The 69,003-nt window shown below is 39.2% G+C and overlaps 9 protein-coding genes and 1 long non-coding RNA gene across 23 annotated transcripts in view; 6 read left to right on the top strand and 4 right to left on the bottom strand.

Moving 5' to 3' along the window:
* LOC122531664 (spectrin alpha chain) overlaps positions 1-6,300 on the top strand; it is an 8,441-nt gene extending 2,141 nt beyond the window's left edge. For 3 of the 4 annotated variants that reach the window (XM_043659756.1, XM_043659755.1, XM_043659757.1), the window contains exons 4-8: positions 1-2,320; positions 2,404-2,448; positions 2,801-5,762; positions 5,871-6,037; positions 6,114-6,300. The exon at positions 1-2,320 is cut by the window's left edge and continues 1,297 nt beyond it. In XM_043659756.1, coding sequence (XP_043515691.1) covers positions 1-2,320; positions 2,404-2,448; positions 2,801-5,762; positions 5,871-6,037; positions 6,114-6,242 — 5,623 coding nt within the window. In that variant the 3' untranslated portion in view covers positions 6,243-6,300. The remainder of the gene's footprint in view (positions 2,321-2,403; positions 2,449-2,800; positions 5,763-5,870; positions 6,038-6,113) is intronic. The other variant, XM_043659758.1, reaches the window with a different exon arrangement.
* A 136-nt stretch (positions 6,301-6,436) lies between these two features.
* Positions 6,437-8,801, bottom strand: LOC122531670 (WD repeat-containing protein 46). Its single transcript, XM_043659773.1, has 6 exons — positions 8,503-8,801; positions 7,731-8,419; positions 7,330-7,646; positions 6,929-7,253; positions 6,741-6,854; positions 6,437-6,676 (listed from the first exon to the last, which is right to left on the bottom strand). Exons 1-6 carry the CDS (start codon positions 8,513-8,515, stop codon positions 6,551-6,553), a joined length of 1,584 nt encoding a protein of 527 aa, XP_043515708.1. The 5' UTR covers positions 8,516-8,801; the 3' UTR covers positions 6,437-6,550.
* Positions 8,802-9,604: 803 nt separating this feature from the next.
* Positions 9,605-15,148, top strand: LOC122531666 (nuclear pore complex protein Nup214). 2 transcript variants are annotated; one of them, XM_043659759.1, is made up of 5 exons: positions 9,605-9,827; positions 10,034-10,327; positions 10,417-14,581; positions 14,709-14,892; positions 14,977-15,148. In XM_043659759.1, the coding sequence occupies exons 1-5, from the start codon at positions 9,795-9,797 to the stop codon at positions 15,002-15,004; spliced, it is 4,704 nt and encodes a 1,567-aa protein (XP_043515694.1). In that variant the 5' UTR covers positions 9,605-9,794; the 3' UTR covers positions 15,005-15,148. The 2 variants fall into 2 exon arrangements, with proteins under 2 accessions (XP_043515694.1, XP_043515695.1); XM_043659760.1 differs by having other exon boundaries at positions 9,607-9,827; positions 10,074-10,327.
* Positions 15,149-15,279: 131 nt separating this feature from the next.
* LOC122531668 (integrator complex subunit 4) lies at positions 15,280-19,350 on the bottom strand. 2 transcript variants are annotated; one of them, XM_043659766.1, is made up of 8 exons: positions 19,263-19,350; positions 18,450-18,514; positions 17,961-18,379; positions 17,554-17,880; positions 17,218-17,482; positions 16,686-17,148; positions 16,117-16,600; positions 15,280-16,039 (listed from the first exon to the last, which is right to left on the bottom strand). In XM_043659766.1, the coding sequence occupies exons 2-8, from the start codon at positions 18,498-18,500 to the stop codon at positions 15,298-15,300; spliced, it is 2,751 nt and encodes a 916-aa protein (XP_043515701.1). In that variant the 5' UTR covers positions 18,501-18,514; positions 19,263-19,350; the 3' UTR covers positions 15,280-15,297. The 2 variants fall into 2 exon arrangements, with proteins under 2 accessions (XP_043515701.1, XP_043515700.1); XM_043659765.1 differs by having other exon boundaries at positions 18,450-18,776.
* Positions 19,351-19,707: 357 nt separating this feature from the next.
* LOC122531667 (PDZ domain-containing protein 8) lies at positions 19,708-25,879 on the top strand. 4 transcript variants are annotated; one of them, XR_006307353.1, is made up of 9 exons: positions 19,708-20,100; positions 20,182-20,374; positions 20,450-20,712; positions 20,795-21,869; positions 21,956-22,218; positions 22,303-22,506; positions 23,371-23,520; positions 23,694-24,019; positions 24,108-24,205. XR_006307353.1 is itself a non-coding variant. In XM_043659761.1 (9 exons), the coding sequence occupies exons 1-9, from the start codon at positions 19,708-19,710 to the stop codon at positions 24,570-24,572; spliced, it is 2,937 nt and encodes a 978-aa protein (XP_043515696.1). In that variant the 3' UTR covers positions 24,573-25,879. The 4 variants fall into 4 exon arrangements, 3 of the variants coding, with proteins under 3 accessions (XP_043515696.1, XP_043515699.1, XP_043515697.1); XM_043659761.1 differs by lacking the exon at positions 23,694-24,019 and adding an exon at positions 24,360-25,879 and having other exon boundaries at positions 24,108-24,290; XM_043659764.1 differs by having other exon boundaries at positions 23,971-24,019; positions 24,108-24,236.
* Positions 25,880-28,637: 2,758 nt separating this feature from the next.
* Positions 28,638-35,677, top strand: LOC122531671 (leucine-rich repeat-containing protein 20). Of its 2 annotated transcripts, none has more exons than XM_043659774.1 (4): positions 28,638-29,384; positions 34,288-34,431; positions 34,606-34,773; positions 34,862-35,677. In XM_043659774.1, the coding sequence occupies exons 1-4, from the start codon at positions 29,228-29,230 to the stop codon at positions 35,023-35,025; spliced, it is 633 nt and encodes a 210-aa protein (XP_043515709.1). In that variant the 5' UTR covers positions 28,638-29,227; the 3' UTR covers positions 35,026-35,677. The 2 variants fall into 2 exon arrangements, with proteins under 2 accessions (XP_043515709.1, XP_043515710.1); XM_043659775.1 differs by lacking the exon at positions 28,638-29,384 and adding an exon at positions 33,448-33,693.
* LOC122531672 lies at positions 29,384-32,442 on the bottom strand. The gene is made up of 3 exons (XR_006307354.1): positions 32,245-32,442; positions 29,612-31,924; positions 29,384-29,486 (listed from the first exon to the last, which is right to left on the bottom strand). It is a non-coding gene; the product is annotated as an uncharacterized LOC122531672 (long non-coding RNA).
* Positions 35,678-36,059: 382 nt separating the features above from the next.
* Positions 36,060-42,438, bottom strand: LOC122531669 (formin-binding protein 1-like). Of its 5 annotated transcripts, none has more exons than XM_043659768.1 (9): positions 42,281-42,438; positions 41,377-41,683; positions 41,087-41,233; positions 40,607-40,966; positions 39,664-39,690; positions 39,004-39,311; positions 38,732-38,923; positions 38,372-38,508; positions 36,060-38,281 (listed from the first exon to the last, which is right to left on the bottom strand). In XM_043659768.1, the coding sequence occupies exons 2-9, from the start codon at positions 41,656-41,658 to the stop codon at positions 38,124-38,126; spliced, it is 1,611 nt and encodes a 536-aa protein (XP_043515703.1). In that variant the 5' UTR covers positions 41,659-41,683; positions 42,281-42,438; the 3' UTR covers positions 36,060-38,123. The 5 variants fall into 5 exon arrangements, with proteins under 5 accessions (XP_043515703.1, XP_043515704.1, XP_043515702.1 ...); XM_043659769.1 differs by having other exon boundaries at positions 38,372-38,496; positions 39,664-39,693; XM_043659767.1 differs by having other exon boundaries at positions 39,664-39,693.
* A 3,349-nt stretch (positions 42,439-45,787) lies between these two features.
* Positions 45,788-54,895, top strand: LOC122531686. Its single transcript, XM_043659802.1, has 3 exons — positions 45,788-47,538; positions 52,879-53,158; positions 53,737-54,895. The coding sequence occupies exons 1-3, from the start codon at positions 47,403-47,405 to the stop codon at positions 54,854-54,856; spliced, it is 1,536 nt and encodes a 511-aa protein (XP_043515737.1). The 5' UTR covers positions 45,788-47,402; the 3' UTR covers positions 54,857-54,895.
* A 7,620-nt stretch (positions 54,896-62,515) lies between these two features.
* On the top strand, positions 62,516-64,063 carry LOC122531673. Its single transcript, XM_043659776.1, has one exon. The coding sequence runs from the start codon at positions 62,786-62,788 to the stop codon at positions 64,061-64,063; it is 1,278 nt and encodes a 425-aa protein (XP_043515711.1). The 5' UTR covers positions 62,516-62,785.
* The last annotated feature ends 4,940 nt before the right edge of the window (positions 64,064-69,003 follow it).

A 69,003-nucleotide genomic window follows, 5' to 3' on the forward strand; every position in this document is an offset into this window, starting at 1 on the left:
CGTTCTTCTTGAGAAGTCGGCTCAAAGAAGACGCCGTTTAGAAGACGCTTACAAATTACAGCAATTTGAACGCGACTGCGACGAAACGAAAGGCTGGGTCAACGAGAAACTCAAATTTGCCACCGACGACAGCTATCTGGATCCTACTAATTTAAACGGAAAGGTACAGAAACATCAGAATTTCGAACAGGAGCTGAACGCCAACAGAACCCGCATGGAAGAGATGGTAGCTACCGGTCAAGAATTAATCGAGAGTGATCACTACGCCAGTGATAGAATTCGCACTCGTACCGACGAAATCATGTCTCTGTGGGAAAGTCTCACTCACGCTAGCGAGAAAAAAGGTGCCAAACTGCAGGAAGCCTCTCAGCAGCAGCAATTCAATCGTACCGTCGAGGATATCGAGTTGTGGCTGTCGGAAGTAGAGGGACAATTGATGTCCGAAGATTACGGCAAAGATCTAACCAGCGTACAAAATCTTCAAAAGAAACACGCCCTTCTGGAAGCCGATGTCGCGTCCCACTCTGACAGAATCGAGAGTATCGCCCAAGCTGCGGATCAGTTTGTGAAATCGGGGCATTTCGATGCAGACAATATCAAAGCTAAGCAGGAACAATTGCAGTCTCGATACGGTGCTCTTCAACAGCCTATGAGCATTCGCAAGCAGCGACTTCTCGACTCGCTGCAGGTACAACAGCTGTTCAGAGACATAGAGGACGAAGAAGCTTGGATCCGCGAGAAAGAACCAGTTGCAGCATCCACCAACCGTGGTCGTGATCTTATCGGCGTGCAGAACCTGCAGAAAAAGCATCAAGCTGTTTTAGCTGAAATAAATAACCACGAGCCACGTGTGGCTGCTGTCTGTCAAGCAGGTGCGTCAATGTTGCAAGAAAGCCACTTCGCTGCGGAGGAAATCAGCCAACGTTTGGCCGCGTTGGACGAGCATTGGGGACAGTTGAAAGAGAAGGCCAGACAACGTAAGAATGATCTGGATGACTCTCTCCAGGCGCATCAGTACTTTGCCGATGCCAACGAAGCCGAGTCCTGGATGAAGGAGAAACGACCCATAGTCATGAACGCCGACTACGGAAAGGACGAGGACAGTTCCGAGGCCCTCTTGAAGAAACACGAGGCGTTGGTTAGCGACCTAGAGGCGTTTGCAAGCACCATAGCAGCTCTTAGAGAACAAGCTGCTTCTTGCCGTCAGCAAGAAACTCCAACTGTTGACATCACTGGGAAAGAGTGCGTGGTGGCTCTCTACGATTACACAGAGAAATCACCAAGGGAAGTTTCCATGAAAAAGGGCGATACTTTGACTCTGTTAAACTCTAACAACAAGGACTGGTGGAAAGTCGAAGTGAATGATCGTCAAGGTTTTGTTCCAGCCGCTTACGTAAAGAGGGTTGAACCCGAAGCAGGATTAAGCGCATCTCAGCAGAATCTCGCTAGAGAACAGAGTTCTATAGCTGCCAGGCAAGCTCAGATAGAAGCTCAATACGACGATCTCTTGAGACTGGCGCGCGAGAGGCAGAACAAGCTTAATGAAACGGCCAAGGCTTACGTGCTTGTCCGAGAGGCCGCGGAATTGGCCACTTGGATCAAGGACAAGGAGAACCACGCTCAGGTTCAGGACGTTGGCGAGGATTTAGAACAAGTGGAGGTGATGCAGAAGAAATTTGACGACTTCCAGGCAGACTTAAAAGCCAACGAAGTTCGTCTAGCTGAAATGAACGAGATTGCTGTCCAGCTGATGAGTCTAGGGCAGACGGAAGCAGCTTTAAAGATTCAGACGCAGATACAGGATCTGAATGAGAAATGGACCAGCTTGCAGACTCTCACTGCAGAACGTGCCAATCAACTCGGTTCCGCCCACGAGGTTCAACGATTCCATCGTGACGTCGACGAGACCAAGGACTGGATTCGAGAGAAGGATGCTGCGTTGAATAACGACGATCTTGGAAAGGATTTGCGTAGCGTTCAGGCCTTGCAACGCAAACACGAAGGCTTAGAGCGAGACTTGGCTGCCTTGGGAGATAAGATCAAACAGTTAGATGAAACAGCAAATCGCCTGATGCAGTCGCATCCTGAAACTGCTGAACAGACTTACGCCAAGCAGAAAGAAATTAACGAGGAGTGGACTCAGTTGACAGCAAAAGCTAATAGCAGGAAAGAGAAGCTGTTGGATTCCTACGACCTGCAACGTTTCCTTAGTGACTACAGAGATCTAATGGCTTGGATAAATTCAATGATGGGTCTAGTCGCTTCCGAGGAATTAGCCTCAGATGTGACTGGCGCAGAAGCTCTTTTGGAACGACATCAGGTGAGTTGATCAATTAAAAAACTGTCGATGCTGAAATGATCCAGTGATCACACGGTCGTTCACGAGTCATTCATGAATTATAGAATCACAGGGCAGAGATAGACGCACGATACGGCATACTTCCACAGGTATTGAAGAATTTAAAAGAGCATGGAACAAAACTAGGCATCTTTGCCTCTGAACACGTTCTTTATAATTAGTCATCTTTGGTATATTTTTTCTGTTGTTGCTAAATCTCTTTTTGATGAAGAAAGAAAAAGAACAGAGTTTAGTAATGAAGACACCGCCTTATTAACATCTATGGAGTACTATCAGCGCTTCTTACAGTGATCTAACGCGATCGCTTCCTTTCCTGCTTATCATAATTCTCTCATTGTCGAATGGATTGAAATACGTGCAGAATATGCGTGTGAATTTATAACGACATTCTTAAACCAATTTATGTGAATCCATGTGACTGTAATTTCGTTTGTATTGTAGGAACATCGCATGGAAATCGACGCTAGAGCAGGTACTTTCCAGGCGTTTGAGCTTTTTGGCCAGCAGCTTTTACAGTCCAGTCACTATGCCAGTGTCGAGATTCAAGAGAAACTTGAATCTATGGCTGAAGCACGCCAAGAATTGGAAAAAGCTTGGATACAACGACGTATGCAGTTGGATCAAAACCTGGAGCTACAGTTGTTCTGCAGAGATTGCGAGCAAGCTGAAAATTGGATGAGTGCCCGAGAAGCTTTCCTGAGCAGCGCTGACACTGTTGACAGTAGTGATAACGTAGAGGCCCTTATAAAGAAACACGAGGACTTTGACAAAGCTATCAATGCTCACGAAGAGAAGATTGCTACTTTGCAGACTTTGGCTGATCAATTGATCGCTGCTGAACATTATGCTGCAAAACCAATTGATGAGAGGCGTTGTCAGGTTCTAGATCGCTGGAAGCATTTGAAAGATGCTCTTATAGAGAAACGTTCTAAGTTAGGAGAGTCTCAGACTCTACAACAATTCTCCCGCGACGCTGATGAAATGGAAAATTGGATTGCCGAGAAACTGCAGTTGGCTACCGAGGAGAATTACAAGGATCCAGCCAATATTCAATCAAAACATCAAAAACACCAAGCGTTTGAGGCTGAATTGGCAGCGAACGCGGACAGAATTCAATCTGTGTTAGCCATGGGAGGTAATTTGATCGAGAAACACCAATGTGCCGGTTCTGAGGATGCTGTTCAGAAGAGGCTTGCCTCGATTGCCGATCAATGGGATTACCTTACCCAGAAGACTACAGAGAAGTCAATGAAGCTGAAAGAAGCTAACAAACAACGTACGTATATCGCCGCTGTTAAAGACTTAGATTTTTGGCTTGGCGAAGTAGAGAGCTTACTTACGTCTGAAGATGCTGGCAAAGATTTAGCTTCCGTGCAAAATCTGATGAAGAAACACCAGTTAGTCGAGGCCGACATTCAGGCGCATGAAGAAAGGATTAAAGATATGAACGCACAGGCAGATTCTCTGATTGAAAGCGGACAGTTTGACGCAGCTGGTATCCAAGAGAAACGACAAAGTATAAACGAGCGTTACGAGAGGATCCGCAACCTTGCTGCCCATAGGCAAGCTAGACTAAACGAAGCAAACACTTTACATCAGTTCTTCAGAGACATTGCTGACGAAGAGTCTTGGATCAAAGAGAAGAAATTGTTGGTTGGATCGGATGACTACGGTCGTGATCTTACTGGTGTACAAAATTTGAAGAAGAAACACAAGAGACTGGAGGCAGAATTAGGTAGCCACGAGCCTGCTATACAAGCTGTTCAAGAAGCTGGAGAGAAGTTGATGGACGTTTCTAATTTAGGAGTGCCCGAAATTGAGCAACGTTTGAAGCTTCTCAACCAAGCATGGGCTGAATTGAAACAATTAGCGGCCAATAGAGGGCAGAAACTGGACGAGTCTCTGACCTATCAACAATTTTTGGCTAAAGTTGAAGAAGAAGAGGCTTGGATCACAGAGAAACAGCAATTGTTATCAGTCGAAGATTACGGTGACACAATGGCTGCGGTTCAGGGCTTATTGAAGAAACACGACGCCTTTGAAACTGACTTTGCGGCTCATGGCGAACGTTGCAAAGACATATGCGAAGCCGGAGAAGCTTTGATCAAGGCTGGAAATCACCGTGCAGACGCTATAGGACAAAGATGTACCCAGCTTCGTAACAAATTGGAACAACTTGGAGCGCTTGCTGCCAGACGAAAAACACGACTTAACGATAATTCGGCTTATTTGCAATTTATGTGGAAAGCAGACGTAGTCGAATCCTGGATCGCTGACAAGGAAACTCACGTACGTTCGGAAGAGTTTGGACGAGACTTGTCTACCGTTCAGACGCTGTTGACTAAACAGGAAACCTTTGACGCTGGGTTGCATGCCTTTGAGCACGAAGGAATTCAGAATATTACTTCTTTAAAGGAAATGCTAGTTGATTCTGGTCATGATCAAACACCTAGCATTCAGAAACGTCATGCGGATGTTATTGCTCGTTGGCAGAAACTGCTGGCTGATTCTGACGCGAGAAAGCAACGTTTACTGAGAATGCAAGATCAATTCAGGCAAATTGAAGAACTGTATCTGACATTTGCCAAGAAAGCATCCGCTTTCAACTCGTGGTTTGAGAACGCAGAGGAGGATTTGACCGATCCTGTGCGATGCAACAGTATCGAAGAAATTCGGGCTCTCAGGGAAGCACACGCGCAATTCCAAGCGAGTTTATCTTCGGCAGAGGCAGACTTTGAAGCTTTGGCAGCTCTTGACAGGCAGATCAAAAGTTTCAACGTTGGTCCCAATCCATACACGTGGTTCACGATGGAAGCATTGGAAGACACCTGGCGTAATTTACAGAAAATAATTAAAGAACGCGATGTGGAGCTTGCGAAAGAAGCTCAACGACAAGAAGAAAACGATAAGTTGCGTAAGGAGTTTGCTAAACACGCTAACGCGTTCCATCAATGGCTAGCGGAGACAAGAACATCCATGATGGAAGGATCGGGATCGCTGGAACAACAGTTAGAAGCGACAAAGAGAAAAACTCAAGAGGTCCGTGCTCGTCGTCAAGATCTGAAAAAGATCGAAGATCTTGGAGCAATTTTGGAAGAACATTTGATCTTGGACAATCGTTACACGGAACACAGTACCGTAGGGTTGGCGCAACAGTGGGATCAATTAGATCAATTGGGAATGCGCATGCAACACAATTTAGAACAGCAAATACAAGCGCGTAACCAGTCCGGCGTTTCTGAGGATGCGTTGAAGGAGTTCTCAATGATGTTCAAACACTTTGACAAAGACAAGAGCGGTCGTCTGAATCACCAGGAATTCAAGTCTTGTTTGAGAGCTCTTGGTTACGATTTACCAATGGTAGAAGAGGGCCAACCTGATCCGGAATTCGAGAATATTTTAGGTATGTTTGTTATATCACTAAATACATTAGATATCATTTATATAATACACATTTCCGTTTATATATTGAAACAGTGCAATATATTTTTGATTTTTTTTTTTTTTTTAGATATCGTTGATCCGAATAGGGATGGTTACGTATCGTTGCAAGAATACATGGCATTTATGATTAGCAAAGAAACCGAAAATGTCCAGAGCTCTGAAGAAATAGAAAATGCTTTCCGTGCTATTACAGCTGCAGATCGGCCATACGTTACGAAAGAAGAATTATATGCTGTAAGTATAGAATTTTCAAACACAATTAATTATACAATTACTACATATAATAAAATAATAATAATAATATCTTTAGAATCTTACCAAAGAGATGGCTGATTATTGTGTTGCTCGTATGAAACCTTACGTCGATCCGAAAACAGAACGACCAATCACAGGAGCATTGGATTATATCGAATTCACTCGCACTCTTTTCCAGAATTAATTGTAGTTACATAAATTATTCCTTTTTTATTATGAGTTATTAAATTATAGAATATGTTGCAATTAAATTGTTGGATGCTTACTTATTTTATTAAACACCTTCAATACCATATATATGTAATTATTTATTATTTACACTACTTTGTATTAACATATATGCTATTAACGAAGAATCATGAAAAATAAATTATACTCTTTATGTATAACAATCTATATTTACAATACCATCAGTTACGTATACAATGAATGTTACAGTTAAATATATAGTAAAGTTTAAATAAGAAAAGATATAAAATCGAACATCGTATTTTATCTAGTTGCTTTTTTATTAGATTTTGGTAAAAATCTATTTAATATCCCGTAATTCTTTTGAGGTTCTGTTTTTCTTGTATCTGACCGACTTGTATCTGTTTGACGAAGCATATCAATAGTTTCCTAAAAAAAAAAAAAAAATAACTTCTAGTATTGCGATATACGTGTATTAAAAAAAATCACTCACCTTTCGACTTAGTTCCTTCAAAATCTTCTTAGTCTTAATGACTTTAGCTGTTCCTCCTTTTCCTTTAGCTTTCGTTCTGCGAGGTTTGAAGTCAATGTTCTTTGGTTTGACATACTATAAAAATACATAAATAACAATTTAAACAATTACTATGAAATTAAAATGACTTAACTCTATTAATTACTTACCAAAATATCCTTTGTAGCTTCTATTTTATTTTTAAAAGTAGGTGTATCTACTTCTGCTATAGCAACTGGATCCAAACATATTAGTTCCGATTGAATCTTATCTAATAAAGCTTTTACTTCAGCTTCACGTCTCTGAGACTTTGTTTGGAATGGATTACTTTCAAGACCATCAAAGTTAGGTTCTCCGCTTCCAGGTATTAAAAGAGAAGATACTTCTCTTGTAGAACCAATACCTAAAATATCTTCATATGGACAAAACTGCATGCTTGTTACAGTCCAATCAGCTCTATGACGCATGTAAGGTTTCATTTCATCGGTTGATGACCTGATAATAAAATTATAAACATACATAAATCTTTCTTATTATTATATAGATATAAATTGTAGTATAATATTTATACCGATAAACTTCCACAACATTTCCCATTGCCATTGCTAATTGGCCAGTTTGACTGTAAGACAGATGTTGAACAGGAGCGCGTACATAATAACTATGCATGGGACCTGCTAATTGTCTGATGTCCCATATTTTCACGGATCTATCTAGACAACTAGTTGCCATATAAGTTCCATAAGGATGAACTGCACAGGCAGCTACTGTTTGAGTATGGCACAACATTTTTGCCAAAGGATCCTTACTGTTTGGAGACCACATGGAAACCACTCCTTTTGTATCGCCTACACACAGCACAGCATTACTAGGATTTTGTGTCATTACCTATATAACAACCATTTACAATAATAATAATAATAATATCACGCAATATCTCTACACAGAAATATTAGATATACTTAAACTTACTGCAATTTTTCCTAATTTAGAGTAGAAGGAATTTACAAATTTGCCTATGGAAACATCCAACCATGCCAAATAACCTTCTTTAGATCCACTGGCAAGCAAGAAATGATAAGGTAAAAATTCTAACTTAGTAACTTTATACATTGGTTTTAAACAGTGGAGTTCAATTCCTTGATTGTCATATATAAAGACCCAGTCTTTTTGCGCTACAGCAAACATTGTTTCTATATGAAGCCATGACACATCATGGATCGATTCCATTACATTTATTTCACAGGCTAATTTTTTTGTGACCCAGTCTAAAGCTGCCACATGTCCTTTTCTTCCACCTAATACTAAGTGCCTACCATTTCTTGTATAATTTATGTAATATGGTCCAAATTCCAGATTTAATGTAAAGCGTTTAGCTGCAGCAGTTATGTCTACATTGTCTACAATTTGTTTTTGTTTATATTGTATTGTTACTTCTCCACAATCAGCCTCCAAACAACCGTAATCTCCTGTCAAAAGTAACTCAGTGCGGGCAGTATCTTTCACTGTCTTATTAAAGACAACTTCTTTCTTTTTTAATTTCTGTCTTATCACCTCATTTTTTATCCTAGTTGAGTTTTCCTTTAAATCAATTCCCTCACCCTTATTATATTTTGCTAACTTTTTTTTACTAATTCGCACTCGCTTACGAGGTCTGTAATCTGTAAATATTATTATCAAACAACTAGCTTTTAAACATAAATAAGCGAAATAAAATTAAATATGTGAAATTCGATTTAAATACCTGTAGTTTTCATTTTGTTCTCGATTACTAAATAATAACGATAATATTTTATGTATGTAAATCAAAATTCACTTTGTCGAAATTCTAACCAAATCACATGTGATCCAACAAAAATATCATAGTTACTTTCCAGAATTGAAAAGAAAAATAATACCGGAACTACAGATAGGCAGCGACATGAATTTATTTGTATATGTGATATTTGCGGCCAATAGCGTGCTTATATATAAAAATGTATTGAATTTAACTAAAACAATGAACCACAGCTCCCTTCATTCATCTTCTTTCCGTGTTATATCGGAAACAAAGTTTCTAAAACAAACATTGTTTTCTAAGCAAAATTTGCTGTTCTCAAAAATTGATTTTAAATTTTAGAAATTTAGATTAATTGCAATTATTGCAATAAAAATAGGAAATATTAAAAAATAAAAAAGAAATTTAAATTTTTGTAATCTTTATTATTTCTCATAGTAGCCAGTATTTAAAATTATACCATTGACTAAAGAGAGAATAAATCTGACATACATTGCTTTTCCGTATCTTGTGTTTTACTCTCTTACTATTTTCACATGTGATATTAACGATTCGGTATAATAAATAGTAAATAAATAACGATTTGAATCAAAATTAAATTTTCTTATGAAATTACAGATGTGATAGAACAATATATCTTGCAAATAAAAGACGAGAATATATAATTACTCTGCTAAACTCTAATTCTTAAAATTTTTTCAAAATTTTATTGAATTAAAAATTTTTCTTGCAATCAATCTTATTATCAGAAACATAGACATTATCATTTTAAAATAGAGTCAAAGTCAACTATTTTGTATATCAATTATAAATATTAAAAAATAGTTTTGCCATGAAATTACAGTGAAGCGTCATCATTTATAATTAACTATATTTAGTGAAAAATTATTTAATCTCTAAATGCCAGTAGATGGCAGTAATACATTATTTTATAGAAAAGAAAATTTCAGAAGAAACATTAAAAATTGTTAATTAAAAACACATATTAATTATAGTATTTTCTAATGTTAAATTTTGTTACATTGTTCAGTTATGTTTTCAACATAAATTCAATTTGAATATTTTTAAGCTTGAGACGCTAGGGTTGAAAGCGTTTTTACTGCAAAAAATATCAAATGCGCAGTTCAATCTTAATCTACGTAATCGAAGGTTGTACAACTGTTGTTACTGCAGTTTACTTCGAAATTAAACCTGACGATAGTCTGACATTTATTTTAATGTTAAAAATTTTATTTAAGACTGTTGTAAAATAATTAAATATGAAAACTGCATCTGATCCAAAGGATATTCAGGTATTATACGTTATTTGGTAAAAACATAATTGTTAATATTTATATAATTTTTGATAGCTTATAACCTTACCAAAATTTATTTTCGAATCAAATATCTATATATATGTGTACTATTCTGTTACATTCAAATATAAGAAAATAGTTGTAGTATTTTTTTCTTTTTATTATACTTGTATGATACTTATTTTAATGCAACTATTTTCCAGGATTTTCAATTCAAACAGTCATGTACTTCACAAATTTTAGATGCATTCATATCTATACCAACTGCATGCAGTTTATTGGCTGCAGATAAAAAGACGGGACTGCTATATGCAGGGCAAAATAATAAAATAATTATATTGAAACCAGGAGATGACACTGATCCAAAATGGAAAATAGAATTTAATGTACCTGTAATTGTGTCTAAATTAACACTTAACTGTGATTGTTCTTACTTAGCAATAGCATCCCATGAACCTATGGTTTTAATTTATGATGCACAGGCACTTATTAAAAATGTAATGTATATGTAAAACCTTTTATTTAGGATTTCTTTTTTTTTTTAAATAATGAATAATTTAAAGCGTATTGTTCCTATGTTTTTTAGAGTTTACAATTACTACATAAAATCAGAATTTCTACATTAAATGGAGATATATTCGCAAATGATCTACGATGGAATCCTGCTGTACCAGGAATGTTGTGTACAATAGCTAGCGATTATACAGTTGGTAGTTTTAAAATAAAAGAAAAGAAAAAAGAAGTAATCGAACTGAAAGCTTTAGAGAAATTTGATGGCATAAATGCTTTATGTGCAGCATGGAGTCCTAAGGGAAAGCAAATTGTTGTAGGTTGTAAAAATGGTAATATAGTACAATTTAAACCTGATTTAAAAATAGCAAGGACAATTCTTGGTCCTAATCCATACATTGGTGAAGTTGTTAGTATTTTATGGATCAGCAATTATCAATTTTGTGCTGCTTATTTCGCCAATGAACAAGGAATTAATGTTCTTATAATTGATGCTCCTAAAGGCGAAACAAATACTATTTTCACTTGCTATGAAGATATTACTTATGGAATAACAGATTCAGAACCAGAAGGAACAATTCCTCGTTATTATTTTGATTATGTACCAGAATGGGGCTTAATTATTGCTGCTAGTAGCAACAGCAGTGAAATAGCTGTATTGGGATCCACAGATAAAGGTGTCACTTGGAATCAGTGGCAATTGGTAGATAGTGGCAGAGCTGAATTACCATTGATTCACACTACAGAAAGCTATCCAGTAGGTTTAGCTATCGACAGATCTTCAGTTAAAAATTTACCATGGGGAGCAGATTCTACGTTGCCCCATCCAGTTCCTATACTTCATATTCTTGCAACATCTGGACAATTATGTAGCTTTCATATGGTAAATCTGACTCCCAATTGTCCTCCTATTAATTGTCCACCTACAGAAATTATTGCAAATCCTTTACAAATACAATCAATCATAGGATCTGACACATCTCTTATTATGAATAGTATACCAATAACTAGTACGCCACTTGCTAAGCAACCAGAAAATGCTCTTGAGCGTTCAAAACCACCTGTTTCAGGAAATATTTTGAATAAATTTATTCAAAAGTCTAGTTTTATTTTATCTCCAACTGAAAAACCAAAACAAGAGCATAAATCTGAACAACCTAGTATGGGAATGAAATTGGAACCAACCAGAGAAATTAAATCTCAAGAAATTGTAAAACCGGATATTAAATTAACAGCAGTCAAAGAAATAATTACACACGAGCCTGTAGAACCAAAACCATCCACAGATGATGATACTAAAGATAATCGTGCATATATAGAAGAACATAATTTATTTGAGAAAGAATTACGTGACAGATCAGAACCACAAATATTGGAATATGATACAGAAGAAGAACGTCGGAAACTTGTAGATACATCTATTATAATAGATCAGTTCTTACGGGAATTGAAAGAAACAACAAATAGTTTATCTAGTGACATAGCATATTTAAAAGCACTATTGCTACAATCATTTGCTTGGGTTGAAGAAACGAAGTCAAAAAATGCAGCAACTAATGATATTACGACTAGAAATTGTGGAGATAGTACTAAAATATCTGATCTACAGAAACTTTATTATTATACTCAAACACAACTGACTCAAGCTAGTAAAATTTTGGACCTAGAATGGTCAAATCATAAATCCCAAGAAATGTCACGAATGAAAATACCTTATTTAGAGTTTGTGTTTCAAAATCTCATATTACATAATAAAATTGTACAAGAAGAAAAAAGTAAATTAGAATACCTTAAAAAAAGATGGAAATTGATTATTCGTAGTAATAGTATTTTTGGATTAAATCGTTCATTATCCAATTTAACTATTACATCGTCAAAATCTTCAGTCACTCTTCCAAGAAATACAGGAATCATAGAAGCACGATGCAAAGCGATTGCTTCTAAAACTTTAAGTTTTACTCAAGAAAAACAAATTAAATTGAGAGAACATTTATCTACTTGTACTCCAAAGATCATAAAACCTGTCAACCCTTCACCTATTCAACATCGTTTAGAAGCAACTTTGTCTTCTTTGACTTCTCCCAATACTGCTAACATTAATATTAAAAACAAAGTGGATCAACCTGTTTCCAAACAAAGTACAATTGCCAAACAACAGAATTTATATATTGATCCTTTAGATTCTATGGCTAGCATTGTAGCAGGTATTGGCACAAATGAATGCACAAATGAATCTAATGATGTATCGACACAAAACAAAATACAAAGCAAACAGCCTAGTTTTGGAATTACTTTTCCACCTGTATCTGGTAGTAAACCTATTCAAATAGAAAAAATATCTAGTATGTCAACAATTACTACAGGACTTCAAAATAGTAAGCCAAAACAAGATACTATTACATTAAATCAGATGCATACTTCATCTAACTTAATGAAATCTTTTCCTAAAGTTGATACTATTACATTTGATACATCAGCACAGAAGTCAGAAGGAACAGCAGCACAGAATTCAACTATCCAATCAATGTGGCTGCATACTATTAAACCAGAAAATACTTTGTTCAGTGATTCATTAAAAGATATATTACCATCAGAGACTTCGATAGAGAAAATACAAACAACTACGCCGAATACTGGAATGGCATTACCAATAACAGCAGCAAAAACTAAAACAATATCTACATTTAGTTTCGCTACTCCAATTGTTACTACACAAAGCACATTTGTTACATCACAAACAACAAATGCACAGGCATTTTCTTTTGCTTCAAAACCGTCAAACATTACTACTCCATTCAATTTAAAAATGACATCACCAACAACAAAATCTCAAACACAAGATGTATTAAGTTTAACAGGATCATTTACAGGACTTCAGACAAGTAGTCAAGCATCTAGTATACCCGCCAATATTAGTATTGTAGTTTGTACTACTGCAGATGAAAAATATAACTCCAAACTTACGTTTGGAATACCTGGTGTTTCTTCATCTGATGGAAACCAAATTTCTGCCGCAAACAAATTATGTTATAGATCTGTTACGATCGAAGAAGCACCTCTTTCTGAATCAACTTCTAGTCTTCCAACAAGTACTGTGCAAGATTTACGTGAACCTTCTGCCACTCCTTTGTTCAGTATTCTAAAAAATACATTGAATACTTCTGTATGTGAAGAAATATCGAATTCTACTCCAACAACAACTACATGTACTGTTACGACCGCTACGCCTGTTATACAAACTACAATTACTTCAGCCATGCCATTGTTTGGTAGTTTCTTCACATCAAATACAACAACAAATATAACTTCTTCTACTATCACACCTTTCCAAAGTGCTTTATCAAAACCTTTCGATAAAAGTATCATTATGTTACCACCAACAAGTTCTATCAGTGCCGCTGCTGCTGCTAGCAATACTACTACTACTACTACTACTGCTATCACCACTACGACTGTTGTTACTGCTATTAGTACTACAACAACAACTAGTACTACTATTACCTCTATTGTAACTACTACTACCCCTACTATTACTACTACTACCGCTATTACTAATATTATTACTACTCCTACCTCATCTACACTTACATTCGGAAATATCGCAACAACTACAGCTGCCCCAGTTTTTGATAAATCTTCTCTTACAATGAACTCTCAGTTTTCAACTACGCCAGCAGTTTCTTCAACAGCTAATACGTTTGGAAAACCAGATGCTAGTATACCGCTTTTTAAACCTTTTGGAAATTCTTCAAATTCAAACACATTTATGTTTAGCAAAATAACTACAGCTTCTCCTAGTGGTTCTATCTTCAGTGGAAGTAATACTAATTCGATCTTTGGCGAAAACACACAAGTATCCTCATCAGGTTCCATATTTGGAGGAAATACCTCCTCGATAAATACATTTGGATCCATCTTTGATAATAATGCTCCAAAATCTGACTCTATATTTGGTTCGGCGTCAAACACTGATTCTGCATCTTTCTTTGGTGGTGCAACAAACAATGTTACTTCAGGATTATCTTCAGCTGGATCTCCATCTGTATTTGGTGGTGCTGCAGTTAATACGTCACCAATGGGTGTAGAACAACCTGTATTAAGTGCACAACCTATCTTTGGACAGACACCTGCATTTAACACTAAACCAGTGTTTGGATCACCAGCAACGTTTGGACCACCAAAACTAATCTTTGGTGGTGGTTTTGGAACAACGCCATTTGGAGTTAGTGCCACTCCTCCAGGTAAATAATACATACATTTCTATACTTTTTACTTTGTTTAATTTAATAGTAATATATACTTGCTATATTTTATATCATTTTTAATTTAAAAATAACAAAATTTAATTACTAAAAATATGTAAAGCAGCATTTGGAAGTCCACCTACTATGGGGGGAAGTCCCGCTCCAATTGATAATAACATGCCAAAAGTTTTCGGAAATGTAAGTGGTAGTAGCACATTTGAATCTTTGGCAAATCAATCAGGCGGACTTAGTTTCAGTAGTTTAGCACAGAAAAGCGCTGACGTACCAAAATCTCCAGTATTTACTAGGTAAATTGACAATTAAATTCTTTTTATAATTTTTTAGATCCACGAAGTAAAAAATGTTTAATGTATATATATTTTTTGTTACAGTGGAAGCTCATTCTCCACTTGGCGGTAGTCAACAAATATGTAAATTAAATAAATCACTTGTTACGATATGTTTTATTAAAGAAATAGATTTTCTGTGCTCTCTCAGTCTGTTTAAATCATGTATTTATAATTACTTTTTATAAAATAAATCGAGCATTAGTATTAAAACTGATAATTGCTGATATCTGTGTTATACAAAATTGAATATATATATATCGAATTATATATATATATATATATATATATATATATATATATATATATATACTGAATTTATTTACAATAAAAAGTTTTATAAAATAATGCTGTATAAAAATATATTTAGATACCTCGTTTTATAGGTTTTGGGGCAATTGATACTTTAGTCGGTTTGCAAAGATCTATTACACATGGATCGTCAAGAGGGGAATGCGTACATACAGCTGAAGATGGTACAAGAAGTGCAAGAGATATTTCTACGTTGCAGGCTTCCATCCAAACTTGATGTGATAGTAAAACTATAGTTCTCAATCTGTAGTCATTTTGTTCTGTGTTCTGCAATCGTAAATCCGACTGACGTGGTAACAATAGTTGTACTTGTTGATCAGGATGCCTCAATTTAATGCGTAAAATACTAGGATCTCGTAAATTCAGTATTTTTGCTGTCAATGGAATTCCTAATAGAAGTCCTCCTGTAAATTTCAATGCCGCATCTGCATCACCTCTGGGTTCTTCGATAATTGCTCTACAGAATCGAGTAGATACTGATGGTCTTGGGAGACGCTCTTCCCCTTGCGATGCTGGTGTTAATAATAATGGTAAAAGCATTCGTGTTAAAGACCCTGGCTTTACATCAGCTAAAGTTGGGATTTGAAGTACAAGAGCTCTGGAAAAAGATGGTAATTTTGTCGTATCTTGAGGTAGAATATCAGCTTCAGACAAAAAGTGGCGTGCGAGCGGAAGAGCACTTCTTCCTGTCACGCTTCTTGTTACTCGAATTAGTTCTACTGCCAATGCTTTCAACCACACATCATTGGCTAGTATGATTTCGTTTTCATTTAATCCACTAAATAATCTTTGCAATCTGTAATATTTATATAAATTATGTATATATAAATATTTTTATATACAAATATAAGAAATGTTACAACTACTACATACTTTTGAGTATTTTGAAGAAGAACTGAAACATTAGTAGTTGTGTTCGGCAATGGACTTGTAGATACTGAATTTGTTGACAATATTGAAAATTCTTTTAATATAGATTTTAAAAGTAGTAAACATCTTATATATAGAGCAGTGAAACGTGCAGCTCCTTCCATACGATGATCCATCTCCGCTAAACGATCGAGATCGATAGCTGCAGCTTCTAAAAGTTGTGTGTGAACTCTACCACCTGGTCTTGCATTTTCTACACCGGTAACTACTTTTTCCAAAAATTCTTTTCCACGTTCAGCTTCCTCGTCAATTTTATCTTCTTTCCCAAAATCTGATCCACTTGTTACGGTTGGTCGTAATCGAGGAACTAAATGTGGCATCGTATCGCGTAAATAATGATAATGTTTAGATGCATGCTCTGTAAAAAGAGCATGCATGCTTGGGCAATGCAGTGCAGCATTGAATACTAAAACCAGCACACTTGCATCTATTATTTATGGTTAAGAATAATAAAAATAAGATTGCTAATATAATTTATATAAAGAGAACTAGAATTCTAGTTAGAAGGATACAAGAAGGTTCATCAACATCCGGTTCTGGTGTATCAAAAAACGGATGCCGTCCAAGAAGTTGTGGCACTAAAGGTAATGTCAAATATGGATGCGAGGCCCCTAATGCTGCTAAACAATTTCTAATACTTTCCTTATCTTGCGGATAACGACTTAAATTATCGAGCAAACGATTTACACACATATGAAGGCAATTTCTTGTAGCAAGTTGACTAGCTGCCAATGTAGCATGTAGACCTTCTCGTACTTCACCTGAAAAGTCTTCCAGTGCCCCTAAAATTGTTTCTAATTGATCTTCACGAAGCGTTACACTCGCAGACATTTTCCTTAATGATTCAATAGCTCTTAATCGAACATCTTGAATTTCATCATTAAACATATCAACCATAAAGTCTAATGAAATTCTAGCTATGTTTGGTTGTTCCAAGGATAAGGTACAAAGGGCTTCAACTGCTGCTGTTCTTACCTGAATATATTTATTTATTTTAACTACTAATAATATAAATTATAAAATAAACAAATAAAATGATGTTACCTCCAGAAATTCATCTTCTAAACCGTGAATAAACGCACCGCATGATCCGCTTTTCTCTTCTACTTCTGGTCTATCTGCTTCTACAACTTTTTGCTTTTTATCCAATGCTTGTTCTATGTACCTTTGTGATACACATTTCATTGTTCCTAGAAGAGACATTGCTAAAGCTCTAACTCTTGGAGATAAGTCGCCCATAAGGCTACAAATTTGAGAAAATGCACAATCCACCATACGTATGTCTTCTCCATCTGTCCCCACAATGATACTGCAAAATAATAATTAATATAATTGGCAATAAATATTGATAAATTGAAATAGATTTCAAGTATTGCTTACTTTTCAGGATATTCTCTGCCTAAAAGCCATATTAATTTGAGGACAGTTCTACGAACTATTTCATAATCATCTCTGAGAGCAGTACAAGCTTCTCCAAAAAAGCTTGCAGGTAATCTACAGCCTCTATAAGAGTGAAGTTCAGCCATTGTTTCAAATGCTTGCGCACGTACCCTTGGATCTTGAGAATATGCATAATTACTAACGAGTGGCAAAGTATCATCCGTAATGTTTGCAGTTAAGTATCTACCAATAATAGAAAGGCAGCGTGTTTGTACACCATGCCAAGTATCAGGTAAATGTTCACGAGCAATTTTTAATACAAGAGTCCTGAGAAAGAGCATATGATTTCTCTTTTTTATTCGAATAATTTATTATTAAAAGAAATAAATTTCAAATATATGTAATACCTATGATAATCTCCTAATTTTAACAGTGTTGCTAGCCCTTGGCTTTTTACCCTGTGTGATTCTTCGTTTTTCAAAAGTTCAGCTGTTTCGTTAACAATTTTTGTCTTTTCTATCGAATCATTTGTTACTTCCCCTAATTCAGCAAATATCCAAAGTATTTTGGCACGAACCGCCGCTTCTGTTTCTATGGTAAATCTCTCTGATAATTTTTTTACAACAGAAGGAACATCCTCTGGAGAAATGTATGCAATTGTGTCAGATATACGAACAAGAAGCTGTAATGCATCATTGCCACATTTACATTTCTCAAGGCACTCAATATAAGCTAATGCTGAACTTCCTTCTATTCCATTTTTACTGCCCGAATTAGATATAAGACGTAATGTTCTTAATCTCTTTAACGGTGGATCATTCACAACCTATAAACGACATTTAATTAAATGAAATATTTAATCTAAAATTTTGCCTGAAAATGAACATTTAATTTACCTGACTCTGGTTAAACTCTGCTAATACTCTTTTCTTCATTAAAGCTGCCATTTTAACAAAATAATCTGCATTTGTTTGCAAAAATTAAAGATTCAAATTTCGTATATCTATGTTTCTCGTATGTTTTTCAATATTTTACATTAAATAAAATATAAAAGTCAATAACCTCTTTGTTTTTAAAGTTTACAATAACTGTTACTTGTAATTAATATCATAAATTACACATACAATATCATGTATATATAATTTGAACTTTTATTCTATAGACAAACTTATGAGGTTAATCATCAGCTGATTATTATTCGACATATGCATACATACATCAAACTGTAAAATTAAATGATTTTATTGATATATACATATATATCTAAACGATATGCAAAATAAAAGAATTAATTTATCAATTAACAAATCTTCTATTTCAAAAAGAAATTAAATAATCCCTTAGCGTATAGAACTTATTTGTGATATTGATTTATAAAATGTCTCATTATATTGCTTTCTTATCTTTCACTTTGTTCAGGAATATCATAATTATCATATCTTTTCTTTCCTCGAAGGATATAAGAACATCTACGAGAACCTTTATAATTTTTATAATTGCACATAGCAAATAAGCCTTAAAAACATTACAGTAACAATATTCATAGGTAATCTGTTTGCTATATAATAATGTAAGATTATGAAAAAATATAAACGTAAATATTTCTATTTGTCATGCCTTGAGTAAACAGTCAAAACAAGTTTATCAAATTGACAAGTTTCTTTAACATTAACATGGCTGCCGAAATCAATAGAAAACTGTCATGATACCTTCTGCCCATGCTCATCGGCGTTGTTAGTTTTTCTAAAATGTATTGCACGAGTATTTTTTTGTGAACATGAATATCACGAAAGTTACTCATGTCTTTACGAAAATGTCGTAACTTCAATTCATAATGGCAGGTGAAAGTGTTCTGAATAACTGTTGACCCGTGAAACGAGGGTAATTCACCACAATGTAATACAGCATTATAAAAACAATAATTTTTTTATGATCAACTAAAAATTGTAGATATTATAGGAGTTCCTAATATTTCACATAAACATTATTGAAAAAAGTTCGAAATACAATATTTTTACATGATTGTTGTTTCATACCTGCCTCACAAGAAAGTGGCTGTTTCTACAATTTGTGTGAACATTTTTTAATTCTAGTAATAAAAATATTTATATTACTTAAGTAAACCACCGAGTTTCCAACAAATGATATATTAATATGAACATTTTTGAATTTATTTGGATATCTGTGATTGCATTTGTGTGTGGTATAATATTCATACTTGTACTGGAATTTTACTTGTTCAAAAAGTACTTGGAACAAGCGCCTCTGGCAAGTTCACCAAGAAAATCAATTCATCATGGCAAGGCCCAATTACCTAAGGAATTACTTGATAAGATTCAAGATGAAAAAACAAATTCCATAAGTATATCGCGTCAGAGTATGTGCCAAGGCAATGAAAACTTGGCAATAAATTTAACATTGCAATTTTTGTTCAATGAACTTAGAAATGCTGAGAGAGTGCGCCTTTGGTTATATAGAAAATTAAATAATGAGTTCAAAGAATTATTAACTCAATCAACCACGGGCAAATTATTAGATAGTGTACAAGTAAAGTATATAGTTTAAGTAAAAATATTATTTAATCTTTTTGTTAAAGTTATATTAATAATAATACATATGTATTTTCAGCTGAGAGATCTAAATCTAGGTTCACAATTTCCTACGATAAAAGGTTTAGAAGTTGCAGATTCAAAAATAGATGCTGATACAGGTTTATTGGAGACGTTGGATTTATCTTTAGATTTACATTATTCTGGAAATTTTCAATTATCAATAGATGTTAAAATGCTACTGGGAAAGACTGCATATATGGCTTTACAAGGTAATTTAAGAAATTATCCTAAATATAATACTTAAATAAAGTCTAGTTGAATGTAATTAGTGATATCTTTTTTAGTGAAACGTATCAGTGGCAGAGCTAGGTTGCAGTTTACACGTGTACCATATACTCATTGGTCTTTAAGTTTTTATTCAGATCCCATACTTGAATTGGAAGTGCAATCCCAATTTCAAGGTCGTCAATTACAACCACAGATCATCTCTTTGATAACAGGACAAATTCGAAGAGCTGTACGTAGGAAGCATACATTACCTCGCTATAAAATGCGTTATAAACCATTTTTCCGTAGACTGAACGATGAAACAGTAGATTTATCCGAAGTAAGATCTATTTTTATTTTAAATATTATAAAGGTTAAAAAATAATGCATATATTTAATAAATTTTTAAAAATTTTATTCAGGTTGCGAACATGCAATTGACACCAGGTTATTTGGAAGTATCACTAGTGGAAGTAACTAGATTAAATCTTGGACCTAATATATTTAATACAGAGGATAAATCACAAGTTGAAGTATATTGTACAATAAGTATCGACTCAACACCTTGGGTATATCTGACTCAATATACTGGAGTTCCTTACATGGTGTTGGATTTAATTATTAGTAAAGTTGGTTCTCAGCAACTGGGTGTAGTATTTAAGCAAGAATTTGTGCCAGAAATAGGTCATATGTGTGTGCTAGTCGAAACTATAATAACTGGAAGTCCTGCTGCAATTGCTGAAATGAAAAAAGGAGATATTTTAATAGCAGTAGATGGCAAAAAAGTGTCTAATATGAATCAAGTAGCTAAATTTGTAAAAAGTGCTGTGCAGAGACGTTTTATTATAAGGGTTGAAAGAAAGTATTCTAAAGCAGATTTGGACAAACAAACTAGTATGAAATTGGATAGTGAAAGAATATCAACAGAAAGAGGAGCCGATAGGAAAACATTAAGAATTGATTCTGCATTGAATAAGAATGATACACCTAGTACCGAAGATACTAAAATCAAATTTGAAAGCCAAATTAAATTTTCGGATTTGAAGGATTGTGAAAATGAAATTTCCGATAAATTGGAAATGAGCAGTAAACTTTTTAAGAGAAGAAAAAGCAGCGCACATACTGATGATACTGTTCAAACACCAGACACTACACCTTCCAGAAAAATTTCAACTACTTCGAATCAATCAATAATATTCAGTAGTTCTCAATTTTGCTTTAACGATGACACATATGTAACAAATATATCAGATTTATATTATACTACTAAAGAGAAAGAACATGCATCTTTAATTACTTTTGAAGAAACTAGAACTTTTCAAATTGATTCAGAACTTCAATATTTAAATATCGGAGTATGGGGTCGTATCAGAGGAGAAATTCACGCAAAATTATTAGGATATATTAACGTCCCTATGAAATTAATTTTAGCACAATGCTATACGTCTTCAACTGGTCATTATCTTAAATGCTATGCTTTATTACCACCAGATAGTGGTATGTATTGTTCTTACTAAATACAATTGTCACTAATGTATTTATTTTCATATATTTTATACTAATTTTGCATGCTGTTTCAAAAGCTTCTTTAGCAACGGTTCATCCAAAACTACAAGGGTATTCAGGATTTGATCCAACACTTTGTTATGGTGATATTTTATTATCTTATGTATGGGAATCTAGTTATCCGAATCGTTACATGGCTGGTGACTCAGGGAAAAAGGAAAATGCTGAAACTATTAAGGCACAACCGCCTTTAAGTGAAGAAATTGTTGAAAAAAAGATGCACGACTTTATTAGAACTCATTTCCATAGAGCGACACATTGCGATTTTTGTACAAAGAAGGTCTAAGTTTTTACTGTTATTTTTCTCTTTATATGTATGTAAATATATTTGAATAATAGAATTACATATATCTTCATTATATAGATTTGGCTAAAGGATGCAGTGCAGTGCAGAGATTGTGGTATGGTGTGTCATAAGAAATGCGAAGTTCGTTGCCAAGCATCAGGAACATGTGGAGCCGAAAGTATAACAACAATGGCATTAGAAGCTGATGAAATAGAGCCTACTACTCTTATTGGGGAATCAGGTCCAGAGATTTCTCTAACCAGTTGTGAAGATAATGTACAGGTACTCAAGACGTAATAAAAACTTTTATTACGCGGAAATGATATTGTCAACTTACTGATTTTTAAATTTACATAATATTTTAAAATAGCAATGAATGCTGTAGTTGACAATTCCTTAAACATAAATTTTTATTCGTTTTTTGATTGTGATCCAATATATCACTTTTAAAAACAATGATTATAATTAAGACAACCTAGAATTTAAAGTTAAATCTCTGAATTAAAATTTATTGAATATGTAATACATACATATACATATATATATATATATATACATACATAATTTATATTTTTATTGAAAAAAAATTGTATATTAATTTTGAAAGAAAATTATTATGCAATTGTCGTTACAGCGGAATTTTAAGAAAGAAATATTATAAATATTCACTATGCATATCTACGCTTTACTAGTTATATTTTATTGTACAGTATGCAATACTGTAATCAAGGAATTGCAGTTTTTGGGCAATTAATGTATACTGGAAATAGTATTCTTGGTATTTTGTACATAGAAAAACAACTGTTAAGTGTGATTCACTTTATTGTTGGCAATAAAATTGATCATCTGCATAATAGGGAGGTGAAGGTTTTTTGTAGGTTTGCACCTTGACCTTGCTTTTAATGTTGAGTACTTGTGAATTTTGTAAGTCATCAAAAAACTTACTTTATTACTGACTAACTTAAGCTTTTTACACGAAAAATAATCAAGAGCGAGATCGAGGGCTCGGTTATTTATATCGTTTTCTTTTTTGTTTTCTTCTTCTCTTTCTTTTTTTTCCTCTTTTTTTTTAAGTACTTTATCGGTATTCATGATTGGATAAGTAAAATTATTAATAAATTTGAAATTGATTGATCGATTAATCAGGGTGCAACTATGATGGCCATGAAGGCTAGTATAGCTAATACTCTGTTGGGCCTGAAGAAGGCTGGGAGTACCAGTTGTTTGGCCCCACCGGCTTCCGGTACTGGTCTGGCATCTAGAAGTCTTCCCCCAAGTCCCTGTGCATCCCGCAAGGTAGAATTTAATAACACAAATTTGTTCAGTTGGAACAGAGAAGGATCAGATTAATTATAAATCACATCATTAATAATAACCGTTGCGTTAAATTTTAATGACGATTGTAATTAAATCATAATTTTAGGCCTTCTCTGCTCTATCTCTGTTCGTTGTTTTATTTTTTATACCAGCAATTGCAAGGGGCAGAAAACACGCTTATGCCTAAGATATTTATTATCATTTTTGAAGCTTAAATTATATTTGAGCCGCTTCACGTTCATCTTTCATGCAATGTATTTGGAACTTCGTACAAGCTTTTTATTCCTGTCGCAAATGGTCACACTATTTTCTCTTGCTCGTGACACTAATTGTTATTTGAGGGACACGCAGATGCACACTGAAGTCGCCACGCTTGTTACATGAAATATTGTTGTATTAACACTCTATAACTATTACAATCTCTCATAGTGCGATAAATGATGCTTTCTTTACACCTTTACTATCATATGCAATTGAGGTAGGTGCATCCATTCTCTAGGATTCTCAAGATTTAAGTTTATTATATTACGCTCCGACGAATCTGATCGAATTGTTGAAACATTTAGAATTCATTGGTTGGAGGCTTGGGCATAAGTCCTGATCTCTTGGAGGGTGCTGAACCTAGCGTGGCAGCCCCTTTAGTAGCTGGCGATTTGGATGATGGTCTTATGTCTAGGGCTAAAGATACCGGCAAGTTTCTATACAAACACCTGGAACCACTGCAACGCGTTGAAAAAATCAATGCTATGGTAAAGATAACGATTTTTATTAAGACTCATGTAAATTAATTTTATGTTTAATATAAATTTTCAATGTAGATGGGGAAGCTAAAAACTGCGCTCGACGCGGAAACTACCTCAAGATTAGAATTATCACAAAGTGGAGAAATGGACAGTATTAAATTGATTGCACAGAGCGATTTACGCGTGCAAGCACTGAGTGTCTTACTATTGCATTATTGCGCTGGATTGCAACATGCGCAAGAAGTATTAGATCGATCTCAAAATAACAAGGAGTCCAAACAGACTTAACTTCAATGAAAAAATTCCAACAAAATTACCAATATACATTCCGAATCTTCGTACGTTCTATTTTACTTCAACCTAAATTAGCGGTCGTTGATCGATTATAGTTTTCTTCAGGGATCTGTATTAGACATATTTACAATTGTACGTATTATATGCGTGTTTTGAAATTTCTCTTTAAAATTCGATATTCAAGTTTAATAGGCCCCGAGATATTATACTCGTAAATTTTACCGTGATATCTTCGTATAGTTTACCAGAGAACACCAAATATTAAGACTTGTATTTACAGATTCTATATATACTCGTAGAGAACATAGTACAATATGTATCAGTTATGTTTACGCCTAAGGTATTTTCAGCGGTTTAGATAAATAGTGGTGTTATAAAGAAATTAGGATAATAAAAACGGAAAGATTTAAGTTTAAATCTAAGGTAACGGGCAATTAGATATTTATAATTATAATTTATAATTATAGTTTACGATAGCTTTGCGGAATAGATATGTTATTCTCTTTGATATCAATATAACGATAGGACTTCGTTTACCAAAATCAAACAATTGGATCGATTTCTTTTCTTACCAGATCGTGTTTTACTTGTGCAACGAAATGCATGAATTGCGACTGATTTAATTAAATATCAACGCTAATATATATATATATACACACCTACATCCGAGTATGAATGAAATACATGATACGGTAAAATTCCATCCATCCAGATAACGAACATCGAGACATTGATATATACATACATACATACGTATATTTTGTGGCTTCAATGAGATATTACGATTCATTGTTAATATGTAAAATGAATATAAAAAAATCAATATAGATTGTTGAACGATCGTTCAATGACAATTTGTACTTATATTATTTAGGGTTAATCTAACAAGACTAACGAGAATCATCTCTCGAGCCATTATTTTCTTGAAACACGCTGTTGTTCCAAACAATGTTTTAAGTATTAAAGATGTTTTATTCGTCCAACGAGAAATATATACGAATAAATGTGAAACCGAGTAGACGTCCGTTTATATCTACCAGTGACGTTTTCCCTTCAGGCTACGTGGAAGATCCCAATTCTTGGTAAATATGAAAATACTCGAAAAACGGAGACGCAGTAACCCGCGAGCGCACAAAGAATCGACGTCAGAGCCAGAGATTTTATAGGGCCAATGTTCGCGGTCAGACGAAAGACTTTTGTAAAGGTTCTTCGCAGATTATAATTGTGAAACGTCAAGTTAAAAACCTTTCTCCTTGTTAAAAACAAGGAAAAAGTAGCTTGTAATGTAAAAGTTCCAATGATTCGGGTATTATTTTTGTTTTACCCGCTTCATCGCGAGAAATCAACGAATATAATATTTCCGAATAATAGCCAGCGTTACTCTTTTTACGATTCTTGTCATTTGTATCCAAGCGTGCGATTCTCCGACTTTTAGAAAAATTTGTTGCGCGGATTATTCGTGGAACACGATGTTTCTTTCTGCCACGTGTTGGCACGTCACACTTGGCGTAAAATCAGAGCTCGGCAATCCTGGCCGGATGTAAAATCGTGCGTCGTTTTCGGAAACATAAAGCCATCGAATTGACAAAGAAAATGTGTGTGTCTGTCGTGCAAACGTCTCACGTTGTTACGAATTAGAAACTTAATCAAGGATCCGTATTTTTGGAATAGATCTACGAATATCTTCCTCGTCGATATATGTGAATGCATCTATATTTAGAAAAAAAAAAAAAGGAGGAGGACAATATCAGAGCGAGAAAAAGAGGGCACACACGTGCACGGATCGCGTGCATCGATCTCGCGACGCACCGTAGCTTTTATCTCGCGTACGTTTGCGCGAGAATCAATACGAACACGACGACTCAGAAGTCATGGGGGATTTTGGCCCGCGAATCTATTCTCGTCCACATGAAATGCACGCGCAGTATCCTCTGGCCACGTGCCAAACATACCGAAGAATCGTATAAACATTTTATCCCTGTTGGGCACTGGGCTCTGCGATGAATGGAGAACGGAGTTCTCCATCGAAATGTAAAGGCACGATTGACCTTTTCAATTAATTTTGATTTTATGTCATTTTTCGTTCTTAAACCAGGGACAATCAAAGGTACGACTCTCTTTTTTCTCTTTTTCTTTCTACAGTTTCGTGAAAATATTCGATTCAACCACTAAAGGATGAGTCACGAAAGATTTTCCCTTACCAGCGTGATCAAACGAACAAGAGATTCTTTTGAGAGAAAGGCGTAGAAATATGTACGTTGTTCAATGTGGTGAAACGAATGCGCTTCTCGATCTCGCGACGTCGGCCAAAACTAAGCACGCGCACTCGGTGTTTTCCTTTGTCTGGAAAGATGCCCTGGCAATATTTGTCACTTCCTCCAGATGCTTCTTTTGGCTGTTTTATTATCACGACGAAACAACAATGCACGTGTCCATGTGCAAATCTCCTTTTAAGTGTCTTTTAATGTTCCATTCATTTTAAAATATTCGATATTCGTTTTTCTGTAGAGTATTGATTCCTGTCCAAAATAATGAGTATATATTTAGCAACATTGTCGATTGATTTACTTCTTGCAACTGGTTCCAAAGAAATAAGCAGGAAGATTTTCAACACGATTTATTTTCGTTGATTCCCATTCGAGTGAAACGCGTATGCGTCATTTTTATATTGCGTCGTTTGCAGAAAAATACGAAGAAAAGTGAAATAGATTTTGCCGCTGGAGAAGTGCGATAAACGAGCAATAACGAGCATTCGTGATGGCGCAGTAGGCACCGTGCCGAACGAATGGTTCATCGTATTTTCAACCTTGATATTAGACGATGTTTTTGACGAATGCCTTGCATAAACCGGGAGACAGAAAAGTGAACAGGATGAACAGAACAAAATTGTTACGAAAAATGAACCGGAAGCGCGTAAGTGACGAATACACTTTTTATTTTGCATATTGTTCGCTTCCTCGTCCTTACCGCGCGAGTTGCGCCGCTAATTACACATTTATATAACGTCGCGATTCGATATATATACGTATATATGTATATCGACGAGTAATACATTATACATATAAGAAAATGAAATAATAAAATAGTATCTGAGCAACGACAATCGCGGAATTGTACACGCGATTGTATAATTTTTTTAATCCGTTGTATAATTTTTTTTCAACAAAGAATGCTTCCCTTTTACGCTTACGTACACGTGCGAAAAGTTTCGTTCACTTTTACATAAGAGCCCCGGACGTATGGATAAATGTGAAATGAAAAATTGATTCGTCGTAGATCTTACGATCGGAAACGGTTTTTCATAACGTGTAATGAATTATAGATGAAAGAACGTGCAATCAATTGAAATTGTAAGCCGAAAGTGAAACGCAATTTGGAAGCTCGTAATCAAATGTTGGCAGGAAATTGGCCGGCGTTGTTCGTGAAGTTACGTATGTAAATGTGTAAGATTTCCAAACTTACACACGACGCGATATCTAGATCTCTCTCGAGTGCGTGGCATAATCAAAAGAACCTCAATCTCAATAGAACGTACAATTAGATGAGTCATCCCATTCCGCGAGAACTTTTGCGTACGAGTATTACGCTTCTCCTTGCGACGATCCCGTCAATCTTATGTCCAGGCTCCCTTCGTCTGTGCCGCGTGTAAAGGCCTTCGAGTAGTACGTATTTACGTGCCTATTTCTGTACAAAGAAACTTCAATGCCGCGTTTAACGTAGTTCGACTCTTAAGAAGCGTAACGCGGAAAAAGATCGACTACAGTCGATCTGCGAGAAGATTTTCCTTCATCCTGTGTTTGTCGGGGAGACAGTGACAATGTAGACCCTGAAACGAGACGTGTTCCAACAGTGGTAACCTTGAATATTTCAGGTGACACGCTCGCGAAAACGTCAATTCCAATTTTGACAGGTTGCAGGCCGAGTACACCTGGCAACGCATATGCGTAATGGCTCCTACAGTTGTTTTCAAACAAAGAGAGGGAGTTGAAACAAAGTAGTCAGCTGATCCGAGATGCATCTTTGGTGGGAGACCCCGCTACGAGGGCTTAAATAGCACCGCGTGGAGTTCTGCCATTTCAGTGCCAGCCAGCGTCACCTGGGATGTTCTCGTTTCGATACTCCTTTTTCCCTCCTTTCCAAGAGTTCTTCAAGTGCGGGGAATAAAAAGCGAGAAGTCGCGGACTTTGTGAAAGATCGGTGACAGAACGATCACGTCTTAGACGCGATCAGTTCGTCGATGTTCTTAAAGTCAACGCTTTCCCGTTGTTTTCACAATAAACAACGAGAACATTTGCGACAACAAATTAGCTAGAGATTCGCCTTAGACGCGATAGTTCCATGCAACAAGTATTTCATTGGGAAAGTGCGTTTCAAGCATTCTCTGTGTACAATCAAAGGTTGCGTCCCGAAACATGATAGTTTCTTGATGCGGGAGGAAGAAGTAGAGAGAACCGAGGGTGCTACTGATACTTCGAGGAAGAAACCGTAAAAGCGTGTACCTGATCACTGTGCAAGAAGTTCGACGGTGATTTTTGAGACAATTTCTCGAGGAGATTCAGTGATCGTTCGATTGCGAATAGATAGATTTGTTCAAAGATAGATCGATACAATTTTTCCACGCCTGGCGTACATAATCAAACATAGAAGAGATGAGACCACCCGCGTACAACGGTGATGATGTGCAACAGATTTCTCCGGAGCAAGGGGAGAGGAACGTGGCCATGGCTGTTTGCGTTCAGTTGGCTGGCCGGGCGATAATTAGGGTAGTTTCCCGGTGCGAAGAGGCACAAGACAATTGTAATCTAGGTAGGTCAAATCCATCATTGATGTCGTTCTATTATATTTAGCTTGCCAACATCAATCGAGTTTGGTTTTGTTTACTGGATCATCGAACGTAAAACAAAACATCTGTGAAAAAAAAATTGATCTTTAATTGCCCCTTTGGTAGAAAAATAAAAGCAATTGTTTTAAGAAAAGAAAACATAGTCTTTTTTTTTCTAGAAAAAATGAAACCATTTAAAAAAATGTTTTACCAGCAAGGTTGACTCGATAAACTGGATAGAATAGGTAAGGTGAAACGTAATTGTTTCCTTCGCGTTAGGTACTTTCTACGCTACATCTTTCCGCATTTGAGGCATTACACTTTCGCTTTTCTCTGAAGATTTCATTCCAGGAAAGAAAACGCGTTGGAACATTCGTCCAAGTAATGTTTATGTTTCTGTAATCACTTAAAGATGAGAACAGTATTTCGATTTACACCTGTACGATTGATGAACAAAAACATCGTAAATGTTGGAACAAAGAACAATCCGGGCTGCGTAGTGACAGATACGATAATAAAAGCTTAGATAAGATATCGAACAATGTTGAAATTGCATGTATTGAAACTCAAATAGCTTCGAGAGAAAAATCGAGTTTGAGCATTCGCCATCAAAAAAAAACCGAAACGTTCTAAATTAAGACTTTCTATTGGTATGAAGAAATTATTTTTAATTTACAAAATGCTATGAATAGCCAATTGTTCGCCCATTTTTTCATGCTGGTGAAAAGTCGTGACGACCACTACGCTCGATCTCAGTTAATATTTTTGTTGTTTGTTGGGAGGGCAGATATACGAAAATCGTCAGCACGCATAGATACACAATATATTCAAGATACGAAAGATAGTCTACTACGGAAAACATTCCTATCTCAATCAGTCTGCACAATTTTAATTTCGTTTGAGTCGTTCAAGATCATAACGCGAACGCGACTCAACAGCATGTTTCTTGAGAAAAGTCTACTCAGACTAATCGGTTTTTTTTTTACCATCTCCACGCTTGCAAACACGATTGTTCAATTTTACTAAACTTTTCTATGAATACTTGCAGTAAAATGTAAATTATATATCGCAAATCTGATGAACCACAAATCTTGTGCAGATTTGAAGCTTGCCAGTTGTTCGCATGGTCTGATCTACTCACTGGTATAATCTACTCACAGCATACATTTGCCGGCAACGTAACGTCCGACTCTCTATAGCACTCAGCATCGGAAATAATTTTCTTAATGTGTGTGAAATGGTGAAAGTAGCTTGATGTTCATTTATAACATAAACTATATTGTTTATATAATAGATAAAGAAATTGTTCCATCGCGATGTAATTGGTTGTTCCGCCTCGATATCGTTATCGACAAATTACGTGCGATGGAATAATAAATTAATAGATACGTGTCATCGAGCGACCTTAGAATTCGTTCAGTCAGAGGACTAATAAAGTTGGCAACTTGATACGCGTTTCTTCGGCCGACCTTGATTCGTTGTTTCGACCGACCCGTAACAAGCTCAATTTTTAAACTACTGTGACAAATTAGCTTCGTCTAGAACACTGGACATCATTCTCAAAGGAACGCGAAAACGTTCAATGTCTATCATCAATGTCTTCTACATCAATGCTTGCTTTCCAAAGCATTGTATAGAGTGTAGATCACGCGACTCGCTTCCTCAACCTGAAAGAAAGAACGAGTCTCGTGTCTTATCCGGATAGATTTGAGATCTTCCTCAATGTCGTTTCTTCCAGCTTTGTTTTGACTAGATCTGTATCGGGCATTTTCTCATCTTTGTTTATTCATTATTTCACTGTATTAATTACCAAATAGTGTATTAATTCTTATACTGATCACATTCTTTTCTTCTTAATTTTATACTGACTGTGAAAAGCATCTTTGTCAAGTCGTCAAAAATAAATACAAGATTTCTAGTCGGTAACTAGCGAAAGTCTCGAATTGGAGAAAACGAAGGTGAGAGCCACGTTCAAGGATCACAATGTAAACGATCCTTAAAAAAGAAAAAATGTTTTAACAATAAAACTCAGACCGACGACTAGAAGTGATCCTTTTTCTTTAATATTTGCGCATATAATTGCTTATTATACGCAATGAATGCATTTCTTTGTATCATTTAAAAAATTGATTCTAATTCTATTTCTTTAAATTAATATCAAATGATTGAAAAGATCTTCCTTTCTTTTTTACTAATTCACGATCGAAAGTACAAAAGAGATGTTACAGTTGTAATATTAGATCGTTAAGTGATAGCGATATCTAATGTTGTAGAGCGATCCATTAGACAAGTATACGTAACAGGTGGTAGTATTCTTTGCTACGGTAACGGCTCGTGCATCAATTCGAATAAAAGTGAAATGCTCACTCCGAGCTCTAGCATAGATAATTGGTTGGATAAACATTGTGTTGCACAACTCTCGCATCCGGTCTTTGTTCCTTAAGCTAGCCATCGATCCGAACGCGTTGCAAATTGTTCGCGCGTGAGCAAATTTTGTTTTTGTGAACAAAGCTTAAAGCAATACCTGTATCGTAGTTGAAGTATTATTATCAAAATTCTAAATGCTATGCTTTTCGTGCCATTTTTTTTTTTTTCATTTTATTACAATAATCTATAAGAAAACATTAATCAAAAAATTGTAATCAATTTCTAATTTTAAGAATCTTATTTTAAGATTGTCAACTTTTTAACGTTATTAAAACGCTATTAATATTATCGTGCAATATATCGATGCATCAATCTGCGAGACAATTGATCCATCAACAGAAATGTTCTCTTGTTTGACGTTTTGGAAACACGAAAGGTCAATCTCGGAATAGTGAACCACTACAAATAAATACTCACGCTTTGCATGCCATACGAGAGTCATTTTTCCTGATCTTTTTTACATGTATTCATATCAAAAGAAAGTTAATGAACTACTAATTCATGTCATCTTGTTATTTGTTCTATTATTTTTGCATACCTTTAAATTCGATTTTTGTGTAACAAAACTGTAGAATATTCTTGCTTATTATTTTCTTTCAATAAAATATCGTTTCAAACTCACTGAGACATTAGTATCATTTGTTCAAAATATAAAACAGGAAACTCATGTTCGAATAGGTGAGTCAGCTTGCAGTTTGTCATTCAACTCTGTAGTAGCTGTTCTATAAAGAATGTTTGCATCAGTGTGCATATTACAAAAATATCTGACAAATAGAAAACGATTAATAATTGTATTATTTTGTAAGGAATCAAAGAATTACCAATTTTTATCTGAATATTATCGGAGTATTGTTTTTTTTTTATATGTAAAACACGGACGGTACTATATATTTTCATAGCCACAAATACCTACATACATTTTGTACGCTGTATACGAATACAAGTACGTGAGACGCCACCATGTATGGAAACGTAACCTTAAATGGTAGCTTGCCACCAAAGCCATTTACTACTTCGTAGTAAAAAGTCATCATCACTGTCAATACAAACAGTAAAACATAGTCAGGTAGTCGACTCGTAGTTGATAGTGTTAAAAGATCTTTCTGTTCAAAATTTAATACAACATGAGATTGTTAAAATTCAAAACGTACAATAATATAAAAAAGTTTGCAAAAAAGAAATATAGCTTCTTTGTAGCGAAGTTTTCAAATGTTCAGTAGTATAGTTATATGTCGGCTCGTGAAATAACGTGTATTTTATCTTGTATGATCTATTACACACGTCCGTTATACATAATCACTTCGATAACAAAATTCATTAGTTTACGTCATATATAAACATTTGTAACAACATAAATTATAAAAACAGTGATTGACGCGAAACGATTGTGTAAAGCACAACGAAATCAGAACTGAACGCGCATGCGCTAGAAAAATGGCGACGAGACTTTCTAGCGCAATATCAAACAAGCGAGCGTCCCGCGTCTATTTTCACATCGCTAAAATACTCTTAAAATTCGTTTTCAGCCGATTAAAATTCAAACGGGACATTAATAAATCTGAATTGATAAATTTCAATCGTTAAAGGAACATGACACTTGAATTGTTAATATGTATTGGACGTTTTACGAGTATTATTGTCGTCGACTTCTATATAAATCACGTCGTGGCGTGAATTTCCGGAAAGTAGAATGAATGCCAAGACCATCGAACCGGTGCTATTTATTTTTGAAGTTCGTCGAAAATAAATGTTTCGCATCAAGGTGGTGAGACGTCTGACTTGACTCAGTTTGCCTCAGCAAAATGGCGAATGCCGTCACGAGAGTGGTGTTGCGCTGCGAAGATGCACAAGAGACTAACAATCTTGGTAAACTGTACTTTGAGAAATAACTAAGAAATTACTTTGACAGACTGTTAAAATCACGGTTTTCGTAAAAATTCAGATCCAGTCTATTTAAATCAATTGTCGTCGGTGTAAATACTTCAATTTAGTTCATGACCTAGTTCTCGCTGCTACAGGTGCATCGCGGGTTTTATAAAAAAAAATCGTACATGTTCAAGCTGTTTGAAATTTTTAGTATAGTTCCTGCAAAACAAATCAAGCCGGAATCGATCTGCAATTTCGACAGTGAGAATTAATAATAAAAAAAAGTGTGCAAACTTCTATTGTTACCGTCGTGGAATATTGATACACTGACCTAGTTCGACAGCTGATCTGTCAAGAACACAATACGGGCGGGCACAATGTCTTCGTGCTCCAATTGTGAAAATTGAACACATCACTATTTTCTACGACATGTAATCTAATTATATATGCCTAACAATATATCGTTCGCGATGACTGTCGATATATTTAATTTAATTTAACATATAAATTTCGGAAAATATATTTTTTTTTCTAACGTGAAACGAAATAATTTTACTTAGAACTTTTTTTAATGTTATTTTATATTTTTTTCAGATCTATCAGAATGCCAATTGATGCAAGTACCTGATGCAGTTTATCATTTAATGAGACATACAGAATTAAAAAGATGTAACTTGTCAGGAAATGTGATAACAAAAATTCCACCAAAATTTGCAGTTAAATTCTCACTGATCACTGGTAAGTTGATTAACACTTGCATTCGATTAAATATTCGTACTGTTAATATCTTTGTTGTTCCTTCTTTATCCTCTTGTCTTCAACAATTAAGGAAAATTTCATCTGTATTTCTTTTTTTTTTTATTTAAGCTGAAAGGTACTGTAATACAAATTCAAACACATAATCGTTTCTAGAATTGAACCTGAGTCATAATCAAATGAGTAAGTTACCAGAAGAACTTGCTGAATTGCAAGCTTTAGAAAGGTTGGATATTTCGCATAATACGTTCATTGCATTGCCACCCGTTACATGTCGGATACCGCAACTGAAACGGCTCCTTGCCAATAACAATTCAATCATTGGTAAGCATTGCACATATCTACGTTATATAAACGATATTCAAATGGTCCAGTTATTGATATTATAATCTTGATAATTTTGTTTCTCTAGATATAGATGTCGAAAGACTTAGGCACGCTCCCGCGTTGGAATTTATCGATCTTCAAGCCAATCCCCTAACGGCTAGGATGCATGATCTTCTCGGTACTTTGACTCGAATTAAAATCGAACTGACCCCTCGACAAGTCGAAGAATGGGAGGATCTTACTATTTGAAGTAAAACCATAGCTCAAAGAAAACAATAAAATCTGCCAAAGCAGTTGATCGTCGAATAATCGTCCCACATGGACGTAGTTTGCTTCCATTACTATTGACTGAGATTGTTCGAAAGTTCGCAAACCGGTCGTTACGCGAATTTAGAACAAGAGCAAGTATTTTGTACAGTGATGAAAAAAAAACACATATGACTGACCGACAACAGGTGTGATGATATGCGGCAAGAATCATCAGGAAATGGAACTTTCTCTAGTTGATGTTTTTCACAATCTGTACTTAAGGATAGATTTGCCGCGTACCTGGAACTTTCTTCATTGATCTCGTGGATAGCGATTGATTGTCACTTCTTTTACTCTCGTTTTGTACCGTGTGGATTTTTTTAGATATTCTGCTGCTCGCTCATTTGGCCTGCGCAAATGCTGTGATTAATGTATATGTAACATCGCGAGCTGCCGATTCAATTTACTACCATATTTTTACTAACTCCAAATAAATATCCTGTACATTTAAGATACGTTTTATTATTTTTTACGCGTGGATTTGCGACATATTCGACATAATCAAACGACTGCCAATATACAGGCGAAATCTATTGTTGATATTTTCGCTATAAATCGATCGATCACTTTGATTTTATAAAATATTGAAGAGGAAAAAAGAAAACGAAAAATATAAATCTAATATATATCATTCTGATATATAAGAATTTACGGTATTCTTCTGCTTAGATACGTGTCTCATGGACTGGCAAGAATTTTACAGGAACGATTGTATTTAATTTATAAACGATATGTATTAAACTGTATTATGTATTAATTGTAATGTAGCTCTGTGTATATGCACAACAAGTATCAGAATGTATTGCTCTGTATTTCTGATCTAGTCAATTGTCCGCGAAATGTTATAATATACTTTAAGAAACACAATTCTTCCTTGTTTTTCTTTCTAACTCACTTCCGTTCTATTAAAAATACATTGAGGAATAATAGATGGATAAATGGATTTGTACATTAGTGTCAAAGACCATATTATGTTGGTTTAGTAGCTATATTTTTTCAATATTAATAATAATAATTAATAATAATAATTAAACGTATAATGAGTCGCGAAGTTAATTATCTACAATACTTGTTCGTGGATATAAAATCACAAAATATACATAGAATGGACGCACTTGAACGTTAAGAATTAAGGTAGACATATGGATCTCGTCCTTTTTTTCTGTTCTCTATCGTTATCTAATGGTTTTCTCTTTCCACTTTGATAAAGTGATACAGCCTATCAACGATAGATATTCAAGCGAAAAGTATCGCGATTGACTTTCTATTGAAATCGATATCCGAACGCGAAAATACTGATGACTCTCGCAAAATTTAAACTTTCTTAATGCTTTCTCTCTGACGGTAATGATAAATTAAAAAAAAAAAAAGATCCCGTAGAAACACGTGCCGCATGCTTATTACCGATTACTTGGAAAATGCAGCAAAACTTATCGCACTATATAATCGCACATACGTCAGGGAATAAAGAAATTATAGCGAATGAATAGGCAGCAATTGCGGCTGAGGAAAGGGCTCTTGATCTTCGTTTTATTTTCTGTACTTGCGTACCTTATATACCGAAGCTATATTTTAATGAGTGATTATAGTTTATATATATATACATATACATATTTTTAATACGCGAGCATATATGTGACTACACGATTTCAATACATCGCAATCAAATCTAGGACGAATCTAGACTTTGTAACTGCGAAGCTAGAAGTTCTTTCCAAAGATATCAAAACAGAGGCGTTTTCTTAAACGAAAAATGCCAACGCCGCTATTCCGCATTTGTACCTGCAATGGAAACAAATTCATCGCTTCGCAGAGTGTACATTGAATCTGGCACTCACACACGTACCATTCATTTCTCGTTTTTTTCTCCCATATCCCTTGCAATATGTACAGAAATATATCCTAACTAAATTCACATCCAGACAATATCATAAACAAAACTTAGCCGTCCAATCTTCGGAATCTATTTGCTGTACAGAGCACCACCTAATCACCTTCTTGTTGCATTAGGAAAAAGAAAAAACAATAAAAACGACGTCAATTGATAAACTTATACAACAATAGAAGATAAAAAAGATTCAAAAATAATTGTAAAGAAGTGACCATCACTTTTCTATCGTCGACTGAAAAAACAGACATCAATATATTAAAATAAAAAATACATTTCTGTCATACATATATATAAGATTTAAATAAAAAGTAAATTTAAAAGCACTCTAGAATTGATCAGTTTCCTAAACTTCGGCAGGGATAACTCGAATTCATTCGTGAATTGCCTGCTTTACAACCGAATTAAAAAAAAATATATACATATAAAAACTCGCGCAATTATAACAATGATCATTTTTATCCGTGATGTATAGGCGGAGCACATGTTACATATGTGTACGTGTATATTATACGACAGGTATTTACTTTCATTATTTTGCAAATAATTTTTAAGTTGCAAATTGTTCACTTGTGCACATCTAAATTACAGAAACACGTTTCCAGAATGATCCAAGTGATCAGGGTGCTTTTATCATTTTTCTTAGAAAAATGTATCGTATTTTGTAAATATTGAACATGTACGATGAAATTCTTTTAAATGGTTGGGCGTAATCGTTTTTTAAGTAATTTTACGATCATAATTATTATATTTAGTATTAAGTGAGTTCAACTTATCAATCACTGTATAAAAGAAGCTAAATCTTAAAAGTGAAACTTATTTTCTCTTTGTTCTTCCTTTGTTCTTGCGATGGAACTGATGGAAGCTAGAGAGAAGTGTGTTGGACATAACTGAATCTGATGAGTCATAAGATTCTCTCAAAAATCAGAATATTGGCACATATATTAATTCTCATTTATATAACATCATTGACATTTAGGCCCATGATTTGACCAGAGTATATCCTGAAATTTTGTGCCATTTAACCAACACAGAACCCTCACTGACACTCACATGAATTGCTATTTTTAATCGTTCATATCGAACTAATAGCATAAATAATCTTAGAACTTCACCACTTCACAATTGTTTAACGTCCTAAAAGAAGCGGCTAAGTGTTATACAAATGACACTCTATGTAAGATGTAGGTACAAAACCCTCGATTGGTTGTGAAATACGACGAACACGAGTCCACCCATCCCCTTGATCTAATTCAATCATGTACAACTCTTCTCCATCGTACATAGGTATTGAGCCTTCGCTAGTCGCTAAAAATATAATTCCCAATTCATATGTATATTTCTAGATTATTAACAGGATACAAAAATTTGACAAAATTTTTGAATATATACACATACCATCGAAAGGATAAAGAGCTCTACACGTTCCCAATGGCGGTTGAGCATCAATTTCATCAACGTAATATTCTTCTCCACCACTACCAGGAAGCGATGTCCTCGATTCTCCAAGACCAGATTCCGGGCTATTCGTGGAACTGTGCATCAGTACCGTAAAGCGAAAAGCGTGTCTAATTGGTCTAGTTAAAAATTCTGATCTATATTTATACCGATTCAAAAGCTTATTATTATCACTCAAGATTCTTCTATTTAACGGAAAAGGAAGCCTTTCACGGTAAATCCTACATTAAATCCGATAATGTAATCCGATATAACGTTAATAAAATTTAAAACACGAATCCATAGTTAATTAAAACTTACCCGTGCGTCGGCTGAGGTGTACCCGGAGCACTTTTCTTATGCATTGATTGATTAGCATTCGTGTTGCTTACGCTTGAGTCAGACGCCGATCTTGAAAGACTTTCCTCTCCTCCTGAATGACTGGATCTTCTTGAACTTAGCGGTCTCGTTGCAGAACCATTACTAGTCGGTTTTCGTGGTGCTTGACTGGGACTAGAAATTTTAAATTGTAACAACTTACATCACAGACTAAGTAGATTGTGAAAGTAGTCTATGAAATTTTGCAAAGTCACCTGGATAAACTGATGTCGGCGCGCATTGCTTCTTCAAGATAACCTTGGAACTTTGCCAACTCCGCGCCGAGTTTGTCTAGCTTGTTGCTCGATTGATTCAATTGTCCTTCTATGCTCATCGGATCACCTAATGCAGGATTTTGCTCGTACACGCCCTTCATCTTCATCAAGCCATCCCTGGCCGCAGTCTCTTGCTGAATTTTCGCTTGAATTTCATCCAACCTCTGTTGCAGTCGCTTCTTGCGTTGATTTGGAGGTAGATCGCTGCAATCCTCCTTCGCACCGTCGCCATATCCAGCCACGTTATTCTGGAATATTTCAGTTTAAGTATCCAAATTTCAAACATGATGCCGACAAAAAAAGAATCTAATGAAGGAATGAACGATGGAAAACAAGAGAAAAGCACGTGATTGTCATAGATATGACATATAGTTAATTCTACGTTACCAATTAAGAGTTAACAAACACAAATTCAACGTTTTATATATATATGCGTCATTATCACGAGCATACTCTTGGAGCTAGACAAACTATCAATGGAATTAAAAAAAAAAAATACATAAAGAGAAATATTCTGTGATTAATCATTAAAACAGTGGGACTCTGTCAATACGGACTGTCGTACAAAAGACAATGACGACAGTGAAGAAATAGACAGACCTTCAAAGCTATGCCCACCTCGATCAACTTCTGTTGTTCGCATGAAACAAATTCCAAAAGCGTATCATTCAGCGAATGAATCAGAAAAAAAAACAAGTCTCAAGCAATAGTATTGAGTAAAAACTCAGCGAATGAAAATATCGCGACTAGTACTATGTAAAAAGTGTAAAATGTTTACTGCTTCAACGATGTCTGAGTTTGTACTCGGCAAATAAGACACAGTTAACAAACAATACGTAGTTAATGATATATATATATATATACACATATATCTCGATTCAGAACAAAATGCTGATGTTACATAGTGGCAGGCAAGCAAGCGATTCGTAGTGTACTTACTAAGTACAACAGTATCCAAATTCATAGTCCACGGATGATTGGAAACAAGAGACCACACAGGCAGATCGAACCATCCACCAAATTAATAAAAAGTACAGAAGAAAGATAAGTTATGCTGGCGACGCGAAAATTAACGCGATACTATCTTAAATTAACGAATCGAAAACTAAATGGAATGAATGTGATATCTGATTTTATGTGTCTTTTTTGCTTGATTGCATGAGATAAAAACGAAACTTCAAATGAAATAATACAGCGCTATTTATATATATATATATAAATACACGGAAACACAATCGTTAAAAAAAAAAAAAAAACTAAAAATTATACGGATCACTCATGCTGTACAAGATTTATGAGCATATTTCAGGCTTGCTAATTGGTAATGATATGGAAATGCATTTCGAATAACACTTTGAAAAAAAAAAAGAATAATGGTTACTTTTTTCGTGCATATTGTAACCATCTTTTGTTCTATTTTTGATGTTTCTATACTTTTAGAGAGAATAAGAGAAAAAAAACATAAACAAATGCTTGATTCACAAACATATTTATGACACAGATAAGAGCTACGTTATATTCAAATGTTATGTACAACATTTACCTTATTGCTACTGAATATTCCGAATAGACCAACTCTCTTCTTGATTTTACTACCGGAAACGGTACCCTTCGCTGTTAAGTGATGATTGTGTATTGGCTGCATCACAGGCTGCGACAGCTGACTATTGCTGTCATACGTTTTTGCTACGGAAAGGTCTTCGAATGGAAAATCTCCCGGAGGCTGGAAGCCGCTTTTGTAACGTTCGATCACCAATAACGTGTCTTTTTTTTCATTGATCTCATTTGCCGCTTTCTCGATACCGTCTAAACACTGAGCGATTATCGGAGCCACTGCTCGTTCTATTTCTACGGATTTAAGCATGTAGTTTCGCATGTTTTTTATTCTCTTTTCATCGAGCTCCTGCAACAAAACATATAGAGCATTGAAATTGAATGAATCTTCAAAGAATGGAATTTCTGAATTCGAGCTGCATACGCGCGCGAATAATTTTTTTTTTTCATACTTTAATAATTTATTTACCTGCAGATGTTGGAATACTTCTGGCATGGCCGTGTGATAATGTAGCGTTTGCATGTCGTTTGTTTTCTGCAACTGATTCGCGTACTCGGTTTTCGCCTCCTCGCTCTGCTGTGTTTTCAAAGTCATGTTCATCCTCTGCTTCTCGACCTGAGCATAAAACAAATCATTCGGAATTTACATAAATTTACATATTTCATATCGTTTAATGTTAAAGGCTATACAAGCGAGATTAAAGTCGAAATATTTCGGGTACGAAGGTGGGGCTACAAAAATCAACATCATCCACCTACTTCCGCTCTCGAAAGATTCAAATCGGCGTCTGCCCTCTGATAATTCTCCACTGCTCTTTCCGCTTCGCGGAAAGCTTTTTCGTAAGCCTTCCTAGCACGTTCCAGATTTCCAATCTGACCGGTCAGGTTCGCCATCAATCTGGCGCCTTCTTGAAGATGCTTTTTACGATCCTCCTTGAAATCCTTCACGAGAATATTCAATTCCCTTAGCACGTTTGCCTGTAAATTCTCCGCGATCACTTCCCTCTGTCCTGCCTGATCGTTTACCTCGTTCAGCTCCATTTTGAACGCTCGGCATGGGCTATACCTGCGGTCAAAGTTCATGCGCGTCGTTGTTTAATTATACAACGGTTGATCGTACATAAATCTTCTATTCATGTAAATGAATATGACGCGGAACGAGCCGCGACACGAAAAGAGGGGGCAAGTCTTTAAGCGCGATGACGAGCAAGTTGCTGACTGAACTTATATAGTGCAATCTACCCACGCCCCTAGATAAGAGATTAGCTACTGTTTTCTGTCGCGCTACGAATATTAAAGACGCTCGAGAATTCTTCTTTTTCTTCCTTCCGCGACACCGCGTTCGCCTTCTAATTGAAAGTCTAAAAAAGCACACAAGCAAAACTTGTGCTATCATTGATTGGACTGATGTTCGCGAAATGTCTAAGGATATAAAAAAAATTGGCTAGATGCCAGGTAGAAAAGTCGTTCTAAGCAAAGCGACCTACTAAAATATAATTTACGCGTGACAAAGAGAAAAAGAAAAAAAAAAATACAAGAGAAAGGAAAAAATAGACAGACCGTATTTTGAAGTAGGAATTATTTTGAAGCGTTATTCATGTCGAGGAACATTACTACGAAGCGTGGATCCGGTATTACGGCCTCCTAGTTAGCTCATACTTACTGATAATCCTCCTCCTCCTTCTTCTTGGGTTGATAGCTCTTTACGAGACGTCTGAAATCAGAAACGAAAACAGATTATCAGTGCACGTGTAATCAGGCAACCTGGTTGCAACAAATGCAACGACCCAAGATCTCCTAGTAAGGAAAATAATTTACCTCCGATTTGTGTGAAAATAAGAAAAAAAAAAAAAAAAAAGAAAGGAAAAAAGAAACGTGAGTATATCGAGGCACGCGTGAAATGTATAATTCCAGAGGATCCTAATAGTACCACAATTTCCGTGGCCTTGGATCCTCGTCTTCGGTCAGCCCCTTCGGAATAATTACGCTGCCCGAACGGACAACCGTCTGCTCGAACGGTTCTTGCAGTCATCAGTCTCCTTCGCAGAGCAAACATTAAGAAGCCGCGGCTAAAAAAACAGAGAAAAAAAAAAATTCGCACCTACGAATTTCATTTGCCTTCCTCTCGCGGCCATCAACTCGCTCGCCGCTCAATCCCGACTGTAATCAGCCTGTGTCCTGTCCGCTCGGAGATTCGTGCAATTTCAAGCCGCGATGAGGAAGGTTCGACTTCGAGGTTAGCTGTCCGGTTCAAATGAACTCGCTTCGCGGGCTCAGCTGCCATCGGTCAACGTGCAATACGCTTTGACAAGTACGACAAGTGGCGCGGATGCTTCACGGTGGTCGGCCAGACGACGGAAAAAAGAGAGAAAGAGAGAGAGAGAGAGAGAGAGAGAGAGAGAGAGAGAGACTTTGGAAGAGAGGAGAGAAGAACGTGCCGCAATCTGAAAGGTATCGTCGATCACCAGGGACACCGAGAGAAAAAGATTGCTGGTTTGTTTCGCCGGGAGGAAAAAAAGTCGATCGATTAAGAGCACACGTCGAACGTTCCAAGACCAGGTTTTACCAAATTCCGCCTGTACCGTTTGTGTTGCGACGTGGCACGATTCACGGGGATGTCCACGATACTCTTCAATTTCCTTTCGAAAATTAGATTTCGTTCATAGTGCGAGTCGTAATACTCGTCCCAAACTGTTTCGCTTCTTACAACACATCGTGGACGGGAGACGCGCATTCGCATCTTTCAGTTTTCAACTGTTGCGGACAGGAGACGCTAATTTCGCGTCTTTTGATTTTCAACATTGCGGACGGGGAACGTTATTTTGCGTTGTAGGGGACACGACTCAGGCACCGCATATAAATTTTTCAAAAAGTAGTTTTCAAGAAACGTTACTAGAGGTATTTCTATTTTATTTTCATTTTACTTCTTAATAAAATAATACATTTGTTAAATGCTATACATACTCTTGAATCCTTTCAATCATATATTAAATAAGTCAAAAAATGCGAGGAAATACAGGCTATATGTTTATCAGACCGTTCACAATGTGTTACTACAAATACAAAATAAATAACAGTTAAAATCTAAAATACATAATAATTAGATTCTTAAATATCACTGTAATATTTAAGAATATTTTATCAATGTGAATTTAAAAAGTGCATATATGCATTGTACAAAGTTTCCCTGTTGCTCCAAAAATATATGCGGACCCTGGGAATAGGTTGAGCGCGCCGAGTGCGCAATGTGTGTTCAATCCCTCGCTGATTGATTTTCCGAAGATTGAACGAATTGAACGATTGGCTTGAACTCCTGATCTGGGGATTCAGGATTTCAATGAAATCTTCAGCGGAGGCTGAGATCAATTTTATTTTTCGAGGGTGGAAATACATGTGGAACGCGTCCCTTCGAGAAGCAGCAATCTCTCGTCAATCTCGAGCAATCGAACCCTCTCATCCCTCTCATCGTCGAAACTCGAGCATCGAGACAGCGTGCACCAAGGCGTGCGTGGCGTTGCGCGGCAGTAAGTAGCAAATATGAAAAGAAAACAGAAGCAAAAGAAAAGGAGAGAGAGAAAGAGAGAGACGCAGTGTGGCGTGGCTGGCAAGGCTGCGACAAGGTAAAGCCGACTAACTATCCGGCCTCAAAGAGAGAGAAAGAGAGAGTAGCTAAGCAGAGTCTCTCGCGGCAGGACGGCCAGGAAGAGCTAGGTCGTAGCAGTGGCGAGGCGAGGCGAGGCGAATCGCGGTAGGGATGGGGCAAGGCAAGGCGCATTGGCGAGGCACAACGCCGAGGCACAACTCGGGACCAAACTCGTCGGGACTCCAACTGCGGGCTGGTGGTGGCGCGTTCACCTACCGCTCCAACACAGTACGCTCCGGACTCTCGCGCAGGCGAGATTGCACCAATCCGCTCGGTCGATCCGGCGACCACGTGCGCTCCGAACCTTCCGCCGGGTGCCGGCCGTGTTTTGGTGAACCGGACCGGGCCACCGGGCCACGTGTTTCTCGCCTCTGAACGCAACTCACCGACTCGAGTGCGGCGCGTCCTTCCTTTTCGAGATTTCGCGGTTTCGATTTCGAGGAAAACGATTTTGAGAGCCGATGCGTCGTAATTACGGTCGAGAATCTTCGGTAGTGTTAATTCGTCGGTCGAAGAACACAGACAGAAGGTGAAATAAGGAAGCCCGATATAATTCGCGATTAAGGTGGACGATCATTTGCAATCACTTTGTGCCATCGCAAGGTGGTTTCAATCTAAAGTTAATTCGAGCATAATCCTGGTTTTGACCGTGGTAGTGGACCGTGAGAAGAAGAAATACCAGTTTTAACTTTGTTTCCAATCGCAGTGTGTGACACGAACAAGTGGCAAGGAGCGGTAGAGATAGGCGAGCGAGCGTAAGGCAGATAAGGGGAGTAAGACGTCGTGGCTGGAGGCGAAAGGTGAATTTTACAAGTAGAGCCGCCGAGACGAGCTCCGCCCCGTGGTTTCATTAAAGCAATTCGCTACCGTGAATACGGAATACGTAAGTTTCGCTGGGTGGTCGTCAGCCAGGACAGCTGGAGAGACCAGCCGAGTCCGAGTTCAGATTTATTTCATGTCGCGCGGCTGCGCCGATCGGATCATTAGACTATGAAGAGCGGAAGTGACATTGTGCTTGAGCGTCTGGCTGCAGATCGTGAAAGGAGACGATCGACAAAAACAAGAAGACGGAAAACGTCTGATCGAGCGGTCACCAAGAAACACGAATATTACGACCTTCTTAAACTCCTAATGCTTCGTTAGCCACAGAGTACGGGAGTTCTCGAGAGAGACACGGCCGTGAAGGAAACATCGATCGAGAAATCAGTTCTCACGGTTCGAATTAACGGAGAGAGAGAGAGAGAGAGAGAGAGAGAGAGAGATTGAATCCGAATCGGGTGACAAAGAAACGCAATCTCATCGCCGAGTATCGTTCGACGACTCACGGTTCCGAGGCGAAACCGGGCGCGATGACTTTGGCGAGTGAATTTGGAGTGGTCACGGTATCGTGAATCGACGCGTCGATTCGGTAACGATCGCTCGGCTTGTAGACTCGGATCGGTCGACTGCTCGTGATCGGTGGTACAAATAAGTCAAGGAAGAACTAGACACGGGGGGAGGAGGGGGGGAGGAGGGGGGGGGAGGGGAGAAAAGAAAAAGAAGAAAAGAAAAAAAGAGGTCGATCGAGGAAACGAGAAAGCAAGCAAGCGAACGAACGAGCGCGGTAGGAAGGAGGGGAGGGAAAAAGGCGAGTGTAAAGCATAGGGGAGCGAGCGGGAGCAGGATTGACGGGATGCAGAAGAAACGGTGGCGCGCAAAAAACGCTTAAAGCGACAGAGATACCAGGTTAATTAGATTATCGGCGGTCCTGGCGAGTCGCTCTTGTGTCCGTGGAGGCTGGCTTGGTGAGCGCGACCATACATGGTCCACCGTCCTACGAAGAAGCGGCAGCGTCGCGTGGGAGGTCGTGCAGCTTCCACGCTGCTTTTTACGCAACTCGGGAAGACAGATTCGTGTGCTCACCTTGGAACCCACACGCCGGCCGCGACTATTAAACAGGCTGGCTGCGCGTCTCGTTTGCGAGAGTACCGGTCTGTCGATTTGCCGACGAACGACTTTTCCGAGAAGGCCGCCGGCCGTCGCCGATCCTCCACCTCCACCTCGGTTGATTTCACGGTACGCGCGCGATGATCGCCGATCACGACGATTTCCAAAGCGAAACGAGTTCGCTTTATCGCTCGACGATATCGATCGATTCTCTTGCGAGAAGATAGACAAGACTCGAGCGGATGTTCGAGGAGGAACGAGACGGGAGGAAGATCGCGGATTTCTCAGCGCTGCTGCTCTTTTTCTCCTTCTTTTCGTCGAGTCGAGCGATAGTTGGAAAGTCGGGCGAGGAGCAACGACTCGTAAAAACCGCGAATCGCGTGGCAACTTTCAATCTCGAAGGTTGAATGACTGCCACGCACGCCAACATCGCGTTTCTAAGCGAGATGCGAGAGCGTGCATCCTATAAATCCAGATTTCCGCGATTCCAGTGAACCAGTCCGCGGCTGGCCCCGCGTATATATGTCGCGCGGCTTCTCTCAGCCAGATCATTAGACCCGCATTGGAGAGGAGCGTTAAGAGCCGATGAAAGTGTAGCGGAAAGCGTGTTATGCAAAGCAGCGCGCATCCATCGTCGTCCAGGGAACCAGAAAAGCCTGATCCCGCTCTGATCGATCTGCGTGCGCTCCAACCACCGTCGGCTCCATCGAATTCGAGCGCCGATCTCTCGCTGGGAATCGCTGGCTGGCTGGTTTTATCGCCGATCGATTCCGTCCCTGCCGCATCCATCCGCCATTCTACTGGCTACTATCGACTGGCGACTCTCGAAACTTGAATCGAGCCCGTGCAACGGTACATCCGCACTCGTGCGAACGCACGAGTCATCGGAATCGGCCATCAGCAGAATGACGCTGAATGCTTCCTAGTCTCGCGATCAACGACTTTCATCGCGAGCCCCGTCGTCATCGTGGCTGTTTCAGCCGGCAGTTTCAAGGCAGTTTCGTTGGCTGGTCTTGCCTGGCGAACTTTGATCTCTCGAGGAGGTATTCCTCTCTCAGCCTGAGGAATCCCCGAGGAATTGAATTGCAAATCGTTGGTGGAACATGGCTCGGTTTCGAAGCGTTTCGAGGCTGGCGCGGTGATCGAAAGTCGAGCGGCGGCCACGCTCGCGCTCTCGCGATCACGTGGCAGCACGAGGCAAACACCAGAGGGAAATATGTCGGTCGCGGGCACTAGGAGACTATGCAGAGCCGGCCTAGTGGCCGTGCTGGTTACCGCGTTGTGCGTGTTGACTCTGCTCGACTCGCCGCCGCAACTCCCGGATCCACCAGCGGATCCTCCTCCCACGCCTGGTAAGCAATTTTCTCCTTTGCCCGCGCTCCTTCGCCTCCAGCAGCGCGCGACCCTTGCCCTTTCGTTATCGCTGAACGGTTCACAACTCGTATCCACTAACGCGCCTTTGCCACCTAACAATGCCTCATTTTTTTTCCTCCCTTTCTTCTTTTTTTCTTTCTTCTTCTATCGTAGCTTGATTTCGGCTAGGTTTAGTTTGGCTCGGTGTCTGTGAAATCTTCGATGGATCGAATAGAAAAATTCCGATATATCGTCACTAAAAATTGGGATATCTCTCTCTCAGCAAAGAATAGCAAGGACAGCCTCGTTTCAGCCTGTTTTCGAAAGTGGTATTCCACCCGGGAGTGGAATTCCACCGTGCAAGAATCGCAAATTTATTTTCTCCAAAGTATCAAACGCCCCTCAAAGATCATTGATAACAGTTTCCTTAAATATGCAAATGTTCGACTTTTTATCCTCTTCTATATCCACGTATTTGCATATCAAAGCTGTCTGCAGTTCGAGCATGCCGATCTGACACCATGAGAAATTTATGTTTCCCGATGGTCTCCGATCCATCCGTTCGCTTTGCTCGAAACGTGTAGTGAAATTCTCAAGTCGTGCGTGTTCGTCAAACTTCGATACACTGCGTCAATAATGAACGATTTTTCTCGACGCGAGGAAAATTTCCAACCTATAATTCACGAATTTCATGATCAAACTAGTGGAGCCAAAGTAAATGTAAACAGCCAATCATTTGTGCTCGATATTTTTAAAATTTTTTAAATGTATAGTGTAAACATGACAGAAGAACAGAGACGCAAGAAATGTGACGTAGGATTATGTATTGAATTATACTACCATACCTTGCTAGATTATTAAGATACATTATATGCTTAAAAAAGCTCAAAATTACTATTAAATTTTTAGTACGTGCACTGACGATTTAATACGTAATACGAATAAATAAATAATTAATATTGGTTTAATGCAGTGCAATTCGGTGCTTTTTTTTTCTCTTATTTCGCGATTCAAAGTCTGCCATAGCCAAGAGATTAATATAAAAAAATTCGTTGTTGAAAAAGAGAAAGATGCCAAGAGTATATACGACATTGAGCTGTAATAAATTTCTACTCGTACGTAGTACGTGCAAGACAAGGTAATTATTCAGGATCTTTATGAAATCGTAAAGTTTATAGCGCCGGGTCGTAATTAATGGCAAAGGCATTTCTGGCACGGACGAAAGGAAAGGTGACGAAACGCTCGAGTCGTTTTCGCCGACAGAGCGATATTGATACACGACAAGTAGGATCGTACGAGCAATTCCCACGAATTGTGTTACGATAGCCTCGTTCCGACCACGGTACCGAGATTTGTGTCTCGGCGTTCGCACTATTTCTTACCCGGCGAATACCTTCCCAGCGTTGGCTACGGCCGACAAAGAATAGGAAAATACCACGCGTGCCTCTGGCCGTGCCAGTATTAATTCATAGTTCGAACGATTACGCTTAATCGCGTCAATCGCGTAACGAGTTCGCTGCCTCCCCTTCCTCTTCGGAAAACGCGTCAGATTTCCCTTTGAGTAAGTTCCTCGACCAGCGATCGCGTGTAAATCGAACGCTATACTTTGTAACCTGTACACGCAGGTATGGGAAGAATCTCTGCCACGGTGAATTCTCTGCTACGGTTCAACGGATCAACGTGCAAGCTGAACAACCGGGACGATCTTTACTGGAGATTTATGCTAATTTCCAGATTCTTCCAGACTCGCGAAACGAATTAAATTCAATGAACTGAGTACAGCCTCGCGATTATACGTCACGTAAATTAACACCTACTCTATGCTCGAACCGTCACTCTGTCGACCAGATCGAAAACGAAGTAACTCTCCGGCAAGGATCGACACCAGCTAATTCCCAAAGAAACGGAGCGGGATCGCGTGCAAAAAGCTCGCCCCTCGGTGGCCGTAAATCAACCGCGACGCTGTGACACAGGCTTATCGCGAACACAAATCTTTACACGGTTCCTTGGCGGTAGCGACTTCATTAGGTGACGTAATTTACAGCTCGATTCATTTACCGATATTGCCTCCTCGTCCACTTGATATCGTCCTCCTTTCTCCTTCGATTAAACGTGTCTCCTTCGATCGAAATATTTCACGGAAACCCTTCGGCGAGTTGCTGAAGAGAAAAAGAAAAAGAAAAAGAAAACAAAAAAAGAAACACTTGCCAACTCGCGAGCTTGCTCGTTCCTTTAAAATTTTTCGACCGTGTCGAGTCGATTCTCTATCGTATCTCTATCGGATACCGGTTGCAGCAACAGCAGCAGCAGCAGCAGAGTTCGCTTTCTCGTAAAACTGGCGAACCGTGGCGTCGTCGCCGAAGGAAAGGAGGAAGCGAGGTTGCTAAAGGGCAGGTTGCCATCGTGCGCGGTATCGGCGTAATACGCGGTCGTTGGGTCAAGCGTAGACACAACTTTTAATGACGGTACACGGTAGGATGCATCGGCCGGATTACCGACGTCCCGCTCCGAACGAACAAATTGTTTTATGCGGCAAAGCGAAAGAAGGAGAGAGAACGCGTGATCGAGGCGATCGCTCGCCAAAGGACACGGATTTAATTGGCCGACCAAGCTGCTTTAATTCGAGAATTAACGGGAAATGGTTATTTTACGCTTGCACACCTTGCGAGATGCTTCGGAAGTTCGGTTTTCAACGAGTTGAAGAAACGTGCCGATCTTTCGCGTGTCCTCGCAAATAATTGGAAATGTCCGTAATGAACGTATTTTTGGTGCAGTTTGGTTTATTCTGTCGGAGTAATTGTACTCAGTAGGCGGCTTTAAAAAGCTTTTAAAAATGAATTTAAACTGAGAGGTTGGAGTTGCGTAGAAGTTGTACAATTGTACTACGGCAGTTTTGAAAAATTAAGTGGAGAAAATGAATTTAAATCGAGATCGATATTATATAAAAGTAAAAGAAGGCGGTTTTAAAAAGTTAAGATAAAAAAAATAAATGAATAAATTCAAATTGAAAAGTTGAAGTTGTACGAAAGTATTTGTAATAAAATGGCGGTTTTTAAAAATTACGGAAAGAGATGAATTTAAATAATGCTGGAGCAGTATAAAGATAACTATACTGAGAACATGGTTTTAAAAAAGTTTTAAAAAGAAAGGAGAATTTAAATTGAGAAATTGAAGTTGTACAAAAGTAATTATACCAAGAAAGCGGTTTTAAGAAGTTAAAAAGAAAAAAATGAATTTAAATCGAGATTGAAATTACATAAAAGTAATTGCACTAATTATAAGAAGGCGGTTTTAAAAAGTTAAAGAAAAAAAAAGATAAGATTAAATACAAATTAAAAGGTTGAAGCTGTACGAAAGTAACTGCGCTAAAGGAACGATTTAAAAAAATTTGAAAAAAAAAAAATGAATTTACACCGAGAGGTTGGAGTGGCATAAAGGTAACTATACCCAGAATGTGGTTTTAAAAAGATTGAAAAAAAGAAGAAATTTAAATCGAGACTGAAATTACACAAAAGTAATTGCACTAATCATAAGAAGGCGGTTCTAAAAAGTTAAAGAAAAAAAAAGATAAGATTAAATACAAATTAAAAGGTTGAAGCTGTACGAAAGTAACTGCGCTAAAGAAACGATTTAAAAAAATTTGAAAAAGGAAAATGAATTTATAACGAGAGGTTGGAGTGACATAAAGATAACTATACCCAGAATGTGGTTTTAAAAAGATTGAAAAAAAAAGAAAAATGAATTTAAATCGAGACTGAAGCCGTGCAAAAGTAATTGCACGCTAGGAAGACGGTTTTCAAAAATTGAAATTGAGAAATTGCAGTTGCGTAGAATAAATGAATAGAGATTCACTATACGGCCGGGTAGTTAACGTCACGATCAACGTCAATTCTCGAATACTGATTAAAACCGTAAGAAACGGTCTGGCGCGATCGTCAGCCGGGTACTCTCTGTTTGCGTTTCATCGTGCGTGAACAAATCGCATGTTTCATCATCGAATCCATTAAACGAATCGATCGTGACGGCGGAAGGAATGAAAATATGATCGAGGTAGCCAAGGTGGTCGTGACTTCTGGTCGTTCGTGACTTTTGCGCGAAACGAGTTTTCCTTCGACGTGCATACGTACGTTGAGTACGTATTTGCTATTAGAGGCCAATTAACGAACGAAGCAATTGAAATTCTGCGTAATGCTAGTAATCGATGCCCAGGCGGAGGTCAGTAACGCTCTTCCAAGTCCCCTTGGAACAAGGGATTAAAGAAATTACCAAGGAATTATAGAAAGAAACAATTCGACCGTGGCACGATTCTATTGACACGTGAACGTATCCACGACGTACGACGGCATCCGGTCTCGCTCGATGACGTAATACTTCCATCCGGTCGCCTCTAGACTGCCTTTCTATTCGTAGAGAACGATGACACCATACAACTAAGCTAATATTTAACCCTTCAGTCCTCGATAAACGTTCTTTTTTTTTTTTTTGTATCATCTATCTGGACTTTATTTACGAAGCATCATCATTACGAATAAAATGACGTAGCATTGGAAATAATCATTCAAATGGTATTTAATGCGAAATTTTGTTCGTTATATTTTTCTAACGCGTGATATCGGTGCATTATGGATTTGCTAGAATATACAAATATATAACGATACATAGTTTCAGAGTTAATGATACACAGTTTCAATCCCGGGAAAAATCTAGTTTATGTGAATTACTGAGTGTCAATCGAAACTATTTTTAGAAATTTCCATTTCTGAAATTGTTTTGTTCCTCTTACGTCGTTATCATATCTTCTACTCTAGGCGTTAGATTACACAACACCAAGTGTACACGATCGTTCTAATGATCAGCAAATTATAAAAAGGGAAATCCGAGCTGTTGGCTAGATTTTTAGACAGTCCAGGGCAAAAGATTATTAAAAAGGAAATTTACAATTTTCCGACACTATCGCTGTAGTGATAGTAACATTCTTTAATAAAAATATCCCATTAGTTGAAATTATTTTCTCTAGACCGAATCAATCATCGCCCATGAATTTTGATCGAATAGCGTGAACTGAAACGAAAACACAGACTGGTTGGCTAGATAACTGAATCTAATTATCCAGAGTCGCTTGAAACGGTTGATGGCTCAAGATGGTCCATCTCTTTCGCGCTGTTCGACGTAGCTTCTCGCTTAATAGCCCGTATCACGCACGAATCGAATTAATTAGCCGAAAAACGGGCGCCACGGCCGCTTCCGCGTCAACGAGCATAGTGTGTAGCACGCGTCACGCGACTATCACGGTCTCAATCTCTTTCTTTCTCTCTCTTTCTCTCTGACACATTTTCCAGGTGGCGAACCCCCGGGCACAAGAAGCATCGTGGCTTACTCGTGGGCGCGGAGATTGGCACTCGATTACAGGCCCACTAAGGAGTGCGACGGTAATGGAACGTATGGAACGACGTTAAATACGTTCAAGTTAGCCGACGAGAAGTGGCTCGAGACAATCCCCGGACAGCTCTTCCTGTACAGTGCCCACTTGGACCTGAGAGTGGCCGGTTACCCGAGCCTAAGGGTGATTGGCGTTAAACGTGGACCTTTGCCGACCTCTGGCCTTTTCTGCACCGTTTGGTGAGACACTTCTTTCCCTCCGCCCTCGCCAGCCTTCCCGTTGTCAGTCAGGCTAAAACCTTCGCCAATTTTCGATCGTGGATCCTAGATCGCCACGTTTCGTCAGCGTGATTTTGATCGCGGGTCTTTTTTACGAAAAAAAAAAAAAAAAACTGACATTTCTCACGAAGAACAGCGATTTATTCTCCCTATATTCGAGCACGGGTCTTGCCATTATCCTCTCGGGATTCTATATTTTCCAAAGCACTTAAAAGCTTCCTGTTTAAAAGTTTCGAGATAACGACGTCTCGAATGGAGGAACAACGTTGACTTTCGTCAACGACGCACTACTCCGTTCGATAGGACTGACCGAGTTCCGCGGACAGCCGCTTTAATCTAACTTCTTGCCCTTCTTACCGTCAAACTTCCTTCACGTCGGAGTAGCTGTTTCATAATTTCGAACGATTATGCAAATTCGGTCACGAAGCTTCCCCGCCCCAAAATCGAAAAAAAACATTGGCCTCCTTCCGAGACCTGTCCCAGAATATATCCCAGTCTTTGAGAATTCGTTCGTAACGTTCCCGTTCCCGGTGACGCAGGTACGAAGAGGACGAACGAGGCAGAGCGGTGAGCGTGGAAGCGCTGGTGTCGACGATTTGGTTGGACGAGTGGGGCGAGACGGTGGACAGCTACGCGGGGATCCTAGTCGGCTGTCAATTACCACCGGACCCGGCGATCGAGCCGTCCAGGGTGTACGTAGGCCTGGAGCCCTGCCACCAGGATGCTAGTCATAGTTTAGCGATAAAAAACAGGGAGGAGAGAAACAGGACGGAGGGACGACGCCGTCAGTTCACCCTCTGTATCAAGGGACTGGACTTCGATGAGGACATCTCCGCAAAGATCGTCGCGTTCGTCGAGCTTCATCGCATACTCGGCGCCGAGCACTTCTACTTCTACGTGTTCAACGTGCACGAGAACGTGCTGCGAGTGCTGAGGCTGTACGAGAGCTCGCACGTGATCAGATGGTTCAATCTGACGCTGCCGGGCGATCTGCCCAACGAGAAGACCGCCAGGAGGCGGCTCCTCGCCGAGGACATCTGGACCAAGAGACGCATGGAGCTGATACCGTACAATCACTGCTTCTACGATAATCTTCATCGGTCGGAGTTCGTGCTGCCGATCGACGTCGACGAGGCGATTGTCCCTGTCCGGAGGAACAACTGGCACGAGCTGTTGCTCGACGAGAGGATCAAACTCGGAAGGAGCTTCAAGGACTTCGCCTCGTACGCGGTCAGGAACGTGTACTTCTTCCCGGAGCTGCAGCAGACCAGAAATCAAACCGATCGTCCTAGTTTCCAGTGGAACGACTCCAGTACGACCGACGATACACTCCTCACCGGTCTCGATTACCTGGACACGATCAGAACCGCCTGTATCTCGCCGGAGGGCGACTCCGTCAAGAGCTTCGTCTCGACCAGGCGCGCGTTAACCGTGCACAATCACTACGCGTTGACCACGCTCAACCCGTCCACCAGACGGGCCCATCATTTCGATCCGGACGACGTGCTGAAGCATCATCACAGAGCCTGCGACGATAGACACTTGGACTGTGAAGTTATGATGGAGGACGTTAGAGTCGACGAGTCCGCGACGAGATACGCGGACGAGCTTGAGCGGAGGATGAGGGTGTTTTTCAACGACCTCAAGGCGTTCGCGTAGCAGAGAAATTTATGTACATAATAAAATAGAATTAACTCATTCGCGATGTGTTGCGTTGATTCTTTACACCCTCGCTTCACGAAGAATATATGGTAAGTTGCAATTTCCGATGATGTATCGTGTCATTGTGTCCCGCATGTTGACACATTTCGCAAGGCCGATTTCTGAGGTTCTATTCTCAACTGTGTTAAACTCAGGAAATTGGAGGGAATTTTTTTTCTCGCGAGACCCTCGAATATTTTCCTTGAAATGCGTTCGAGGCAGCGTTAGGTGTACGCGCTTACATACGTAAACGAATACCGTTTCGCGAAATGAAATTTGTATAATTAAAAGGTAAGATTACGCGAAATCAGAGGCACGAACGAGCTACTTCACCTCCGCTTTACCCATGGGAAATAAGATAAGAAGACAATGCGGTCTTCTAACCTGCGACTTGTAACATGTTCCTGAAAGATATCAACGTCTGTTGAAATTCACTTTGAACATGTCGCGAGCGACGATTCGTGCCGCTTTCGAGGATATAATCACTGCAATTAAAATAGAGAAAAAAAAAGAAAAGGAAAAAAAACAGCTTGCTTCGCTCTTTCGACGAATACTTCGCCGGTATGATAATGAAACGCACTCTTGGGAAATTTTCTCTCCATACGGCACATCGCGTCATCTCATTTAAACGCAACGCGCTCTAATTATAACGTTTTTGCTACCAAAACGAGCGAGTCTACTCTCCCCTTCGTTTCCACGAAGAATATCCGGAATTATGTCTATCCGCGTTCCAGTCTTCCAGATGTGAATCGACGTTGTTAACCACCTTTTTTGCGCCATTTTCTTGCGAAGAACGAGTCCTATTTGACCAATTTCTTTCACTGACCGGATCCAAAGATCGGATCGGTATTGCAAATATCGATAAAACACCCGCAAAATTGCACTTTGATGAGAAAAACTGAGGACTGTTTTTCTAGAAAATATCAAACATGTGTAAAAATATCGATTTTTCTTACGACTAAATCCATCATGGTCTCGAGGATTGAAATTTTTTCTTTACATTAAACTCGCTATACGATTCTTTTTTCATCATTTTCATCATTGAATCTGAAATGTGACAAAATGTTACGATTATTCGAATTTTTGCCTTTAATATTTAACCCTAATATTTAACATTCGATAAAACAGTAAAGAAAAAATTGTAGAGCAAGTGTTAGGAAATGATTGTGAAGGAGAAACTTCAATCTTCAAAGGCAAAAGAGATTCCTAATTTTTACATATGTTTGAATCTTTACAATTTTCGATTAAAATGTACGTAAAATCACCTTCAAACACAACCATCGAAATAGAAGTTTCACTCGTTGGATTACCATATGATCTCTTTTTACAAAGTTACATCAGTTCAAATTATTCACAATTTTTCATTGTTATTGGTACAATTATGCTCTTCACTGTACATCCCTTTTCAACCATAGTCTTCTACGTCCGATCGTTGTTTATTGACTTTATCAGGCCGTGTCTGATCCCGTCACAGAGAAAACAAATTACATTTGACCAATTTCGTCTTTTAACTATACGCGTTCGATCGTGAAACGTTCCTACAAAGACAATATTATGAACACACGTCCAACGAATCTCCCGGATAATCATTTGCTTTTTACGACTCCTCCGTCCATAGAACAACGTGTTTCTAGTTCAAGTTTCTTCGACGTGCAATCGGGAAAGACGAGAAATTCGGTGGATAGAGGAACGAGATGCTTTTCACGACGTTCGGTCCAGTGTTTACGGCGGTAAACAAGAGCCAGATCGCACGCTATTCGAAATCTACGCCGGCTACAGCCCTAGATAAATTTTACGACAAGCGTAAAGCGACATGGAAGCACCGGCCAACGTCATAACGAAGTTTAATAGCTGAGCAAAGCGTGTCCCGACTTGTTAGACTAACGCGTAGATAACGCGAAATGTTATTTGAAGGAGAGATAAGTGACTTCCGACGGCGATCTCTCTCGTTCTCTCTCTCGTTCTCTTTCATCGTACGAGGTTACGCGAGGACTTTCAGCGAAGATGCTGTGTGAATCTCCGATTTTGATGAAATTTCGCATAAATGTAATTTTCAAAAAGATATTTGACCCGTATTTTTTTATTTTTTGTCCGTGCCTTGTTTTTTAAGGGTGAAACTGTAAGAGTGAATTGGAAATAGCACAAGTTCGAGAGAAAGTAACTTGTATGTTCGTTTGCATCTTTCGGACATTTCTTCGGCCATCTGTCGTATATTTAAAATCGATCGTCATTTCCGAGCGGAAAATTGCTTTCCACAAAATTGAAAGCACACGCAGAGTACGCACAGTACATGAGAAACCTTCGCGATGTTTCCAGCAGATCTTCTCACAGCAACGACTTCAACACGGGTCGTAAGTACGACGATAAGTGTTATTTACTTTCGTTCCTAGCGTGACAGCGGCCACTAACTAATGACGAAGATGTAGATAAATCCCTCGCGTCTATTCCGCGTCAACGCTTCAATTCGAACTTGTTTAATGCCTCGATAGGTCGTAAACTTTCAACGATACGAATCTCCTCACGAGGAGACGATCGGGACTGTTGATTATTTTATAAAATTACGGCGAAGTTGCTTCATTTACCTATTCGTCTAATTATGAAAAAAAAAAATAAATGCATTAATTTTGTTGAGTTGTCCAATTTTCGTTTGCCACGTTTTAACGACGAAAAAGCATAACATCTGCAGCAAAGTAACTAAAGTGCAAGGTAGAGTGTTAGTGATACAATAAAAAATACAAGCTTCTATTGATACATTTTCGTAACACAAAATCACTCAGTATCTAAAAATACACATATAGTTGTAAATATATAAAATTTCCATAGAAAATTATAAATCAGTCATTTTGACTACATTGGTAGTTCTAGCGTTTAAAGCTACTTAGCAGCCGCGATATTCTAACCCCGAACGTGGCAATATCAGCCCTGTTTTCACCGTGAACATTCCACGACGAGTAAGCCAAAACGATAGCGCGCGTCCAGATACCAGAGGCATTAACAGACCCGAAGCAAACCATTCCGCCGTGTCGAAACGTAACTTGTGGCAGCAATTCACAAGCTCGGTAGCTCCATCGCGTCGGTTTCACGGCTGTCGGATCGGCGACCAGAGCAGCCGATGCGAGTCTGAAAGGGGTTAACGAAGTAAGCGAGTCTAGGTGAACGGCACGCATCAAGATCGACCCAGTTCCGGATAATAATAAGTTGCAGCAAGTGGAACGGATCGGCCGGATAACGTATCGAAGCGCTCGCAACCATGAGTGTCGACCGCTACACACCGTTCGCGCGCACGCTCTCTTAAATCCCGTTCTTAATTTCTGCCCGGCTCCAGATAAGCGCGGGGCCAACACCAAGTCGACTGCTTCGACAAACATCAAACGAGCCAGATCTGAACGAGCGTTCTTAAGATCACTTCAGATTCGTAGTTGTTTTCGTTTTTTAGAGAGAACTTGAAGGGAACTTTGTCACGTACATACGTGACGAACGATACAAGTCCAACGGTTGACAGGGACATATTTTATCCCTTTATTAAAAAGAAAAAGGAGGAAACGAAATTCGCGAAGACTAAACGAGAAAGAAAACGCGGATCAGAGAAAGCAAGAATAGATTCCTGAGACGTGTTTTTAATTTAGCAAATTACGGACATTGTCGTACGTTTATAATTTTCCTCGGCTAGGATCCTATGGAACATTCAGATTCATTGATTACAACGGAAAATATTTCACGCGACACAGACGATAACCAATCTCTTTTTTAACCCCTTTCGCTGGCAACTGGTTCGCGGACCATAACGAGTGACCGAACCGTAATACAATAACTCGTCGCTTTCTTTTTTCCTTTGATATCGCTGGATAGAAATTATCAAGAAGTAATAAACTAATCATTTGTTCTGCCTGGGTTGCATTTAAATATACTTGAAACTGAGAAAATGTTGGAAAGGAAAAATTCTCGACGTGCGTGGCACAGTGTTAAAGGCACTGCCGACTTCTACAGGGAATTTCGGTCTAGCGAAATCTGGCGCCGAGTCGCGGGCCCGCCTCAAACGAAACCATTTAAACCAGAACGAACGAGCCCGCCATGCTAGCCGAATGAATCATTTTCAATTTTAATAGGAATTCCTTTGAGATACGCGGGTTTCGTCGCCGAGGCGGATCGTCTTAAATTAATACGCGTGTAAATCATTCGGCGTGTGTAAAGCAGGAAGGCAAGATCCCCTCCTTTTTCTTCTCCACCTTCCTTGAGGCCGGAATCTCGTGCTTCGCCGCGAGTTAGTTACGATTTAGGCGGGCATTTACGCGGGCATAGCGCGCACGAATTTACGACGAACGACACCGGCGACAGACGCGCGCGTTTCTTCGATCCCTTCGGCTTCACACGTGGAATTCGTATGCATCAAGCCTAGTAATGTCCTCCTCAACCGTTCGAACGCTCGTAACTTCGTTAAATCTCTAATTTAAACGCGGCGAGAATTTTTCTTTTTCTTTTCAGCAACGTCCTCTCGTTAACCTCCGGGGATGGACTGAACGATGAAACGTCTAGGTACAAAGACTCGAGTTTTCCAGTGGGAGAAAAATGTAAATCTTGAATAAGCGGAATACGATGAATAATGTTATTAAGCATCGCTGTAATTTACCTTGATTCGTACAAGATAGAGATCACGAAACGGTGATACGATCTTGCGTACGTTAATTAGAACGGTCGAAGAAAATGAGAGTATAATCGCGCGTCTTTCGCCTATTTCCCCCTCACAGTTTAAAACAGATGCTGGAAGTTTACTAGCATTTAAGAAATCAACGATACGATCGATAAATGTACGACTAGCAAGCGGTTATTACTGAAAATGGGGGGAAAGAAAAAAAAAAAATATATATATATATATGAGAATCGAGCTCTGCTTTCGTGATAATTGCAATTTTCTATTCCAGTTCCCTCTCTTGTGATCAAAAGTGGATGAGACGAGGTAAAAGATATGGTCTCCCGTGTTATGTTGTAGTTACAGGAAGCAAGCTGATCTACCAGTTCAGAACGTTACAATGCAAGCCTTATTACATGTAATTACGCTTTAACAGGTTTAGAGAGAATATAGGACGTGTTGGAATATGAAATACGTACTTCGTTAAAGGAAAAGATGCGTTGGGCGAGAACGAGTCACGCGATTTATTGAAGCGTCACGCTTAATCACAATCTCTCTTGCGCTAAATAGGAGCTGTATTACACGTTGCATCACTCTGGCTACTCTCAGAGATTATTACTAACACTGTGCCTTTGCCAACTTTGTCTCTCCACGGTATTTAAAATTTGAACGCAGAGTCAACCGGTTAATCGCAATCTCTTGCGCTAAATAGCAACGGAATTACATGTTGCATCGCTCCAATTACTTTTACACGACTGCTCACACAATCGTGCCTTCATTACGTTCGTGTCTCCACGGTGCTTGAAATTTGAGCGCAGAGTTGGCCAGTTAACAAGATACGTTAGAGTTTTTGAAAATTAGTTATTATCGCGTCACTATCATATCACATGTTTGAGGAAATCTCTGAAATCACGTAGTTAAATAAATGCCTTAACACAGGACGTTAAGACTGGCAACTGCACGCGATTAAGAATCTTCGTATTCGTAAAAACATCTCGCGAATCTGATTATCCTCCCCAACAGGTTCCTTGAGAATTCCAATTAGACGAGGTCGTCGGAGACCGTATCAAGCGTTGGGAATCATCGACAAACGTCGATGATAACGTCATCGCCGCCAATCTTCCGCCGAGCGAGCGCATTTTTACGACTTCACTGCTGCACTTGCCTAAAAATCCAGGTCGCTCGATGCTTCCAGGGCAAACCTCTGTGTCTTCGCCAACGCTTTCGCCCTCTTTCGCTTCATTTACCGACGAACGCCCTTCCCTCTCGTAACTCATTGTCCTCTTGCCTCGCGCCCTCACCCTCCAATTGACGCGCTCTTCGTAGGCACGTCCAATAAGCCGCGCTTTCTCACGGTAGGTCAGTACATCGAAACCTTAGCTCGCGCCAACCTTCGTTCATCTTCGCCGCCGATTGATTTCCGGTGATTTGTCGTCCGGTTTCTTTCTCCCTTTTTTCTTTTTCTCTTCTGCTTCGATCGACGCTCGAATACGCGCTCTCGGCGATTTCTTACGCGTCTCTGCGCCGCGGATTTCATTCCTCCGCGTTTTCGGATTTATAACATTTCGATATTCCAGAAAATGTTCGAACATTTAAAGAAACATTTTCACCTGCTCCAATTATTTCTGACTGTATGTTTCAAATGAAAGATCTATAGATTTCATTTTCTTATCGCACTGAACCGGCCCCATGTTACAACATTCCGATAATTGAAATTTTCATATAGCATCTTTCCATCAGTTATCTGCGTTTTATAGATGTATCTAGTGTGACAGTTTTTTCTTATTTGCACTTATAAAGTATCGAAATTTTCGAGCAAAAATATTCAAGGATGCTGCTACTCCTGGCAAAAAGTTGCCTATATTTTACAGATCTATCTAGTGTAACATTTTCTTCCCATTTCCGTCCATAAAGTGTCAAAGATCATAAAGAAATTTTCGCCCGAAAGAAAACAGAAGTACTGGCAAAAACTGGGAAAAAGTTTTCCATCAAACGTATGGAATAGTACTTCGAGTACAACTGCATTTGCTTGCAATGCATGAAGAAAATAAAGTTAGTCCGGTTCAATTTGTAGGCAGGAAGGATTTCAATGTTTTCGAATACCTTAAAATTTTTTGCCGGGAATCATTTTAACGATAATGTCGATATTAATTCGAAATAACCTCGACCAATTATCCCTTATTACGTACCTTCATTTGAACGAATCAAAGAGCCACGCTTCTTACATGCAAATCGATTATTACCGATTTCCCAGTCGTTCGTTTAATTTTCCAGCCGTTAACTTGCTTAGCCGTATCAAATCAATCGTTCTTAATAACCAGATACCTCTCGTAGATCGTGAATCCACGTACCTTGATTCAAACGCGCTTCGACGGAGTTCGTGAAAGCCGGAAGTATATCAGAAGCGATGCAAAGATGTCAGACAACGATCATCGACGCTTCGCAAGAGGAGGCAAATTTCAAGATCGTCAATTTCATTGGGTTTTGTGACTCGATCAAAAAAAAAAAAAAAAAAAAAAACAAAAGAAAATTGTCATTGTCGTTCGCGGCGACGAGGGAAGAAAGGGTGAAGATGCGGAGAAAAAGTGTTTCTGTCGCTTCTAGTTAGCACGCGACCGTTCGAAATTCGTGGCTAACTGCACGTCGTGGAAAAGAACCACGTCGGTGAGACGGTGGCCTCGCGATTCGTCGAATATCGCAAGCATGCGCTCGCCATTGGGAAGAGGGAGACAGTCGGCCAAGGAGAGGGAGAGAGAGGAGAGGGTTGCTCGCAAGTGAGCAGCACGTGCGTAACAGTCATCCTGGCGCACTCGCCAGGACTGCTTCTTCCTTTTCAAACAATCTTTTTTTTAACATTGACGCTCGAACCTCTGATCTCTACGAAGCACGATCACCGTTCTCGCGTGCTCTTTGTTTCCCGAATGACAAAGAATCGCGTGTACGCGCGTGTTTCGACTCTCGACGATCCTCCGATGGAAAGTTCTGTGAAATCGCGCGTTGTACCACGTTGAAAAATGCAGTCGTTTCGCGAGAATCGTCAGTGCTCAGACAATAGCGGCCTCCGGAGGGAATCTGTACGCGACGAGGAAATCCCTTTGGACATTTTCTCGCGGATTGGGTCAATGATCGATCAAGATGAAGCTGGGATCTGCACGGTTAAGCTCGATTATCGTGGAGCAAAGACGTTGGTCGTGTCGTCGATCGATCGGATTCCGTTGACGCTCGATTCGTAGACGATTCGATGTGGGACCGTTCGGGAGATGACAGTGCGCGAGGAGGACCGGAAGAACATGAGACACAGCAGCTCGTGGCCGGATCGGGCGCCACAGACGGTGAAAGTGCGCGTGGATCCGTTGTCGCGCGCCTTCACGATCATCCCGACGATTCGCGTCGAGAGCTTGCACCCCACCTCGTTACTCGACACCGACTGGATCGACGAGATCATATTCCTGGATCATGGCGGTTCGACGTCCGTCCAGACGAAACGACGATTCGTGGGCGACACCAGGCGCATCGAGCCGTACGGACGCGGTGAATTAGGGGAAACTTTCGAACTACGCGCCCTGGTACCTGACGTTATGAATAGAAGTTGCGGAAGAACTGTCGCCGAGGATGGGGAAAGGGACGAGAAGGGTCGTAAAAGCGAGTCGAAATTGCTCTCGGATCTCTTATCCGACGAAACTGCCGTGGACCCTCACCGAGACGGCGGAGATATATCCGAAACGACGAAATCCAACTTCTGTCTGGCTGACGAGGAACGTGACTCGATGCCGCATCGCCGTAGAAACGGTGATACCAATAAGTCAAACTTCGAATTGGAATCCTCCGCCGGACAAAACGATAACACTCAGGATGAATCGTCCAGGACGAACGCGGAATTCAAACACGAGGATCCTCTGCCTCTGGAAACCATCGTGAAAATCGAGACGCCGGAACACGGTCGATCAGTCGGGAAGGAAACGTACCAATCCCGCCGAGAGTCCATACGGAGAAAGACGCCGACCCCTCAAATCGAAATAGTGGACTACGACGACATAACGAGGCGGACGCAGCACGCTTGCCCGAAATGCACGTCGGAGGGCCAGCTTCTGGAACGCGTGGATCCGTTTCGTTCGCCGGTCTCGAGCAGGAAGAGCATGGCCGGCCGGTGTCAGGACGAAGAGCCGGAAACGGCCCGTAAATATTCCCCGGCGGAGGTGAAAACGAGGAACAGCTGGCGTAGGCTAAGGACGAGCGGTCTAATTGGAGGCGCCAAGAACAAAGAGAAGGAGAGGAACGCGCGTAAGAGGAACGGGAACCCGGCGTGCAGCAGGCCGTGCAACGACGTGAGAAAAGAGGCCACCCTGAGGAGGCACTACTACCCGGAGGGAGGCTGGGGCTACGTGATCGTGACCTGTTCGGCGCTCGTTCATTTCCTCAGCATCGGTTTGCAGCTCGCGGCGCCTGGCAGTTGGCACCTAACCGCTCAGCTGAAGTTCCATCAGCCCGCCCTTCACAGCGCAGGTAGGATATCTCTTTTTCTCGGCCACGCTAGGTAGAAAACCACGTGGCGAGCCAGTTGAATTTTCGATCGATCATTCACGGTTCACATCTGTGTTCGTGAACCGTGTCTGCTGAATTTAATCTTCTCGGTGAATCCTCGAAACGGTACCATCGACATATGCGGCATTACGATGATTCGCGTGCTACTGGCTGTCGCAAAATTGAGTAACAGACTGAACAGTATTAACATGCTGTTGACCGATCACGAGTTAATTCGTGTTTCTTGCACTTGCATTAGGTATTTTAATTTTCGACACTCGGGACAATGCAGGACATTGTGAAATATTTCTTTTCGTCGTGTTAAAAAAAAAAAATATATTACTTTTACTGATATTTATGTAGGCTTTTATCGCAATTGTCAGTGTTGCAAAAACTTCAATCATGACGAATCGTGACGGTGAAAAACTTTTCAATGAATTAATATGCAAGACGGTTTATCTGATTGTCCGAGTGATTTTGAAATATATTGTGCAGTGATGTGGAAATTTATAGTTTATCGGAAGACAGTTATGAAAGTTTGTTTAAATTCTTTCACATTCATATTCAATGACGAAATAATAACCGGTAACGTGAGATAGCTTCTGCGTAAAATTGACGATCAACAATGTGTTAAGGCCCTTGTACTATTATTTAAGTCACTAACAATAAATAACAAAAGTTGTTCGCGTGTTGGTCCATATAGCTCTTCGGCCATTAATTCGGCTCGAATTTGTTCGACCGTACACGCCTCGCATTGTCAAATATTATGTTAGAAACGTTCAACTTTCTGTTGCTTTTCTGACTGGCCTGATACTTTTATAACAAGTAGTTGTCTCTATATATTTTCAGATCAGTAGTTTATTATTTTTCACCCACCAAATCCATTGCTTCCTATCAAGATCTATCAAATAATTATCTACAATCATGAATTTGTCGACACATTTCTCACTCTAGTAAACATTAAACATTCAAAGGAATGTCCAACGGAAATATAAACTAGACCATGATTCAGAGTGGAAGAATGTTTGATATAATTTGATAAGAAAAATTTAGAGTGTGTATGTCTCTTTTGTATATATTGATAGGCATGCGAGGGCGTATATATTCGTCTTTCGTAGTCAAAGTGTTTGTAGTCGATCTGTTGCTCGCAGTCAATCATCTTACAATATTTTGGATTTCGTTTCTGTCACGCTTTTTACGTTGTTTCTACCGTTTCTTTTGGAGAATCGTGTCAGGTTAATTAATCGAACGTTGCTTGACCGAGTCGTTTATCTTGAACGGAAGTTGGAATCGAGGACTGTTGAAATCAACCGCGTGAATACGGGAGCCGGGTAATCGATTGATTGTGCTAAGTGAAAACCTTGTTCCAAGATACGATCGAGCGACGAGATACGTTCATAAATCAAATGGTTTTTACGCGATCGTGTCTTCTTTTTCTTCTATTTTTTTTTTTTTTTTTGTCACGATCCGAGTCGGCGCCAATGATCGCCGCTGATCGTTATACGCTCTCTCTTTTGAGAAAGAGAGAGAGAGAGAGAGAGAGAGAGAGAGAGAGAGAGAAAGAGATTAATGAGAAATTATCCTTTGAGGCGTTCGCGATAAGAAATGCCGACAGGTGCTCAGTGTCGAACCGGTGTTCGAATGGGTTACGTTGTTCCTCGCGTGGGCAATTTCAGATACGTTGAGTCACGTTGAATTAAAATCACGCCCAAGTATCGTCGAGCAAAGTTTAAAGTTAAAATTCAAGGATCGAAACGAACTTCGAGTTGAAACTCATAAAGATTGCGATCTTTTACTTGAGAGTCGTGTACGAATTTCCGTACGTCCGGACGAAACGAAACGGAGACTTTAAAAACCGTATTGTACCTTTTATTAAACTCGAATTAAGAGAGGAATAACGATGGTATAAAGTATCTCTTACGTCCGTCCAATCAACCGTCCCAGAAACCCCGTTTCAATAATCATGAATCAACTATTACGAACGATCGTTTGTTCTCGCACGCTCTTTTCCCTCCAGATCCATTTAAATACCAACTCGCTGGCTCAGCAGCAGGTTGTTCCATAGTTGGTCCCCACTATCGGAGATTCGCGCAATGAATTGCCGCCAGTGGCCAATAATTCGACCGTGTAATCAACTTATCTCTCGACACTCTGCTCCGAAACGAAGATACGAGACACCGAGCCGTATCAGCTTACTCAAGGCGATTCTCGTATTGCGAAAAAAAAAGAAATATATATATATATATATATACACATATATTGTAGCTTCGTTTTTTAGGTTTCTCGATTCTGCCGCGCATGCAAATGAAACGTTTCACTTCGTTAACGACATACGGTATTTCAGACGGTGAGATTACGTGTCCGATTGCGCGAATATTGGCCGATATACAGCAATAAAATCGGCAGGAGGAGAAAAAAGGGAACAAAAATAAGGAAGAAAAACGGAAAACAAATTCTTACAGTATTTTCTGAAAGCGAGACCGAGCGTGGTGTAGCTGTGTGTTTCGATCGTTGTAAACGATCGCGTGTAACCGCGATGGCGGGGGCTGTTTAATTTATCCGACGCGAGAACGTATAGCAACTGACTGCGGAGTCAGAGGAGAGGAAAAATTAGGACGTTGGTATCGACAGTCTGGACGCGTCGCCAGAGTCTCACGTACTTGTTTCACGCGTGCGAGGCATCGCGATGCACTCGCGAAGGACCGATGAACCTCCTTTCGAGGGACGAGCATTAATTTGTTCGCTCTCGACAGGTGAAACGTAACCTTTCGTGCGAGCACGTGGGCCAGTTCGAAATGGTCCGTGTCGGCGAGACGATCGCGAAACGTGAAACGTGAAGCTCGGAGAAGAAGAACCGTGAAAGAGTCGATCGAAGTCATGACGACCTAAACGCAAGTTCTTTCTTCGCAACGAATGACCAAGTTTTCTATTTGTGTAAATTTTGAAATCTCGTCTGTCAACGAGAAGAAGAAAAGACAAGGAAACGCTAAACATAATCCAAGTAAACGAAACATTTGTCAGTCAGACTTGGAGAGATATTAATTTTTCTCACCATCTCGTCCCAAGATTAGATCTTCGGCGAATGTAAAAATCGAAACACGAATTCCGCCCCGAAGGGTAGTACAGCATACGGTATAGCGCACGATTTATCGATCACCTAATTTCCATCGCGAAAAACCCGCTCTCGACATGGACGCAGGGGTCAGTTCGTCGAACAGTTCTTCGAACAGCGATACGTATCGCAGGCGCCGCGATTCTTACAGCGCCGCGATGACCAACGAGAATCCGACTGCCGGCGAATCTTCTGAAAGCAGTCGTCGCGCGGAAACTCCGGTAAAATCTCAGCAGTTGGTCGCTCAAAGGAGGCCAAAATTACCCGACAATTTCAGCCTAGAGTCAGAGTGTTGGTCCATAGAAAGTTCCGTGTTAAAACGAGAGCTAACTAGAACACCGTCGACGGACACCAGTAGGTCCTGGAACGAGAGCATCGAGATGTCAGAGATCTTTACGTCGCATCCGGAATTATGGGGCAGATTGGCCAGATGTCGTTGCTTTATCGCGGCGAAACTGTCCATTTCGTCCAACTGTCAGTGTCAGTGTCGTTGCCAGTGTTGGTGCAGCCAGTGTCAGTACCATCGTCGCAAGTTGTCCAGCTGTTCCAGCCGAGATCACACGTTCCTGGCCGGTAACAAAAGAAAGGACTCCAGTTATTCGGTGTCCACTTGCCAGAGCATCCTTCCGCCTTCTTCCGGCAGGAATTCCGTCGCCAGTCTCTGCCACGAGATCAAGGAGGAGGCGAGCTCGGAGACTCGACTCGTCGGCGAGGTGATCCAACGTCGGCACTCGGATCAAACGCAGTCGTCACGCGGCTGCAAGATCGGCCGCGTGGATAATCGCCGATTCTCTGAACAAACGCTCGCTAGATGCTCGATCGACCGCGCTAGAACCTGTCCGCGCTCTTTCTTGGAGAAGACCGCCGGAATTAGCGAGCCTTGGTCGCGGTTGCGCAACGAGAGTCGCGAGACCGATCCGTTGAAAGAAACGTCGCCCGAGGGAAACACCGAGAGATCAGGGCAGAAAAAGAGGAAGAAGGACGAGGGCCTCAGGGACGCAGCGTCGAACGAACGTCGAAGGAGCAGCGTGAGCATCACGCCGAAAATGATGAGGAGACGATTCTCCGAGCAACTGATTCTCGAAGGTGGACTGGGTAGTATTCCCGATTACGAGGATCTGCTGGAGGAGCCGGAGGAAGGTGACGAGTCTCTCACCGCGGCGAACGCTCGCAAGAAGATCACTATCAAGAGACATTATTACCCCGAGGGTGGCTGGGGGCGCGTGATCGTATTAGTCGCGATTTTGGTGCAACTGATCTGCCACGGGATGCAGCTTGGATCCGGTGTATTGCTGTCTTCGACCATCCGACAGTTTCGGTGTAGCGTGGAGCACGCAGGTAGGAATTCAAGGAATTAACGTGGAAACGTTTTAGGAATTATACGTCGCTGCCTGTTACCGATCGTATTTCTGGAATTAAAGTTGGCGAGGTACCAAAGAGTTGCCGTCGTTTCAAAATTTTAACAGCTTTGTAGAAAGATACCTCGCTCTTTCTTTCTGAAAGTATACGATAGTAATAGCAGGTTCTCGTTACGCGAATAATCTGTATGTGTGTGTGTGTGTGTGTGTGTGTGTGTGTGTGTGTGTGTACATCTATCGGATTATGCCTTTTCTTTCTGCACCGTCTAATAAGCTTACGGCGAGCAGGTTTCTCGCGTGTATGATATTCTCCGGTAATTTCTTCTTCGTCGTGTAGACCCTTAGATCGTATATATCACCAACGGACTTACAAACAAGCGCTGAAGCGTTTCGCATTGAAATTCATTCCATCTTTGTTAGTTTCCCCTTGGCATTCCCTCGAAACGTTACACAATTCGTCGACATACGAATAACGAAGAAATGAAAT

The sequence above is a fragment of the Frieseomelitta varia genome, unplaced genomic scaffold (genome assembly GCF_011392965.1).
Source record: "Frieseomelitta varia isolate USP_RPSP 00005682 unplaced genomic scaffold, Fvar_1.2 scaffold_411, whole genome shotgun sequence".
NCBI lineage: Eukaryota > Metazoa > Arthropoda > Insecta > Hymenoptera > Apidae > Frieseomelitta > Frieseomelitta varia.

Coding starts and splice junctions, on each gene's coding strand:
- LOC122531670 (XM_043659773.1), bottom strand. Junction 7,647..7,730: donor CTAAATTAGGAAAAATTGCA/GTAAGTTTAAGT, acceptor GTTGTTATATAG/GTAATGACACAAAATCCTAG. Junction 6,855..6,928: donor AAGCTACAAAGGATATTTTG/GTAAGTAATTAA, acceptor GTATTTTTATAG/TATGTCAAACCAAAGAACAT.
- LOC122531666 (XM_043659759.1), top strand. CDS start 9,795: ATGAAAACTGCATCTGATCCAAAGGATATTCAG. Junction 9,828..10,033: donor CTGATCCAAAGGATATTCAG/GTATTATACGTT, acceptor ACTATTTTCCAG/GATTTTCAATTCAAACAGTC. Junction 14,582..14,708: donor AGTTAGTGCCACTCCTCCAG/GTAAATAATACA, acceptor TATGTAAAGCAG/CATTTGGAAGTCCACCTACT.
- LOC122531668 (XM_043659766.1), bottom strand. CDS start 18,500: ATGGCAGCTTTAATGAAGAAAAGAGTATTAGCAGAGTTTAACCAGAGT. Junction 18,380..18,449: donor CAGAGTTTAACCAGAGTCAG/GTAAATTAAATG, acceptor TGTCGTTTATAG/GTTGTGAATGATCCACCGTT. Junction 17,483..17,553: donor GGCAGAGAATATCCTGAAAA/GTAAGCAATACT, acceptor ATTATTTTGCAG/TATCATTGTGGGGACAGATG.
- LOC122531667 (XM_043659761.1), top strand. CDS start 19,708: ATGAACATTTTTGAATTTATTTGGATATCTGTGATTGCATTTGTGTGT. Junction 20,713..20,794: donor AAACAGTAGATTTATCCGAA/GTAAGATCTATT, acceptor AATTTTATTCAG/GTTGCGAACATGCAATTGAC. Junction 24,291..24,359: donor TTGAAAAAATCAATGCTATG/GTAAAGATAACG, acceptor TTTTCAATGTAG/ATGGGGAAGCTAAAAACTGC.
- LOC122531671 (XM_043659774.1), top strand. CDS start 29,228: ATGAGACCACCCGCGTACAACGGTGATGATGTGCAACAGATTTCTCCG. Junction 29,385..34,287: donor ACAAGACAATTGTAATCTAG/GTAGGTCAAATC, acceptor TATTTTTTTCAG/ATCTATCAGAATGCCAATTG. Junction 34,432..34,605: donor TAAATTCTCACTGATCACTG/GTAAGTTGATTA, acceptor AATCGTTTCTAG/AATTGAACCTGAGTCATAAT.
- LOC122531669 (XM_043659767.1), bottom strand. CDS start 41,658: ATGGAGCTGAACGAGGTAAACGATCAGGCAGGACAGAGGGAAGTGATC. Junction 38,509..38,731: donor ACACCTCAGCCGACGCACGG/GTAAGTTTTAAT, acceptor ACTGATGCACAG/TTCCACGAATAGCCCGGAAT. Junction 38,282..38,371: donor AGCTCTTTATCCTTTCGATG/GTATGTGTATAT, acceptor TTATATTTTTAG/CGACTAGCGAAGGCTCAATA.
- LOC122531686 (XM_043659802.1), top strand. CDS start 47,403: ATGTCGGTCGCGGGCACTAGGAGACTATGCAGAGCCGGCCTAGTGGCC. Junction 47,539..52,878: donor GGATCCTCCTCCCACGCCTG/GTAAGCAATTTT, acceptor CACATTTTCCAG/GTGGCGAACCCCCGGGCACA. Junction 53,159..53,736: donor GGCCTTTTCTGCACCGTTTG/GTGAGACACTTC, acceptor CCGGTGACGCAG/GTACGAAGAGGACGAACGAG.
- LOC122531673 (XM_043659776.1), top strand. CDS start 62,786: ATGACAGTGCGCGAGGAGGACCGGAAGAACATGAGACACAGCAGCTCG.